Source organism: Musa acuminata, chromosome BXJ1-7 (assembly GCF_036884655.1).
Source record: "Musa acuminata AAA Group cultivar baxijiao chromosome BXJ1-7, Cavendish_Baxijiao_AAA, whole genome shotgun sequence".
Taxonomy (NCBI): Eukaryota; Viridiplantae; Streptophyta; class Magnoliopsida; order Zingiberales; family Musaceae; genus Musa; species Musa acuminata.
In genome coordinates this window covers 35,410,275-35,469,498 of record NC_088333.1, presented here as the reverse complement: position 1 = coordinate 35,469,498, position 59,224 = coordinate 35,410,275, and the positions used below count along the sequence as shown (strand labels likewise).

At 37.4% G+C, this 59,224-nt stretch overlaps 5 protein-coding genes across 7 annotated transcripts; 3 read left to right on the top strand and 2 right to left on the bottom strand.

Moving 5' to 3' along the window:
• Positions 1-7,252: 7,252 nt before the first annotated feature.
• Positions 7,253-8,276, top strand: LOC135679992 (transcription factor CSA-like). Its single transcript, XM_065193968.1, has one exon. It carries the CDS (start codon positions 7,258-7,260, stop codon positions 8,260-8,262), a length of 1,005 nt encoding a protein of 334 aa, XP_065050040.1. The 5' UTR covers positions 7,253-7,257; the 3' UTR covers positions 8,263-8,276.
• Positions 8,277-14,960: 6,684 nt separating this feature from the next.
• On the top strand, positions 14,961-19,471 carry LOC103992164 (ADP-ribosylation factor 1). The gene is made up of 7 exons (XM_009411769.2): positions 14,961-15,143; positions 15,449-15,607; positions 16,745-16,815; positions 17,116-17,235; positions 17,446-17,564; positions 18,987-19,068; positions 19,206-19,471. The coding sequence occupies exons 2-7, from the start codon at positions 15,460-15,462 to the stop codon at positions 19,206-19,208; spliced, it is 543 nt and encodes a 180-aa protein (XP_009410044.1). The 5' UTR covers positions 14,961-15,143; positions 15,449-15,459; the 3' UTR covers positions 19,209-19,471.
• A 2,596-nt stretch (positions 19,472-22,067) lies between these two features.
• LOC135584283 (E3 ubiquitin-protein ligase SIRP1-like) lies at positions 22,068-24,071 on the top strand. 3 transcript variants are annotated; one of them, XM_065192554.1, is made up of 3 exons: positions 22,069-22,479; positions 22,680-22,768; positions 22,902-24,071. In XM_065192554.1, the coding sequence occupies exon 3, from the start codon at positions 22,930-22,932 to the stop codon at positions 23,833-23,835; it is 906 nt and encodes a 301-aa protein (XP_065048626.1). In that variant the 5' UTR covers positions 22,069-22,479; positions 22,680-22,768; positions 22,902-22,929; the 3' UTR covers positions 23,836-24,071. The 3 variants fall into 3 exon arrangements, with proteins under 3 accessions (XP_065048625.1, XP_065048626.1, XP_065048624.1); XM_065192552.1 differs by having other exon boundaries at positions 22,069-22,604; XM_065192553.1 differs by having other exon boundaries at positions 22,068-22,604; positions 22,680-24,071.
• Positions 24,072-31,232: 7,161 nt separating this feature from the next.
• Positions 31,233-32,865, bottom strand: LOC135679990 (NAC domain-containing protein 100-like). Its single transcript, XM_065193967.1, has 4 exons — positions 32,736-32,865; positions 32,437-32,611; positions 32,056-32,336; positions 31,233-31,972 (listed from the first exon to the last, which is right to left on the bottom strand). Exons 2-4 carry the CDS (start codon positions 32,597-32,599, stop codon positions 31,490-31,492), a joined length of 927 nt encoding a protein of 308 aa, XP_065050039.1. The 5' UTR covers positions 32,600-32,611; positions 32,736-32,865; the 3' UTR covers positions 31,233-31,489.
• Positions 32,866-35,396: 2,531 nt separating this feature from the next.
• LOC135679125 (trans-cinnamate 4-monooxygenase-like) lies at positions 35,397-38,418 on the bottom strand. The gene is made up of 3 exons (XM_065192551.1): positions 37,556-38,418; positions 37,356-37,486; positions 35,397-36,211 (listed from the first exon to the last, which is right to left on the bottom strand). The coding sequence occupies exons 1-3, from the start codon at positions 38,338-38,340 to the stop codon at positions 35,616-35,618; spliced, it is 1,512 nt and encodes a 503-aa protein (XP_065048623.1). The 5' UTR covers positions 38,341-38,418; the 3' UTR covers positions 35,397-35,615.
• Positions 38,419-59,224: the final 20,806 nt, after the last annotated feature.

The following is a 59,224-nucleotide window of genomic DNA, read 5'->3' as shown; positions in this document are numbered from 1 at the left end:
GCCGACCTTCGTCCCAATCTGCAATAAAAGCTGCAGTAAATTTGCTGCGAAGAACGCAATGCGATGGACTTGGATTCCCTATCGATCCTTATCATCAGATTGAATACCGGGAAGACATTCCTTCTCGTCGGGCGGGTCTTTGGGAATGTCAGATTGATTTCAGACCCTGGAAACTGAAGGTTTCATCTTCTGCCCTCCCTCTTGCGATGAGGAACAGTTCATGTTATATATGCTTTAGCCAGATCGGAATAGAGTCCGTATCCTGGAAACTTCTGCATGATAGAATAGAATAAGACCGATATCAAATAACTTCACGTAGGCTTCTGTCATCGCCTGCGTGACGATTAGTCCAGGAAAAAAGGGCATGCATTAACTGAGTCACCGGTTGTTATCTTTGTCTCTCTGTGCCCGTGCCTTTGGATGGACAGTGCCTTGACAATGTCCCCTCTTTGCGAAGTGCAGTGCAGTATGCGGAGTCGAGTGTTCTTCCACTGGTGAAGTGGTCCAAGGTACATACATGGCTTTGGTCTTTCATTAAATGGGGACGACATGGACTCAGTGAGGGCAGACAAGGATCTGTGACTGGTCTGCCTCAGCCTCGGTCTCATGAATGCTGAGGCAATCGGGTTGGTGTAGCATTTCCTCTTTGGTTTTGCGTGTGTGCAGGATAGAAATGCCAAACGAAGATGATCCTTTTTGTTCTATTGTTGACTTCCTTAATGTTCTCATCTCATGAACTATCAGAAATAAGCGTCATTCTGTGCATGCAGCAGCTCTTCTCGTTCATCTCAAAGTGAAGCAGCAAGGGGGCAACGGTAGTAAGAAAGGCCCCCTCACCTTCATTCCTCTGCATCACGACTGTTCCGAGGGGAAGAGAAGAAGCCGAAGGGGAGCACTGCATGAGAGTCCGTGAGTTGCACTGTTTCCGTGTGTTATCCAAGACAGGGGCAGAGTCTACACCGAGTAAAAGCTTCCTCGGCGTACCAAAGAACCAAAATAGTGGGACAACAGCCACGTGATCGCAAGTAAGCGGTGATGCGAACGTCTCGGGCGCATGGCATTCAGTGAAACATGAGCTTACCTTTTCCTGTGTCATCCCCACTATGCGTGACAACCACTGCATGCAGCTTCGTCTTTGGGTGTTTACTGTCCATCATACTTTTGACCAAACAGTCACCACGTAATTCACAGCTATGTGGTCCGCACATCATTCAGACAAGTGGGGGTTTAGATTCGATCCGTGCATGTTTTTGTGGTCGTCTTTTTGGACTCATCTAAATTTTAGTACTATCACGAAGAATATGATGGTGTTAGGTCCAAATCTGATTGTGATATCCATTCAAAATGAATCGAGGTATTATTCTACATTTGTCTTTTATTAGTGTCGAAACCAATCGAAATCTATGAAACTATATCATGGGCATGCCGACAAAGCATCTCTAATACTCGCAGATGTTGTGAATGATTTGACGTATCTTGTGACTTTCATAAAGTTATGATTGATAACATTCAATATTGATATCATATTAGTTATACTTCGTACTAAGTTGAGGTGTCAAAAGATATCTCAATCTTTGAAGCTCAAATGATTAAGATAGTAAATCAAATTATTTAAAGATAGATAGGATTATAAGTCTCTCTGTTTTGATTTTTATAAATCTAAAAATCTCTCCTACAGTGACTCATATGAGAATAAATTCTAAATCAAAATGAATTGCTATAGCAAAAAAAAAGAATTTCTATAAATTCCTATAATCATCATAGGAATATGATTTAAATTAAATATCAAAATACCGGATTCTAATATCCTCTTACTCCTACCGAGAATAGAATTTATCTCCACAAAAAAATCCTTTTTATTGCTTTCCTCAACTTCATTCAATAAAGTCACATCGCCATCATACTCGATATAGCTATTTGTTTTTTTTTTTGTCAATTTATGATCATTATTATTCTTATTTTCCTTGCTCTCTACGCTCATGAAATTTATTTCTTTTCCATTAAACAATTAGTTCTACTTTTCAATATATATGAGAGCTCCTTTGATCACATTCTTGAATTCTCCATAACATTAGCAATGGGAAATGTAGGCCACAACGTGGATGCTATCACAATATGGAGTTCTTTTGTTGCTTTTAGGTACTGAGCTTCTCAACCTTTGTTGTTGCTTTTGTTGCATTGGTTGGACCGATGCAATGGCTCAATGAATATATATATATATATATATTTAAGATATTTAAAAGTGATTTTAACGAATATGATATAATATATTATGTATAGAATATTTATTGGATTGGATTTTAAGTCTCAAAACTTATTATGTAAAAGTGGCATCTTTGGTTTAAAATTTGAGGGGTAAATATTTGAAACCTAAACATGAGGGTAAGTGAGTGGGTTTTAGGCATATCGAAGAGGAATTTTGCAATTGTTTTTGGGGTGCTCAAAAATATATTTGGTATATGACGAAGAAAATCATCATTCATATATTTACTCTACTGTTACAAAGGTGCAAGGAATTTTAATCTCTTGATCTTCTCTATGTACTTGTCGAGATGTTGTGACGAACTCTTCCGTCGATGACTTATAATCTGATTTATTGATTGTGTTTTTGACAATCAGCTCTTCGTCAATGTTGTGATCAATTGGACATGGTGTCAAGATTTTTTTCATTTCTCTCTCTTTATTTTTTCTACCATTACTTCTCTCTTTAATTTCTCTCTCTAAAAAGTCTCTTTCATCTATCTCTCTCCCCTATTTCTCTCTAACAACATCTTCTCTTCTCTCTCTAATTCGATCTACACTCCTTGATTTTCTCTCTCTCTATCAGTATCCCTTAAGTTTTCTTTCTTTAGTAGTATTGTAGAGAGAGAAATAGAAGAGAGAGATTCTACGGAGGTAAATAGAAAAGAAAGATTCTAAGTAGAGAAAATATAGAGAGCGTGCGTGTACGATAGAGAGAATAATTAAATAGATAAAAGATCTTGAGACATTGTCAATGAAGAATTAATCATGATGTCGACGAGAGCCGATCTAATCATAAAAGAAGATGAGATAGTAGAAACAATTAACAGATAGATGATTAATATAAGAGATCCACATTGATAGAGAAACATCGGTGGATTAAAAAATAAGTCATTTTAAGAAGAGCATATCGAAGGTATGAACGATAATTTTCTTCGATTTCTTATCATTAAGGATTGAAAAGTTGAGACTCACAACATAGAATTTTAAACATTATAATATCAAATCATATAAATTTATAGTAATATTACTAAATTATATAACCTTATAATATCAAATTGATTATAAAATGAGTTTATACTACACACAAAATATAAAACTTAACATATAAGTGTACAACAATATGATATTGTGTAATATGTCATAAAATATATGTTATAATTATTATATATTATATAAATATATAGTAAAACAATTATACATAATATTATTATATTGGCAAAATCTTTGTGAATTAGCTCCATTCTTTTATATTAAAGTATGGCATCCTCAATTCTTTTTCCTTCACATAATGAATTTGAGGACAACTTGGTTGTCAGAAACATAAGACAATTATTAATAGAATAATCGTTTGTTATTTATTGTGAACCATTAATACATCATAAGACACTATTCTCTTGTGTTTTTTATTCCTCTTTCTCTGTAAATTATTTATTTTCTGCACATAATCTTACAACATGATACATGAGTTTTATTCCCATGAATGTTAGAATTCTCAACAGCTTCAAGATCTATTTGGCCCCTTCCTCCGAAGCAGATACTTATACTTTGTTTCCGGAGACATAATGTCATGGCTTTTCGATTCTTACAATACTTCAGGATATACGGGATGAGTGATAGTACATACGGGGACTGTCCATTATGCCTACAGTGAATGTATTCTGTTTGAAGCTATTTGATTGTCACCTCTCGATATCGAATCGGCTTATGATGTTGGGAATATGTGAGCACAAACTATATATTTTTTATAATATTAATCTAAAATATATTGAACAAATATTATTTCTTCCATCTCGTTGACTTTTAATCTTTTTGCGAGAAACGACTTGATTTACAATTCGATCATATTTTGATTAATGAGGGTTTACTTCTATCATATTTTGATGATTTTTTATGAAGATATTTTATTATTATAGGTTTATAGGTCTTATGGGATATAATTATGTTATTTTTAATAATTTGATGCCTTTTGTTATTTATTTATTTTTTAAAATTATCTTCTACTTTTGATAAATCGACTAAACCTATGGAAATTGCTCTTACCATGTTAAATGGACAAAGTCAGCTCATAATTGGATTAAATTAAATTATCACGATTCTTAAGATCCTGATTGTGATGGTGATATTGGGTTCATTGCTAGACCTCGATAGTATTTTTATTTTATTTTTTGTACTGTAGATAATTTAACAAGCGGGATAATAATTAATTAATGTGAAGCAAAAGTTGTCTCCGAAGGATTACACTTAACTTATAAGGATGATCTCCACCGAGTCAATAATGAGACGTATTACGTGGATATCGTAAGTAGAGGATCTCCTACCTCATAACGAGTTTTGAATATAGTTGAAAATATTTTATATTTGATATTTATGATGGATGTTTGTACGATGAAAAAAATCACGTAATTAATTGGTCGAGCACTCGTACAAGAGTAGAAAGAATTTATATTATTCAAACTTCGATGCTTGTACTAATGTCAACAAGGTAATTTCATCAATAATAATATTTTTTAAAAAAAAATTATTATCAATTTATCAATAAAACTTTATAATTTTTCTTTTAAGAAAACAATCTTACCGAAGAGAGAAGCAAAAGAAGTTCGTTATAGTACTTTTTTATTTCTTTGTCATTTTGGTTATGTGGTGTGATTGTATAATTCATGTTGATTATGCCTGTTCTTCACTGATTTGAATGCGAATTGTACGCGAGGAGCAGTGCATGGTAGAGGTAAAAGACGATCCGTCTCCCTCCCGCCCCCATTTTGTCGCTATCATCTTAATCGTCCATCTATCTGGAAGAAGATAAAACACTAGAGAATTAATTCGACCGAAGTAGGACGAGGGTTCTGGACGGAGCCTTGAGAACCCGATGTGTGCAGGGAATTCTCCGGACAACAATCCTCGCCATGAATCCATCAGAAATGGCGCACTTAATCGGTGGCAACATTATAGCATAGGATGGTGTGCTTAGCTTTTTGTTAATTTTTAGGGAGGTGATCCAGCAATGAGAGTACAGCTGCTCCCTCGCCTGCTTCATTCACGGGGCAGGTAATGGTCTTCTCAGTTGTTAACGCAGCCGGATCATACATTCACTACGGGACACTATTGTCTCAGAACTGCGTATGTTTAGTATGACAGTGAAGCTAGAAAGCAGACAGAGAGGGGGCGCTGCGCTGGTTCGGGAATCTTATGAAATCTGTTGATCGGAGAGGAGAGGAGAGGAGAGGAGCTTGGCTTCAAAGCCTCTCCAGAAATGGTGCACCCTCTGCTATTATATTGATGGCAGCGCCTTTGTTCACTTCTCTATTGTGCAGTACGAAAGAGTACAGTCCTGGTGCACTATTCAATAAACCAACTGCCACTGGGTCATCCCCATTTTACAGAGTGAACAGTGCTGCTGCCAAAGAAGCAAAGGCCCCCCTCCTCAAATGGAGAGGTGTTTTCTCTTTTCTTTTCTTTTCTTTCTTTTGTTGACGTAGAGAGTTGAGCAGTGTCTCAGGCCATGTGATCGCAGGCACGGTACATTCTTCTTATGGAAACATGTAGGCCCTTTGTGTGCTTTCTTTTGGGTGTACTCTGCTTGGCACCTTGCAAGGATTGGGTGTGGCTGTGGCTGAGAACCCTCAATCCCCTGCATTATGTTTCTTAATTCTTCTTTCCGAAGCTTGAATCTCGATCGAGCAGACCGAGTTTTAGATTCAACGGTGGATGGCTGTGGTGGTGAGCTGTTCTGCACGATATCTGCAAATGCTGCAGGGCATTTGTTTTCCTGCTGAAAGGCAATGCCTTTTTAGAGACTGTTCCCCATTATTATTATTATTATTATTATTATTATTATTATTATTATCATCATCATCATCATCATCATCATCGTTGTCAAGCGAGAAATCATACTTACTGCACATGAGGTTGAGACAAAATATATTACTGCAGAGGAGGGGGAGGGGGGAATGGGAAGAGGGGGGGGGGGGGTGAGTGATCCTTGGTAAGCGTGGCAGGGATAATACAAACGCGCAACACGGGGATGAGCATGAGTTCTTTTTATCTCTTTTTTGTCAAGGAATAAAGGATCGAGCATTCATTAGGTTAGTTTGAGAAGGAGCAGCAGACAGAGATGAAGTGGAAATGTAAGCATGCATCTCACACAGGTGACGGGAAGACACATCCACACGTGTGAGGCAGAGCTTGGTCCTCTGGAGGACTGGGGAGGGGGTTGTTAAAGCAGTGAAAGCGTGACAGCTGGGCCAACCACGCCGGTGAAATGCGAGGAGGAGCTGTGTGGCTTTTCTGCTGAAGCTCTTTGCTGTTTCTGGGTTTTGCTTCTGCTCCCACCCACGCTTCTCTCTTTCGTTTCTCTCCCCCCCCACCCCCCCCACCCCTCCCGTCTCTCTCCCTTTCCTTGGTTTCCTTCGTTGCCATATATAGTGGCCCTCGACCTTCTGGTGAAAAAGTACAAGGCATGGCGAGCAGATGTCGTGCCGACTCCTCCTGCTCTTCCTCATCCAAAGGAGTCGTGGCCGAGACGGCCTCCCTCTCCATCAACCCGACCTCTTCTGCGGAGAGCCACCAGTACTGCAGCAAGGGCTCGCGGACTACCTGTTGGACCTTTCCGTTTACTGACAGCTGCCTCAGCTTGCAGGAGAACCGGCGTGAGAAGAGTGAGGTGGCTCACCCCAAGTGCTGTTATGGAGAGAACCTGGTGGCCGAAGGCATCGAAGATGATAGCCCGGACGATGAGAACGTCGTTGGCGATCCGTCCGGTGGGAGCGGTGCTGCTGACAGCGGACAGTCGAAGGTCTGCGCCAGAGGCCACTGGAGACCTGCTGAAGACTCCAAGCTCAAGGAAATGGTAGCCCTCTATGGCCCTCAGAACTGGAACCTCATAGCAGAAAAGCTAGAAGGCAGATCAGGTAATAAGCAAGTCACCTACACCGACTCCTCTCTCTCTCTCTCTCTCTCTCTCTCTCTGTGCAACTGTTAAGCTTGACATGAAGCTCTCACTGTGCTGCTGTTTGGATGTTTGATCTTATGTCATTTGGGTTCCTCTGCGGGTCTGAAGGGAAGAGTTGTAGGCTGAGATGGTTCAACCAGCTGGACCCCAGGATCAACAGAAGGCCTTTTACCGAGGAGGAAGAGGAGAAGCTCATGACTGCTCACAGATTCTATGGGAACAAATGGGCTATGATTGCGAGGCTTTTTCCAGGTAGAACCGACAATGCAGTTAAGAACCACTGGCATGTCGTCATGGCCAGGAAGTATAGGGAGCAATCAGCTGCATATAGAAGGAGAAAGCTTGGCCAAGAAGTACTGCACCACCACAGACTCGACGAAGCTGCTGCAGCAAAGGCCACAGCAGCACCAAGAACAGCCTATGGCTCTACCAGCGGCTCCTTTCCTTCCTTTCCTTTTCTTGCCGCCGTTGATGCCTCCGCTGGCGCTCATCACATGCCGCACTACTCGGGGGATTCACTCTCAAATTGCAGTGGCTTTTCTGCTGAAGGAACACCCTTCGATTTCTTCTCTGGTACGTGCCGTCTATCCTCACCTCCTCCTCTTCTACCATGCGCTAGTGCAACTGCTTGTTCTCAGTCTTCTTCTACCTTAAATACGACACATTTATTGTTGCATGTATGGGTTTCACCGTTAAATTTTCTCAAAATGGGAGTTGAAATCACAAGTAGATCCTCCAAGAAGCTAAGCAGGGAAAGAGGGCAAAACATGAGAAGACTAAGCTTAAACCTAAAAGAAGACCTTATGATGGCATCACTTCCTCTTTCTCTAGTCGTGTTTGGTTCTGAGCATTTGCAGATAACAAGGTTCACGAGAAGGAAAGCTTCTACGGCAACATGTCATCGGACATGCCGACTGTTGAGCCCTTCGTGGGCTTTAACCATCATTCTCCGGTCGGCTCGGCGGTGCAGCGATCGAACCACTTACCCCACGAGTCTGCCACTGAGACACCATCTGAAGACAACAGCGAGAGCAGCCACGTTGATGCCGCAGTCTCACCAACTTTCATAGATTTCCTCGGAGTAGGAGCCCGATGAGTGGGGGGGATTGGAGGGGGGAAGGGGGGGAAGGACTCAAGGCAGGCAGGCAGGCCCGAGAAGGGAGAGAAGAAGGATGCGGAGGCGAGCCGGGGAAGCCGCGTGGTTGGGGACCAAGACGTCATCATCGTAGAAAAGACACCATTGTTGCTGAGTTAGGAGGCAAAACTTGCTTAGCCTCCACCACTTTGTGAGACTTGAACATGCCACGATCTCGGCAGATCATTTTGAAGAGAATAAAAGAAATGGTTCGAGTCAAATCCCATAATTGACTAAAACTTCCTACTGTTGTGGTCGCAGTCAAAGTCTCAGCTTCCTACTTTGACTTGCCCTGCACAATTTTCTCCATAAAAACCCATTTATATTCTAATTCTGAATTTTTTGGTCTCTAATACAAATATTACTAATTTCTAAAATCTAAAATATTTGTTCGGGATATTAAATTTTGTTGATTTCCTCATGCTGAAAGATTTAGATTAAGAGGAAAAAACAATTCGTGAAATAAAGACTTATCCCTTGATAACTATCTAAAGAATAAAGCTCCCTAGATATTATTTTGATTCGCTAAAAGGATCTATTAATTCCATCAAATAATGACAGCAGCAGTATAGTCTGTTCTAAAAATTATAAATTCCCTTAATTTCAATATCACTTTATCCTTTCGGATGCAAAATGTTTAGTGTTCTTATTTTCTTATGTACGCGAGAATGGTGTTGTTAATATATTGTACGAAATAAAAATAAATGAAAAAATTATACCATTTGAATCTTAGGAAGATTAACTATTTTCAACTATTTATTTTAATACAGATTATTTTTTTAAGAGCTTCCCAAGTATTTTTCATTATAAAGATAAAATATTTTTATTTTTATCATACATATAATTATATCTTTTTTTAAAAAAAATAAACATGCGACGTGATCAACCAAATCCGAGACTCCACCGTGTTGATGTTTGATCTTATTCTAGTAACAGGAGAAAAATAAAATTATTAAAAAGTAAAAAAATAAAAAATATAGACATAATACAAGTGCATCAAATCATAATTAAAATGATAAGCCAAATTAGCTACTCAACATTATTCCTGAGGATATAGATATCTAAAAATGTAATTATAAAAACTGAAATATACATTAAGTGGAGTAAAATATGCAGCTTTACGACATAGAAGTATCAAAATGAGTGAAAGTTGTATCCATTTTAGCCATCAACAGAAGAAATATAAATCATGCTCTCATGTACTGCTGCTGCCTTTTACGTTGTTCATTCTGTAGTAATCTGATGAATGCATATAAATTTAAACCACAAAAGATATGGTTTATAATGTTTGAAAGAGAGAGAGAGAGAGAGAGAGAGAGAGTTGAGAGGACTGATAGTTCAATCGGATCAACCTAAAAATGAGAATTTAAAGATAAATTGTATATTTATGGATCTAAAATAAGATAAACAGTGCAAGAAAGTACTTGTGCATGAAATTATGATCATTGTACCAAAAAGTTCATACACTCTGTTCACAATCTCAGCTGGTGGTGTCCACCAGATCAGTCTGCTAGATTGGGAGCAGATCACCCTACAGAAAAAAATAATCCTTTTCATGTTTCTCATCGATTATTCCACATTACAACAACGCCAAGAAAAAAGTTGTCAGTAACAGGCAAATAGAAAGCTTGAGCAAATATGGGAGAGGAGATGATTAATTCCTGCTTGTGGGTCTCCTGCAGCAGGATTCAGATGTCAGACACATCTTCTCCCTCTTGTAGAACGGCAAATTGACATGCATTTAAGGCCAAGGGTGGGCAGATGCTGTGCATGCTCAACAACTAGACAACCATGGCAGGGTGTCATACCACCACCTCTTCCTCTTCCTCTTCCCCTTCCCCTCCCCCTCCCTCCTCTCTAATCTCTCTTTCTCTCATAAAGCCGGCAAATCTTGTCTTGTAGCCGCTGCGTGTGGGAACAGAACAGTGATCATGATCTTGCAGGAGTGGCTGGGCACACACGCTATGAGCTCCGTGGTACAACATGATGAGATCGTCTACAGTTGTTCTTACACTTGCAGATGCCCTCTCCCTATGCAAGTGTTAATGAATAGCATGCATAAGCTCAATAAGCATATGAAAACATTCGTACACCGCAGAGTCATGTCCCTTTTCATTAGTCAGGTCTCAATTCGATATCCAAAGATACTTGAATTTGTTACTTCAATCAATGCTTCCCCTAATTAATTATGATATCGTGATAAACGTCCTACTTAATTAAAATCAGAGTCCCTATTAGGCAATTAAAATTACCTACGTTCCCCTTTCTGTGAAGGAACCATCAACCTGTGTTCATCGACAATATACAGACTGCATCCACAATTCTCCTCGTTATACCATGATTCGGTTCTTGCTTCCTCTCGAAGACGCCACTGTTTCTTTCTATCCACACACAAATAGCACATCGTATCACTGGTTCCTTCATCACTCTACCTGCATATGACAGTGACCCACTGGTCCAATTAGAACTTTTGGTAGTGACTACAGCTTCAGGAGAACCAAGCTTTCATGTTAGCAGGAATCCACAGACCTGAAAGAACTTCTTAAGATCCATTTTCCTGGTTTAATGTAACTGTTCATCACAGGAAAGACATTTACGAGTCACACATGTGTTGGTTTCAAATCATGGCAGTAAGCTTCTTCGGTATCTGAGACAGGGAATCCCATTTCCACGACGAAAAGTTCGGATGAGTTCACAATAATACAGGAACCAAACAGAAGTGTAGTAGTGACGCATGTTTCCACCATCCATCAATCTCCTCGAGCAAATCTAAGTGATGTAGCTTTTCTTCCCATGGTGTCATAATTGAGCTTACTTTAGGGCCCACAGTCACTGCACACCCGCAAGAAAAGTCTTTCCTGTGTTCATTCGTGATCCGTTCATGGGTTATCAGCACATTATCTCATGTGTTGAGTTCTTTTAGAAGAACACTGGGGCTGAAGAAAATTTAGACTAATTTTATGATACCCTTCCGGCTATTATGGCCAAAATGATCACTTGGATTACATTGTCTTCCACAGGCTGAACAACTAACATACTTCTGTCCTCATCATTCAGAACAATTCTTGGATCCAACAAGGACAATATATAGTCTTGGGAGAGCATATCATGCTTCTGGATTCATTTTCCTAACTCTCTTAATCAAATCATGTGCTGTTCTGATCTTGAGACCCGATCAACTCGTCGTCTTCCACACCTGACTGACCATAGAAAAAAAGCATCGCCTTATGCTCCATTTATGTGCATTTAGTTGTTCTTCACCTTTTGGCACTCTTTCGGCAACATAACATACATCGAGGCAAACTTTTCTATGTTAAGCCACCTGCGTTGCACATGGAACTGGCAGAAGAGACAGGAAGTGTACCTTGTGAATCTTCAAAGTTAGGATATTATATGCACACAGGCTTGTCGGTTCGTACATATAAAATATACTTTGACTATGAGTGAGTGATACACTGGACAAGATCACCGATTTTTTATATTGCATCAATACCACTTTTTAAAGATGAAGATTAGCAGATCATTCATGCATCCCTTTCTTTATTAAAGGTGAAGTAGATCGATGCATCTGCACTTCCTCAAATAGTTATCTGTATCTACCGCTGCAATTAACAAATTGGTTTCTATGAGTGCTGTGTTATGCACGATGAGAGATGATCAAGCAGCGCCCGGGGATGCTCATCTTCTGCATGCAACAGCTGCAAGGTGATGGATGGAGGAACTTGGATAATTCTTGTGCCCCATTACCAACTCAATTTACAAGATCGAAGTAGAAGAAACACAGATTAAACCACTGGATATTGTGATGAAGGCATCGCTGAGTACGTCACACACAAAATTATTGTCGTGGGAAGAGAGAAAGAAGAGATCACATCTATGAAGAGAGAGAGAGAGAGAGAGCAGATCTACTGAAGAAATGTGGAACAGCTAATGGACAGGAGGTGGTGTGAGGTTGTCGAACAGTGCTCCGTTCCTGGGGTTTGTATTGGCTCCTGGATCCTGGTAGTCCATCTCCGTCTCCATCATATTTCTCCCTATCCTTGTCTCTTCCTGAAATATCCCCAACAACATCGAGAATAAATCCAACGAAAGAATTCGAAATTACAAAGAAGAAGCTAAAGAGATCACTAACAGTATCAAACGGGGCAGGAGAATTCCATGTCTCGTAATGCCTCATGACGTGCACCCTTCTCCCCAGTCCTGCACAGCCGAAGCATGAAACAAAGTAGAACCATGATGAGCGTATGATCACGACAAGAAAGAAGAGAAAAAGGAGCAGCAAACCGTAGCACCTGCAGGGAAGGAAAGGAAGACAAGGGCTGAAGCGAACACAAGTGCAAGAAGAAGAAACCTCGCCATTGCTTCTGCTGCTGCTGCTACTTGAGGTGGGTTTAGTGAGAGCTCAGAAGGTGAATAGATCAGGCCATGGGCTGTGAGAGTTGGGTGGAGGCATTGAATGAAATGAAGTAAAAGAAGCAAGAACAGGTGGACGGGCAGTAAAGCAGTCGTCCTCTAAAGAGGATGATCCTATAAATGCGGGTTCGGTGCGGTAGAAGCCGGTATCGCCCATATATTATGAACGCCACCGGGTCAACCGCCTCGTTTCTTGAGGCAACGCTCGCCAATTACGGATTAGGAACCCTTTTTATTGTGCACTGTACAGGGATGAAAATCTTGTGGTTCATAGCGCCAAGCACGAATCTTAATGGCATCATTAATCAGAATAATATATGTTTTAGTGTGACTTGGTGTGTGGGTTTGCTTAGCCCGTGCTCACAATAATATATGCACGATTTGGATTGACTTCAGAAATACGTTTTGCAATTAGCTTTTGACATTTCTTTCTTTAAAATTAGTGCACTCGTCTAAGACTCAACATCTAACATGTATGAACGTCCGGATTAGCTGCATCACGTAGTGGGCGGCTATTATCACATCAGGTTAAGCAAAAGCTTTCAAAATGGAAGGGAAAGAAGAAATCATGGAGTAACAGCTTCTCATTTAAAACTACAACTCATCACTCACCACTCAAAAAAAGTACGTTAGAAAAAATAGATTGCAGTCAGGTAAAAGATGTGCTTGAGATGAACTGGCTCGCACACAATCATTCAAAGCAAGAGAGATTGAGATGTAAGCCAGGCTTTCAATAGGGGTGTTGATGGGTCGAGTAGGGTTGGATTGAACCTTATTGTATATCAAGAAAGAACCAGTTGATGTGAACGCGACCTGACGTAGCTGACACCATGTAAACCCAAATGAACTGCAGCCGAACTCACTCAGGTAGACGACATGATGCGTTTCTTGATATTGTCATTGGGGTAGAAGGTGGCGTTGAGAATTATATTCAGATGAATAGATTCATCTCCTTCGTGAGCACCAGTGGCCAAAAGACAAGGAAGACTTTTGTTAGGTCCATGTCCATTTGCATTGACACAGGGTGTTTGTCGTCCAGCTTTTTGACTTTTTTATCACCCAAGGGAGGGAAGGTAGGCGATCAGACAGAGAGTGCCAGTGGCAGGGAACATAGTTTAAAAGGCGACCATTTTGGCTTTGTGCTTGGAGAAATGGAAAGGGTTTCGCTTCATCTTCTTGTGATTCTATTGGCCTTGTCTCACCTCCTCGTCTCCTCCCAGGCTATTCCAGCCACTGGTACTCATCTACATCTCTTTCTTCTTCTTCTTCTTCTTCTTCTTCTTTCGATGAGTCATCTGGTTTTTCTTTCTGTTGGTGCAGAGAAAGAACCCAAAGACCTTGCAACAATCAGTGAACCACTGAAGGTATGTAATATTGGACCGCAAAAGATGTAAACTTATGACATCTGACAATCTCCTTTCTCATACGATCTCCTAGTTTTATAGCAGCTTTACAGGTATCGTGTTCATGACATGAAACGATAAAAGCATAGGCAAATATCCTATGTATGCTCCAGTAAGCAGTATATGAACTGTCATCTGCGTGTCTTATCCTAGAATATGTACCAAAAATAAGACAATCTTTGAAGAGGTCTTGATTCTTATACGGAAAAATACAAACTCATGGTCATATTTGTTTTTGATGATACAAAGCTGTGTTCGGAAAAGAACACAGCTTGCCTTCATATTCTTCTCGTCAGTAGTTATTCGAGTTTGAATTAATGTGAATGTTGTCTTACCAAACTTGACTGATGAAATATGGGAACCGATCGGTCACAGGTGGTGGAAGACGACGCTGCGACAGAAGACGTCGTAGGCGGCAGGATGAACGTGGAGATCAGCGATTACCCAATATCAGGTGCTAATAATCGCCATACTCCACCGGGAAGGAGCTAAACCTGTTAACTGATCTAATTATATACATATCTGGCTGATGTGTTCTAAGATGAACCGGCATGGTGATAGATGGATTGTAAACTGTCTCAGTTTCTGTCATCAGAATCTGTAACGGCGTCTGTTATCATATACGGGACAATAGCCTTTTGCAGATCTATTTGACTTGAGGACCGGCGGATGTTCTATTCAACAGCCGTTATAATGAAAGGAACTTGTTACAACAGTTGCCACGTCATTCCTACCCGACGTAACGTATATATAACGAAATCACTATATATTATTATAAAGAGTGTTATTTCGGCCGTTACAGTCTATCACCTGTCATCCGCCCCCTTCCTCACGTAGCAAAACACGATTTGGCAGTCAACCGGACAAGTCGGCTTGTCGATTTATTCTGTTTCCAACCTCGCTCTTCTCCACGCGGAAGAGGAAGCAGAGGAGAAGCGGAGATTTCTGTCGCCCTCGATCGCTCGGCCTCCGCCGCCAACCGCCCTTCCACGATCTGCAGGTGATCCCGATCCCTCCACTTCTTGATTTTGGATCACGGAGATCCTCGATCTGCTTCCTCTGTCTTAAATTTTACATTGATCTCTTCTTTTGTGGTCGGTGATCATCGAATCGGGACTCTATCCGTGTAGATCTTGCTCTTTTTAACCTTGAGGAATATTAGTCTCTTTTTTTTTTCTTGGTTTTGTGTATAATTCGAGATCATATATGTTTGTGCTTCCGATCGGTGGTCTTTTCTGTTGGATCTTTGATCCACACATCTGTATATTTGGTTATTTATTTATCTTGATGTTTCTCTGATGATAGCTGAGGGAACGATGGGGCTCACCTTCGCGAAGCTCTTTAGCCGCCTGTTTGCGAAGAAGGAGATGAGGATACTGATGGTCGGTCTTGATGCGGCTGGTAAGACGACCATCCTTTACAAGCTCAAGCTCGGAGAGATTGTCACCACTATTCCAACCATCGGTGGGTATTATTCGTCTATACTGAGATTGCTCTTCTCTTTTTAACATTGATATCCTTAAAATCAAAATTGTTCTTATTTGTTTCTGTGATGGCTGGATCTGTTGTAGAACTTGGATTCCTGTTTCATGTCTGAATGATGACTTGGTGATCTTGCAATACTTGTGATGGTGAAATATTCAGTATGTGGATGTGAACATTAATTGTTTTGTACCATGAATATGTGGTGTTCATGTTACGTTTCTATCTGCTCAAAAGCAAAGTTACAGATTTCTGACACGAGTCATTTTGATGCATAAGAATACACCAATAACCTTCAGTTTACCTGCATGAGAATGAGAAAGAAAAAATCGAGGAAAAAAGTCATGTTACACAAATTTGAACTGATGAGATTTCTTTTTATCACACCCGTCGAAATGAATTTTTTGTTTGGGGAAAGGTCTTTAAGAAAAATTTACTACAAAGACACTAGCAACCTTGGGTATGACTCCGATACATTATTTCTGTCTTTTAGGGATATTCTATTTGAACTGCTAGGAAAGAAATTGCTGAAGGTGATGGTCTTCTATGGAACTTCTATATATTTAGTATTTTCGTCCCATTGCTCATGTAAGTGACAAACATAGCTGGGCACCTCTTATATATTGTTTTCCTGTATGATTTAATTAAATGATTGTATCACTGGTTTTAATAGCTTTTGGAGCTTTCTGTTCATATTTTTTGATACCTCTTGGATTGAGTGGACTGTAGGAAATGTACATGGAATATTTAATTATCTTAGTACTTCCATTTTATTCCTTATCTAAATATGAATTTTTTATGCGTAACTTTTTAATTTTCAAACAACCCTATATTTGAAATGATCAGTTCCAGAAAATTTTAATTTAGTACATGAGGTTTTTTGGGGATGAATATTGGAATTATAAAATATGTTTATGTATTCCATAGATGGGCAATTAGGGTAATTTTTTAGTATGTTAAACTTTGACCTTGTTGCTAGCTAGTGAAAACATGATTTTTTTTATTAATTATGAATGATCTGAAGGGTTTGTTGGTGTTTTAGAACAATTAAGATGTTATGCTTACAAAATTATAAATCTTGAATTTATTTATCAAATTACTATGTTGGATTTAATGCAGGCTTCAATGTTGAGACTGTCGAGTACAAAAACATCAGCTTCACTGTCTGGGATGTTGGTGGTCAGGACAAGGTACTATTTTGATTATGTTTGCTTTTTGTCATCTAAGCAACTATGAATATTCAACAAACTGTTCATTTTAGATATTGTTGTTTTATTAGCTTAATTTGCCTACATTAGATTATTGTTTTTGGATAAGTGATCAAAATTGGGTGTCTAGGGTATGCTCATCTTCATGTGTCGCATAACATGTTAAACACTTTACATGCAGAAAGTACCTTCATTCTCTCAGTATGATTGGTCTATTGATGAATAACTTGTTTGTATATTTCTTAATTACCTTTTTGGTGATCTTGCTGTTTGCAAGAACAGATTAGACCACTGTGGAGGCATTACTTCCAGAACACACAGGGTCTTATTTTTGTGGTTGACAGCAATGACCGAGATCGTGTTGTTGAGGCAAGGGATGAACTCCACAGAATGCTGAATGAGGTAACCTCTTTTAGTGATGATAAATGCCACATAAAATTTTTGGTAAATCTGTTGTTGCATAACAGTTCCTGGAAAGTCTAATTTATGTAGAATTTCTCCACATTCTTATGGAGAACATCCCATTTAATAACTTTCTACCACCAAATTATTCACAAGTGAAGAGAACTTTGTTGTTTGGCACTTACATTTTGTGTGTCATGGTACTGATAGGACGAACTAAGGGATGCTGTCTTGCTTGTGTTTGCTAACAAACAAGACCTTCCAAATGCAATGAATGCTGCTGAAATCACGGATAAACTTGGTCTGCATTCCCTGCGCCAGCGACACTGGTAAGATCTTCACTTTACGAGTTAACAAGTTTCTTTTGATTTTATAGTAGTCAAGTAAATTACTATTCATTTTATGGAATCTACTTTGTAGCATGGGTGCATATAAGTTACAAGAATTATATCAAGCATACGTTAGATGATGAAATAATGTTAAATAGCCTTCTGTTGATTCTTCCAGTAAAGGACGACTAGCATTCAGTTGCCCATTCCAAAGTTAAGAGGAATTACGTTGGATCTGCTGTTCAGAAAATCTGGAAATTGAGGTTTCAGTCAAAAATTAACTAGAAAGATCACTAAAAATAAAACTGCAACATGGTCCCCCCCCCCCCCTCCCTCTCTCTCTCTCTCTCTCTCTCTCTCTCTCTCTTCAGAAAAATGATCCATGTGTCTGTTAAAGGAAAAAAATGGAACCCTTATGATAGTTTCAGACCCACATGTTCCTGGCACATTTCATGCCACATAATTAGACAATTCCTGGCACAGTATCCCAGTTTATGGCTCCTTACAGTGAAATTATTATGGTCAACTTTCAACCTTTTGATGGAATCAATGCCATGTCATTGGTTTCTTTAGTTCTTCAGTCTGCATCTTTCAGATCATGCTAAACATATCTGAATTTTTAAGAGACATTTTCTTATGTTTGATAATTTGAGTAATTTGTTAATTGGAGATCAACTAGACAGCCTACTTTGACACCATGCAACTGCAAAGTGCCCAGTGTCTGTCCCTGTTGGGTGAGGAAAAGAGGAGAACATGGAAAGCATCCATATCTTCCATTTACTTTTGCTTAGCATGGTAGGAGTAATTGGTTGATTCTTGTGTTTCATTTCGTTCACTTCCATTGCCTTTCCTCTCGGTCTTTAATGAATAATGTTTGTGTATTAATGGTCATGTTTGTCTGCCATTCCCAGGTTATCTCCTGTGTGTCAAACTCCATTATGACCTCCCATAGTACATACCGTAGGCATGTTTCTTCAGTATATCTGCATGCATCTGTTCAGCACCTTTCGTATCTGTATCAATGAAATGCCAATAAATTATTTATATGTAAAAGTAGTTGTCATGGTGTCAGAGAGGGTATGTATATGCAATGCAGATTACATAACTTAGTGTCTGTCTGTCTGTCTAGAATGTACGTTCATTGATCATGCAGTGCTGACCATCTTTAGTTAGAAAGTAGCATTTTAACCAACAAAGTTTGTGATTATCAATAGACTTGGATATCAGAACATCCTTAGAATAAAAAGCTTCTGAAAGCTGTATCTGGTTTATATGCTTAATTTTTTTGTATTGATTTGCAATTCTAGACCTTGTCTTTCCGAAAGAGTTTCCACATTCTAATGTTAGATATCACATACGATTGACTGGATAATTAAAGGTAATTCGTGCTGCTAACTGTTTACGTGCACTTATCACGGTCAGGTATATACAAAGCACTTGTGCCACATCTGGTGAGGGGTTGTACGAGGGGCTTGATTGGCTCTCCAGCAACATCGCCAGCAAGGTATCTTATCTACCTTCTTGTGTTAGTCTATGCATGCATGCATGCGGTGGGCTCAGTCATATTTCTTTCTACTTGCTTTGGAGAAGAAATCTCTCTTACATGAATAATGTGTGTGCTGACATGAATTTTCATGACAGTGACCATGGTTGCTCCGAGGAACTTAACAGCGGGTGGTAATCTACATTTACGGTTTGTTATATGTTTTCGTGGCATGGTTACCAAGGCCTTTTGCATTTAGAAGAATACCTTCAAGTAATAGATTGCAGTAAAACAGGGACGTCCTGACTACCTTATACAGGTTTTCATGTCTTCTGTATTCTTTTTTTCTGACATTGTTGGCTTTGTTGATGAGAGAATCCTACTTCTGCTCGTAGACATTATTATCTGATAATTCTTTCCGACATCCAAGCTGCTCCCCTTGAATGCCATGAAATATGGCCACCTACTGGTAGTAGAAACTTTTAACATGGATGAGAGTTCTCAATATTGATATGGAACACTTTACGTTCATGGCTCCTGAGACATCGGAGATATGTGACCTCCTGTGCATGTTCACAATGCAGTCCTGAGCCTGGCTCAACCTCATTAGGTCTTTCTAAGCATAGGAAACTAAACAAGAGGTCCAAATAAGATGAGGATATTTTATGTTCCTCAGTAAATCAAAGCCCCACCTATCTACATGTTTACAATCTTATTTATGTTCAAAACCACTCAGGATCCTATCTAATGGTTTAATATCAATAAAGACATTTTTGAGATTTAGAAGATTTTTTGAAACTCCATCAACGAAAAATACAAAGAAAATGTACAAAATTTAGAGACCACAAAAACGAAATAAAGAAACTAAATTATAATATTCCATTTGGATCATATCAAAGAGATTTGATTGCTTTGATCTCTCTTTCATTCTCATTCACATTCATTCCCACACCAGCATCACGCTCTGAAACTTTTGTAAAGCTATTCTAATCCAGTGGAATTAGAATATCTTCTATGTCAAGATATTCATAAATTAATAATAAAACATAAATTAGAAATATCAATGCAAAATTTACACGGTTTGATAATTCTTATATACATCTATAGAAAAAAAAAAAAGAATTCTCATTATATAAGAATAGTCAAGTATAAGGAAAAAAATTAATTCTTATGTTAACCCGAACCCAAAATATCCTCCTGCATCTTATCACACGGATCTCCAAAAAAAGAAAAAACTCACACGTCTCTAAACATACTAAAGAATTTTTGGTATACCTTCTTTGCATCGAAAGATTTTTTTTTGTTTTTGTTTTTTTCTCTATACCTCGCCTAGCTAGACATTGAGATATATATGATTTTATAAAACAAATAAATACTAATGCACAACAGGTTCCTATGGCCCCTAATTCAAAACAAATAAACCCAAAATAATTGAATTCCTAATGCTCCGACTAACAAAAAAATCTCATTCTTCTACCACTCTTTTTAAACGAAAAAGTTGGTGTCTGAATCTTTAACTATGATTATTTTACTGAAACAACTCGGTAGTGGGGATTCTAAACCATAATTTTGGACATTTTGTTGTTGGCTTCTCTGACTCTATGTTATTTGTTTTAGTCATTTTGATAGATCCTTAAATCTTATAGCTCATTCAAAAATATATAAATATATAATAAATCATTCGAAACTAACTTAATCATTGATACTTAGATAATTTATCTAGAAAAAAATTAATAATAGAGTTTTATCGTACCCCGTATTTAATTTTAATCATGGACATCTTTTTTTTATACTATAATCAAAATATCTTTTACAAAGTAAAAAAAAGATAGCTAATGATTGTGGACTCCATTTTAATCATCGACATCCCTTTTCTTAAGTTATACTATAATCAAAATATCTATTTAACTTTTGTTTTTTTACATTCCATCAATTTGTTTGACTTGAATTGGACTATATTCTTTTCTTTCCAAATCATCTGATCCCTATTCAACTAATATAACATTAATGTCTGTTAACTTTTTTACCGATGGTGATTATCACCATCGTGATCTTTATCATCGTCATCATTATCTAATCTTTGTTCTAACCTAACCTAGTACGATCGTGAGCGCAAGTCTTCATGAAAATAACAATCAGTTGTCATTGTAGAAGAGAAGAAGGGGTCCCATTGAGCCTTAGTGATGGCGCCATCGTCATCGATTTCCTACCCCATCGATTCTTCTATTGGTCTACTTTGCACAATCTTTTTTTTTTCCTTCAAATCATTATTTTTTAATCTAATGCATTGATAATATCCTTATAATAGAAGGTTTAGAGATTAATCTTTTGTGCTTCAAATGGATTGGTGAAGTCGAAATCTTTGGCTCCAATAATTATCTTGTTGCAATTAGTGAACAGTGACTACACATCTAGTTTTATGCTTAGCAGAATTTTTTGGATTCAATTGGCTGCAGATTAGTCAATTTATGCATGACTGACTTTTTATTACTAACAGAACTATGTTCTTGATGAATTTTAACTCGAGATACGGATACGACAGGATTACAATCTAAGATTTAGATCATCTTAGAATAAATTTTATTAATTACATTAAAATTATCAAAAAAATACTGATCAATTTAAAATCATATCATAATAGTTTTCTATAAGTTTTTATTAATTATTGTTATCGTAACTCCAGTTAGATATATTAGAGTTATATTCAATGATTGTTCAAACCACAATGTTACAGTTTTATAAATAAATAGTTAAAAACTAAATTAATCAAATTTAATGTTTTGAAAAATACATCTCAACTGACATGATTTCAGACAGAAACGCTACCATCCACTGACACCCCCCTGCTTGAAAGGTTGAGGCTCACCTGCCACAATAATTAAGAGCGAGCTCATCATTTTCCCAAATTCATTGAATGCAATCAATACGAAAGATAAATCTATCAGCGCTGTCGAACACAACACAATGATTCACTAGTATTCCTAATCTTCTGTCTCTCTGCTTCCCGGTGGTTGAGCGAGAAGCATTCAGTCCCCTATCTGTTCCTCGTAGAGAAATGAGCTCTCTGGTCAAATGACACCAATATGGAGTTGACAGGTAGATCGATGTGGATGCCGGAGACCATAAGATGGCCTCCACATGTGGACATGGAGATGGAGGAGGAGGCAGGTGAGGTGGGCTGTCTGGATTCAAGAGAAAGCCGAGCAAACAAAGATTTGCAGTCGGAAAACAAGGAGGAGATAAAAAGAAGAACAGCTTTCACAGTTCATTTGTATAGTAACCGCACAAATAGGAAATGACAGCCCACGAGTCAATAGTCAATCTATCGGGACGGAGGAGAACCATTGGTTTTGCTCCTCCTCTCCTGTGACTTCCGCCCTCTCCACCACCGAGCTCAATCCATCCTTCCGGCCTCTGCCCACAACTCCACGGGTATTTCTTTCCTTGTGGTGTTTTCTGCTCACCAAAACATTCCGTCAAAACTTTCCCTTGCCACTGGCGCAATTGCGTGACTGATCCTTCTGATGCCATGAGTCTTGTCTTCCGTCTCTTCTTGGGCACGTTTTTGATCCATTTTCGCCTCCTGTTTGGCTCAGAATAATCTTCAACAATCATTTTTTTGCGTGTTTCAGTGGTAAAAATTTGATCTTGACTTGAATTAATTGGAGAAGACGATGCTCCCTTCATGGATGATATCTGCGAGGAGACTTAGATTTGGCTGGTGAGTTGCTTGGGCTCTGCTTCGTATCTTTCTGGATCTTCCTTTTCTTACCGATCTACCATCTTGCTAAGATTGTAAGCTTCTGTCGTTTCCTTTTCCATCCGTTGCATCTTGTTTTGTTGTGGCATTATAGATTCAGGAAGGGGCGTTGAGGACGAAAGATGGGTGAGAGCATGGCTGCTAGATATTGGTGCCACATGTGCTCTCGGTTGGTGAATCCGATCACGGAAGTGGAGCTCAAATGCCCGCACTGTGACAGTGGATTTGTGGAAGAGGTGGACGGCAGAGAAGACGTGGACGATCAAACCCTCTCCCCATGGGCTCCGATCTTGCTGAGAATGCTCGGGGGTGGCTCCCTGCGCCGCCGGAGAATCCACAGGGAAGTGGAAAGGGAGAGTTCGGACCGAGAAGTCGAGGCCTTTCGCCGAAGGCGGAGGAGGACCCCCGCCATGCTTCAGATGCTCCATGCCCTCCGGGAGGGGAACCGATCGGAGCCGGGTAGGATCGACGTCGAGAGGGAGCACGGAAGGGGAACGGAACATGTCATCCTCATCAATCCCTTCGCCCAGGCATTGATTCTGCAAGGATCATCTGATGCGGACCAACTGCAAGGCCCTGGTCTGGAGCTCTTGCTGCAGCACCTGGCGGAGAACGACCCGGACCGGTACGGGACGCCGCCGGCTCTGAAAGAGGCGGTGGATGCTATGCCTACAGTGAGAATCGAGAAGAACACGAGCTGTTCCATCTGCTTGGAGGATTTGGAAGTTGGCGGAGAGGCCACGGAGATGCCCTGTAAGCACAAGTTTCATGGCGGCTGCATCTTGCCGTGGCTGAAGCTCCATAGTTCCTGCCCTGTTTGCCGGTTTCAGATGCCTGCCGATGGACCGAAGGCTACAAGTGCAGGTGGTAGTGGCAACAGAGCGGCGGTCGGGGATGGGAGAAGCGTGCCATGGCCTCTCGATGGCTTCTTCCCTTTGTCAGCTTCTCGAAGCAGTAGCAACTCCTCCTCCTCACCACCGCCATCATCATCGACGTCGGGAAGTAGCTCGCAGCCAAATGAGAACTGAAGACGTGCGCTCAATCTCTGCTGCCGAAATTGCTTCGTTTTCTGATTTAGCATTCTGAAAGAACAAAATGCTTGCAATTGCATTGTCCTTTGGATTCTCGAGTGTCTGCTGTCTGAGGATTTCAATCTCTCGTCGTTTAGTAGTTCTCTTCGAACAACTGTGAAAACTCTGCAGCTTCTACTTCGATCAAAATCATTACTCCAACATGACATTAAACTGCAGAGACCACTTCATTATTTGTTTCTTATCCCACTTTGGTCACTACCATTCCAGTATCAAAGAACAGTCATATCCACAATGGTAGCCATGATCGAAGCTTTTAGGAATGTTCTACTAGAGATACATGAAGAGGCTTCACCATTGCACCATGGTATCAAATCAGGTTAAAGTTCGATGAACTTATATGAAAAGCATTGATGGGTTATATCCTCAAGCATTGATGGCTCTTCCTTACCTAAACTTCTACGACAAATCATTGGTGGGGCTCGTAGGCTCTTGATAAATTATTAATATAATTTTATTCTTTCGGAGCATGTGAGCTTCAAAATACGTCTCATAAGATAAGAGAGATCTGACGGACTTATGAGCTCTTGATTCCAATACTCCTTAATCAATATGAGATTAAATGGTCTTATCAGTGCTCATTCCCGTAGGAAAGCTAAGGGCTCATAAACGAGGTACACAGCTCAGGAGCGAGTTTACTCGGTTGAGGTGCAGGCATCGAGGCCTCCTTCTAGCACCAATTTAATAAGGGACCATTTAATCTCACGTTGATTGAGGAGTATGGGAATCAAGGGCTCATAAGTTCGTCAAATCTCTTTTACCCTCATAGGTACCTTTTAGAGCTCACATGCTCCGAAAGGATAAAACTGTATAGATACGCCCAACATTCAAAACGAATAATTCCTCATAAGCTTAATGATCACACCAATGAAAGTCATAATGGATCGACGGTGGCCGGAGGTGTAGTTTCATACCAATTTTTCTCTTAATATTCTACAACACTATTAGCTGTACAAAAACGTAGCATGGAGGATCAAAGTTGCTAATTTCACGTTGCTATTTGGCTCAAAACCACGGAAAAATTAATGTTTAATAATTACTATATATCAGCAAGAGAAAGTAACATAACATTTCTATTAATTACAAGGGAAGGTGAGATTAATGAATTAGGAATTAAGTGCTTCCAAAGACACTCTCATAAACAGGGGTGGAAAACAAATAGTGTCTCATCCATATTTAGTTGCTTAATCTTCAAGAACTTGTAATAGTTCCTGTCAAACATCTTGTACAGCAAAAAGTGCAGGGGAAGACATGACATATATAATTAATTGATTGCAATCATAGTTTCTTCTTTGCAGAAAGCAATTTACGCTCAGAAAACATGATTAATTCCAAGTGAGACAGGCGTACGCACACGTTAAATATCAGCATATTTGTGCAGGCAGATATCTGGTTGTGGTAAAGAACATGAATGGCTTGATGCAATTATAATGGGTTTCCGTGAATCTCGGCAACACACCATGAACTGATGCTGCTGGTTCCCATGGAGAGGTTGCTTGCCACTGCATCTCCGTGCAACTCCTGATCTACTCCAACTCAGAACTCAATATAACCTACACCTAAATTTTTTGGTTTCCTTGGCATCAAGTGAGGGATATATGAATGTTTCTGAAGGTTGACTGTGCTACGTATAGTGCAGTATTATTCTTAGGTATGGCAATTACTGAGAAGACAGTCCAATACAGAAGTCTCGTGGTTCATTAAACCCGAGGATGGCTGTCGAAAGAAGACAGATATTTCGATTTCTTTCTTTTCTAGTGTTCAATGCATGAAAGCTTGGCGTCGTTAATAGTAACGTCGTGAGATATTAAGCCAAGCAACTCACATGAATAGAACCCTTCTCAAACCCTCCCTCCTCTTCCTCCCTTCCTTTCACTTCAGCTGACTCCATAAGTTTTGTTCTTTTCTCTTCACGCATAGTTGTTGGTCCAGCCCGTGCCCGTGTGTGCATGAGAGCGTGCAGCTTGCGGCGGCGTGCAGAGAAAAGAGGAGAGAGAAAGTAAGGTTTCTTAGTTTTCTGTTTGACGATCGGTGGCCAAACATCATCAGTTTTGACCTAAATTTGATGTGAAGAACTCTATAATCCTAACGGTGTTGATCTATAGTTTACCCTCTCTAAGATATTTTTCTATTATATCCATTTTATGAGATCTAAAATTCTCGTATGAGGAAATCCATTCTATCCTACGAAGATATGAGCCAAGATTGATAATCTTGATGTTATTGTGATCATCTAGTTATTCTACAGAAGACTGATTGTAAACCTGTTATCATTACTATTGATAGTGGAAGTTTGAGGTGGACTATGGTCCGTGGTTTTTTTCATATTGGGTTTTCCACGTTAAAAGATTTGGTCTCACTGTGTGATTGATTATTTGCCCTATTGTTTATGCTATGCTGGTTGATATTTACATTTGGATATCAAGTTGATATTTTGATGAGGAACCCATTTTGATACACAAAAAGGGAAAAGAATATTCCGCTTTAATAGGTTTTTTTTCCCAACAAGTGGTATCAGAGCAACATGTTATTTGGTGCTAGTTTTTTTTGTGTGATTGAAATAGAGCAGTCAAATGATATGATTAAATTGAACTCATCAAATTATTCCACTTGGAGGCGTTTGATGGAAGATTTGTTTTATTGGACGATAAAGAATGAGAAGTTCAACATAGAAAAGACATTGCATATATTAGAAGATGGATGGATATAAACTTGCATGAGTATATTTCAGATGAAACCAGAGCTGATGTTGTTTGGCAAAGGTTAGAAAACCTCTTTGCGAAAAAGGCAATGGGAAATATAATTTTTCTCCTTAGAAGGCTTATAAATTTGAAGTATAAAGATGGTGGTAACATTGTTAAGCATATAAGCCTATTTCAGAGTCTTGCAAACAAGTTGGTTGCTATGAAAATGAATATAGATGATGAGATGCATGGATTATTACTTCTCAGCTCTTTACCAGAAAGTTGAGAAACATATGTGGTGACAATTTATAACTCCACGCGAGAGGGGACTTTAAATATAGATATGGTTAAAGACAGTTTGTTAAATGAAGATGTTAGAAGGAAAGAACATGGTGAATCTTCTTTTGAGACATTTGTTACTGAAAAACAAGAAAGACATGGAAGAAATCATAGCAGAAACACATATGAATATAGAGGAAAATCTAAGTCTAGAAGAGATATTAAATGTTTTCACTGTAACAGGCCAGGTCACATGAAGAAAGAGTGTAGGTTTTGGAAGCGAGAACAGAATAAAATGAAGAAAAATAAGAAAGAGACCAATACAATTGCTGTTGAAGGTAATATCACTATTGTTTGTGATGAAGGTTGTGTTAGTCTTGTAGCTCAGGACAGTAATTGGGTAATTGACTCCGGTGCTTCATTTCATGTTACTTCTCATGGTGATTTCTTTATATCTTACACTATTGGTGATTTTGGTAATGTCAGAATGAGAGATAGTGGTATATCTAAGATTGTGGGTATTGGAGATATTTGCTTGGAGACTAGTATTAGGAGCAAATTAATACTCAAAGATGTAAGACATGTTCCAGATATTCGTCTTAACTTGATATCTATAGGTAGACTTGATGATGAAGGCTTTACATACTATTTTGGTGAAAGCAAATGGAAACTCACTGAAGGTTCTCTAATTGTGGCAAGAGGAAAGAAACTTAACTCTTTTTATGTCATGGAAGCTAAGCTACACAAAGGAGAGATTAATGCAATACAAAAAGGTGAAAGTATAGATCTTTGGCATAAGAGACTTGGACATATCAGCAAGAAGGGATTTCAAACTCTTGCTAGAAAGTAGTTCTTACTAGAGTTACAAGGTACATCTCTTAAATCTTATGATCATTGCTTAGTTAGAAAAACACATAGAGTTACATTTCATACATATCCATCATCTAGAAAATCAGATGTTATTGATTTAGTTCATACTGATGTCTGTACTATGCAAACTAGAACTTTTGGAGGTGCTCTTTATTTTGTTACTTTTATTGATGACTATTCTAGAAAAGTGTGGGCTTTTCCTTTGAAATATAAAGACTAGGTACTCGATGTTTTCAAGGAGTTTCATGTCAGTGTTGAAAGAGAAACTGGCAGAAAATTAAAGTGTATTCGATTAGATAATGGTGGTGAGTACAGGGGTCCTTTTGAGAATTATTGTAGGTTCCATGGTATTAGGCTTGAGAAAACAATTCCTAAAACTCCTCGGAACGGTGTGACAAAACGGATGAACAGAACCATTGAAGAAAGGATTAGGTGTATGCTTTCCCACGCCAAGTTACCAAAGTCATTTTGGGGAGAGGCTATGAGAACTACAGTTGATCTGATAAATCTTTCTCCATCAATTCCTCTGAAAGATGATATTGTAGAGAGAGTATGGAGAGGAAAAGATATATCTTATAATCACTTAAGAGTCTTTGGGTATAAAGCATTTGTTTATATTCCAAAAGATGAGAGGTCCAAGCTTGATAGTAAAGCAAAAGCATGTATCTTCTTGGGATATGGTCATGAAGAGTTTGGGTACAGATTATGGGATCTAGTGAACAAGAAGATCATTAGAAGTAGAGATGTTGTGTTTCTTGAAGACCAATTGTTTGATGATGGTGATAATATTGAGAAGCCAGAAACCTCTGTTTATATTCCTTGGAGTCTAGGTCCAGTTCCTTCATCTATAGTTCATGATGATCATGGGGAAGATGAACAAGAAGATTGTTGTGAGAATACCAATGATGATACACCTACAGTTGATGATGCTGAACCAACTGAACAAGCACCTCCATCACCAGTTGAGATTCTATTGAGAAGATCCACTAGATAGCGACAACCATCTACCAGATATCCTCCACATGAGTATGTTATGCTTATTGACAAGGGAGAGCCAGAAACTTACCAAGAAACTATTCTAGATGAGAATAAAAATAAGTGGGTTAAAGCCATGCAAGAAGAGATGAGATCATTGCTTGAGAACCATACCTATGACTTGGTAAAATTGCCTAAAGAGAATAAAGCTCTCAAGAATAAGTGGGTTTATAAATTGAAGACTGAAAATAATAGCTCACAACAAAGATACAATGCACGACTAGTTGTGAAAGGATTCAGTAAGAAGAAAGGTATTGACTTTGAAGAAATATTTTCTCCGGTTGTGAAAATATCTTCTATCCAAGTTATTTTTGGTTTGGTTGCCCGTTTGAATTTAGAAGTTGAGCAACTTGATGTAAAAATAACATTTCTTCATGGTGACTTAGAAGAAGAAATTTTACATGGAGCAACCAGAAGGTTTCAAAGTCAAGGGAAAAGAAAATCTAGTGTGTAAGCTTAGGAAAAGCTTATATGAACTTAAACAGGCACCTAGACAGTGGTATAAGAAGTTTGATTCCTTTATGATGAGCCAAGGGTATGATAGAATCGCATATGATCATTGTGTGTTTATGAAGAAATTTTCAGATGATAATTTATTATTTTACTGCTATATGTTGATGATATGCTGATTGTTGGCCATGATGTTGGAAAAATTGGAAAGCTTAAAAGAGAGCTAAGTAAGTCTTTTGCCATGAAAGACTTTGGGATCGGTGAAACAAATACTTGGCATAGAGATTCTTCGTGATGGGAAGAAAAGGAAGATTTGGCTATCTCAGGAGACTTACATTGAAAAGGTTCTTGAAAGATTCAACATGAGTAAAGCCAAAGCAATTTGTTCTCCACTTGTAGGTCATTTCAAGCTTAGTTCGAAACAATGTCCTACAAGTGAAAAAGAAAAAGAAGAAATGTCCAGAGTGCCTTATTCATATGCAATAGGCAGTTTGATGTATGTTATGGTTTATACTAGGCGAGATATAGCTCATGCAGTTGGAGTTGTTAATCGATTTCTCTCTAATCTTAGAAAGGAACATTGGGCAGCAGTGAAATGAATATTAAGATATCTAAGAGGTACTTCCAGGTTATGTTTATGTTTTGGTAATGATGAACCTGTGTTAGAAGGGTACACATATGCAGACATGGCAAGTGATACTAATTCTAAGAAGTCCACTTCGGGATTCTTGATGACATTTGCAGGAGGAGTAGTCTCTTAGTAGTCTAAGTTACAGAAGTGTGTTGCTCTATCAACCACAGAAGCAGAATACATAGCAATTACTGAAGCCTGCAAGGAAGCTTTATGGATGAAAAAGTTTCTACATGAATTGGGCTTGAAACAGGAAGGATATACTGTTTACTGTGACAGTCAAAGTGTCATTCACCTCTCCAAGAATTCAACATACCATTCTAGATCCAAGCATATTGATGTGAGATATCACTGGATTCGTGATGTGCTTGAGTTGAAAGAATTACAGTTGGAAAAAGTGCATACCAATGAGAATTGTTCAGATATGTTGACAAAGTCTTTGCCCAAAGAGAAGCTTGAAGCATGTAGACAAAGAGCGGGCTTGGTACAGCCCATCATATGAGCTGGAGGGGGAGAATTATTGGATCCAGCCCATATGTGAGCTTGGACAATTGGGTCTATTGAGCCCAAATCACTAATTGAGGGTAGCAAACAAGAGAAAGAGCAGTGCGCGTGTGTGCATGAGATCGTGCAGAGAAAAGAGGAGAGAGAAATATAGAGAGAAAGTAAAGTTTTTGAGTTTTCTGCTTAACGATCGGTGGTCAAACGTCGTCAGTTTTGGCCCAAATTTTATGTGGAGAATCATTACAGCAAACTCTACAATCCTAACAGTGTTGATTTATAGTTTACCCTCTCTAAGATACTTTCCTGTTATATCAACTTTGTGAGATCTAAAATTCTCGTACGAGGAGATCCATCCTATCATATGAAGATATGCTATTCTTGAGCCAAGATTGATGATCTTGATATTATTATGATCATCTAGTTATTCTATAGAAAACCTATTATAAATCTGTTATCATTATTATTGATAGTGGAAGTTTGAGGTGGACTACGGTCCCGTGATTTTTTTCACATTGAATTTTTCACATTAAAATATTTGATCTCACCGTGTAATTGATTATTTACTCTATTGTTTATGCTGGTTGATATTTACATTTTGGATATCAAGTTGATATTTTATTTTGACGAGGAACATAGGAAAAGAATATTCTGATTTTTTTCCCAACAATAGTTGATCTCATGGCTTCCATAAATGGCTGAAAAGTGGAAATATGATGATAGATAAGGTCGTATCACGATATACCGTCGAAGGCATTGATGTCGGACTTGGAATCGAACTGACCTTATATGGGTGGTCTAAGAATGATGTTCATTTAAGGGCAGTAACAGGTCCAGTTGCACCAACGAAAACAATATACGGGTGAAGATTAAGACGCCAAATATGCTGGTGTAGAACATTTCCAAAATGACAAATCAAAATATATTCGACACCAGGAAGTATAACAATTTTCCAACACTAGCTTGATCTGACACAATGATCTATGATGCAGGAAGCCTGCAGAGACGACAAAAGAATAGACCTTCACGTTGGTGTTCTTTGCGATCTATGCGTATAGATATACTATACAATTGGGAATCTATATCAGTAAGAGTTCAGGCAGTACATGATTAATAACATCTGAGAGGAGTAGGAGATGAATTACTTGAGATCCCAAATGCTATCCAAATCCATCACTGGTCCAGATGAAGGATGCACAAAGTCACCGAAGCGTGCCGACGCCATCGAAGATATCTCGGTGGTGCGACCGGTACTGTGGTCTGTGTCTTGCGAGGGGCAGGAAGAAGATGCATCGTTGACAGCAGCTAAGGCTCTCAGCATTGCTTCTTGTTGGTGCAAATAATAAGAGCTTTGAGGAAGGAGGTGTGGATGGGAGGCTGAATTCTGAGGTGGATTTGAGATCACTAGCTGATTCATGACTTGTCTATCCTCCATCCCCATCATGGCGGAGAAGGTAGGAATCGCGTTGGTTTTCGGGTAAGGAGGATCCATGAGAGGGGGCAATGTAGTAGCAGAGTCAAAGAAACCTTCTGCAAGAGAATTAGCCCCTTGTGATTCAGGTGGTGGTATGCTGCTCTTCGTCCCCATCTTCTTGTGAAAGACTTTACAGACGACCCATTCAGCCTGCAACGATAAAGTTCAATGTTTGTTTTTTCTCCTAAAAGAACCGAAGAACAGAAAAAGAAAGAAAAGAAAACGATAAGTACCTTTGCAGATTTTGGGATATTGGGGAATGGGAACTCGCCATCGAGCCTGAATTCATGCATCACCCAATTAGTCTTCTGTCCTTTGGGAGCTCTTCCTCTGTAGAACACCAGTGTCTTCTTCATGCCAACGAGCTCTACTCTCCCCTTATATATCTCCTTATCTTTTCCTGTGGCCTTCCAATAGCCGGCTTCTGTGGCCCTGTTGGTCCTCATGCCAGTCGGGTACTTCCTGTCCCTCTGGCAGAAGAAGTACCATTCCTTCTCTCCCATCCTTGCCTTGGCTGCAACAACATCGAATCGAATCAAGTTTCACAACTCAGACCAGAGACTCCGAAACCAAACACCAAAGAAACCACATGAGAAGCATCAGCTATCAGTTACTTGGAAGATCCCATGGCTCGCACTTGTTGAGGTCCACCTCTCCCATAGCTCTTGCACTGAAGCTCTTGTCGATCACCTTGGGCGAGAGGTAGTGAGTTATGATCTCCTCATCCGTGGGATGGAATCTGAAGCCAGGGGGCAAGCCCATGCAGTCGTCCTCCATGTGGAATTGCACCTTCGGAAGAGAAGATAGAAAATTCAAGAGAACAAATAAAACCTCCTTAACGTCACGAATCCCAATACAGGAGAACACCACAGACAGGAAACGAGAGGAGGAAGGAGATGAACGGAGAACACACCAAATTGTGCTGTAATTTCGAGGTGGATCTAAGAAAGGAGAAAATAGAGGGCAGGGAGATACTTAAACAGCGGTAGGGTTCCTTCAAAGCCTAAAACATCCGTGTCATTTAAGTCACTTCAAAGAGGAGCCACATGGGGAAGGGGAAGGTCCCAAGTATTTTATTGCCGCAATTACTGGTCTTAGTCTTATTACTCATACTATTCCTTATATGAACGAAATATACAGTTTAATTCTTCTTATGATCACGCCATTCTCACTGTTATATATTAGATTTACGGGAGATAAAGCAGCAAGAATCATTCTTCATGCAGTTGAACTAACCATTACAACTCCAATATGATATCTACCAGTCCTCGTTCCAAGTTGTGGAACTGTCTGTGACACGTGACCAGAGAAAGGCATCGTCAAAGTTGGATATGCATGGCAGGTGGTCCGACTTTGGCTACTCTCTTTGGATCGTCTTTATCGCTCCATTATTTATCTCTTCACCCTCAAAATTATCTCTCAAAATGACACTGTTATGATTTGCATAATTGTTGATCAACTGTAGCATACATGTGTCTCTCTGTGACATTACTCGAACTCATGTCATTATATTTCTCAGCCTCTCTGGCTCACCTTTGATCGACAACAAATCCAACCGGGAAATAGGTGGAATATTTCTCGAATTATATATATGAAGTAGCGGTCAAAAGTGAGTATTATCGCTGCACTTGTATTCTTTAATGTTATATGTTTATATTGCACATGTAGATGCATGTTTAGATTTGACTGTTGGCTTGTTGGCAAAGAATATAAAATGAAAGTGTATTGATTCAACTTATATTACTGCACCTTAATATAAAAACAGAATAGTAATAATAATAATAATAATAATAATAATAATAATAATAATAATAATAATAATAAGCTCTTAAATGCTTTTGACTCTTTCCCTCTTCAATGCAAGTAGAGTCGTTCTCATGCTGATGCCTCCAATGTCGTCGGATGGACCCACGCCGCTGTTCAACAATAGCGGCCGCTCTCGATCTCACCAACGCCGTACCCATCGGCCGTCTGACCAATTGCCGAAGGCCGCTCGTGACTGTCTGAATGGTTTTAGAAGCATTTGAAGTCGACGCTAAATATTGCATGGGCTATTAGTTGGCTGAGTACGACTATTGTGGTGTCTTATTTGCGTGTGCATTTGAAATATTAGGTGGGGTGCACCAGTCTAAATCAAGTAGCTCTTCATCTCCCTCGAGGCATGATTTAGTCCATGGATCAATGCAAGAGTACCGTCGTTGATTCAACCAGCGATGCCATGGGAGAATGGTCTTTATAAGCTCTAACCATCAGAAGCACCTCATCTCGGAGCAGTGTGCTTCAAATAAGCATCAGTTGTTTGTGCCACAAGTTCTTCGATTCAGTGACATGCTCCGAATGGGCAGCTAACGTTCATACTATGATTCATGTGGGTCTTCTCTACACTGTTTCCTTGTGATCAATAATATGTGCGGATTGCATGCATCTAACTTTAGCTGGTTGATTCCGCTTACGCTACTTTGCCAGCTTGTCATCTTCATATTTTTGGATTGAGAAAGTCAAACCCGAACGCCTTGCAACCACTGTCCATTATTTCCTTATAGCGAAGAGTACTTTTTCTTTTACTGAGTTCTGACAAGTTCTGAAGAGGTGTTTACGCAATGTAGTAGCACAATGTTGTCATTGGATTTGAATGGACAACAGACTGTGTTCTTATGGGTGCATGTGAAAGCTTTAATGTCCTAGATTCCTTCACATGCTCCTTGAATGCGCCAGCCATGCATGGTGGCAACCCTAGATAGTATGAGTTCGATCTTCACATGCAACCCATCACAGGAGATCATACAAGTGTAGATAACAAAATATCGGAACCAGAACTGAACTATAAGAACCTGCTTCAAGTTCGATTTGAAACAATCGAACCATTGACCCGATTCGATTCTGATTTCCGATTAATTTACTTTCGGTTCAATTCTGATTCGAACTCGAACACCTGTGAAGGTCTCTTCATCAAAAGTTCTTGTGGGCTTTGTTTAACCAGTTCTTGGAAGCCTGCAATGGTGTACCTATGGCCTTCCCTATAATCCACATCAAATCACATCGCTAAAAGGTCTCTCTGCTGCGAGAGATCTAATTGTGTGTTCAGTGCGAGGAGCTCCCGTGTGTATTGTGATACCTACCGGTCAGCAACAGAAACCTGTGCGCAGGTTCATTTATTGGCATGCATACTGTTGACCCGAATTTGACAAAGTACGTATACATGTCGATTGTTTAAGATCGCAAGGATAAGTTTCATGTCGTGTACATGTGGATATATATATATATATATACTATTGATGAGTCTGGCTCACCTGTTTTGATCGAGCAACCAACTGGAGGGTGACAGGCAGATAGAGGCCATCCGTCAATGGAGGAGCTCTTGTTTGGTTGATGGTCACTGGAGCACAGAAAGGAGCCTCACCTTTTTCTAATCAACCTAACATTGATCTATAGATTAGAAGTTTCTTCCATCCCATTCAGAACTTTATTTATGGTCTCACCAAATCAATTTGATGAGAGTTAACTATAATAATGATAAGTACGTTTCGTCCTACACCGAATCGTCTTTTAGTTCGAATCCATCCAAAACGGATAATTATTTTATGAGTCCGAATCAAAATATTCTATAGAAATACAAAAATAAAAGGAACACATATGCAAGACATCCCAAGTTTGCAATAATTCTCGATTTTTGTCGAATGCAACCTTTTCACACAAATGGACAGAAGACTAAACTTATTTTATCTTATCTTTACGTAGCTGCTTTGCTGGACTCTGGAAGATGATCGTAGTAGTCGTCACAAATAGGTTGAGGTCACGCCCTGGGCTTGCACACGATGGTGGAGTGCTTCAGTATGTGGAGGCTGAACTGGCCGCCCTTCTCGGTGGTGTCGACCTTGTTGGCCCCCGGCGGCGGCAGCAGCTCGAAGCTCTGCACCAGAGAGCCGAGGGTGATCCCGAGGATGGGGAGCGCGAGGATGATCCCGGGGCAGCTCCGGCGGCCGACGCCGAAGGGCAGATACCGGAAGTCGTTGCCGTTGGCCTCCACCTTGGCCTCCTCCTCCAGGAACCGCTCGGGGCGGAACTCCTCGGGGTTCTTCCAGTGGGCGGGGTTGTTGGCGAGCCACCAGGCGTTGACCAGGATCTTGCTCTCGGCGGGGATGTCGAAGCCTCCCAGCTTGGCGTCGTGGAGGTTCATGTGGGGGACGAGGAGGGGAATAGCCATGCGCAGCCGGAGGGTCTCCTTGATCACCGCCTGCAGGTAGGGCAGCTTCTGGAGGTCCGGCTCCGTGATCGGGACGCCCGGGCCGAGCACGGTGTCGAGCTCCTGCCGTAGCTTGCGCTGGATCTCGGGGTGGTTCACCAACTCCGCCACCCCCCACTCGATCGACCACAACGTCGTCTCTATGGCTGCACAACACGCTCAAAGAATTAATCCCAAAGCAAGAATCATAACCAGGAAGCATCGAAGAGTAAGTCTCTCCAATTCATCCACCTGCGGCCATTGTCAAAGATAGCTAACCTAGTCAATTTGCTGGTGCCAACCTAAATCAAGTGGGTGGTAGGTTGCCGGTCGCAACCGTAAGCAACGATGAGGATGAGATGATATGTCACACTTCAACTGCCTCATTTATCTCATCACTTCTTCTCTGGAACTATCTTGGGATTGGAGAACTGGTGGTAGTAGGTAATCAGCACCACTGGCAATCAACCTTACTAAACAGGGATTCCGACCTTCTCTCAGGATTATTTCTAGTCCAATGACTGTGATCTTATACGACAAAGTCAACATACTATGTTTAGATATAGCATGTCTAGTTTTGTAAGATCTCCCTTAGTCAAAGCAAACAGTAGCAGAAAGTGGCAAACCCGTATGAGTCACAAGCTATTCTGGCAGGAATTGGAACATCTGCATCCGCCCATAGATGACTAAGAATTGCACGGAATCAACAAAAATAATATAGAAACGATAAAAAATAATTTAATTGTTTATTCACTCCGAGCTTCAAGGAGGGGTATGTCAGTCTGCTAATGTCCATGCATGAGGGGCCACATCTCTTAAGAGGGATTATGTTTTATACAGGTTTACGTATGTACAAATAGTAATCAAATAGATTAAAAAGCAATTAAAGCATAGAATTCCTACGGCTTATTATTTAAGCTGTATGATAAGGTTTTCATTCCCGAAGGAGCCAAATCTCGAACGAGAAACATCTCTCATGCTCATCACCTACCACATGATACTTCACTATGTCATCCAACTCAAGGATATATTTATCTTCTTTTTTTTTACTATTATTTTGTAGATTTAATTTCACCCTTTCGTGAAGCCATCTGGGAAAGAAGATTTCTTCCTGCAAATTGCTTCGTTTTGCAATGGATGGCCCCACGTGAGACCACGTGTGCAGGAATATGACCGATTCCTACCCTTCTGTGTCTCTCTCTGTGATCCAAAGGAGGATCACGTGCTCTAATGGTAAAGCCGCCGCTTCAAGTTCCTTTTATTCGTGCACAACAGTTTCGTGGAGAAAGAAATGGGGAATGTGAGGAGTACCTGCGACGTTGATGTTCTCGACGATGTAAAGAACATTGTCGTAGTTGATCTCCCCCCTCCTCTCGGCATCCAAGATGTGATCGATGGCGCACTTGAGCTCCATCTTCGATCCCAGTTGGTCCATCGTCTTCCTATATTAGCAATCATAGTTTCAATTAGCTTCCAACCCTTCGCGGTTCTGTATGTATATATGTGCTTACTTCTTCGCCGCAACGAAGTGGTCATCGAAGAGCTTGAGGCGTCCGTCCTTGAGCTCCTGGCACTTCTTGAGGTAGCCCCTGAGGAAGGGCCTCAAGATGGGGATGAAGTCGCCGTAGTTGTACTCGAAGCTCTGAGCGAGGCGGCTGCGCTCGCCGTTGGCGGTCCTGAGCTTGTTGAAAAGAGGATCGTCCATGCCTTGGAAGCGGTAGTTGAACATGATGCGATACATGTTGTTGTACATCATGAGCTGCAGGCGGCGACGGAGCACCACTCCTTGGGTGGCGGCCTTGGGGTCCCGCTTCACGTCCTCCACCACCTGCCGTGCCTCCTCCTCCCAGCCCTGCCGGTTCTGCTGCACCACCTTGTTGGTGAAGAATGGGACGGTCATGATCCGTCGCATCTTGCGCCAGTGATCGCCGTACACGGTGAACACCATGTCCTGGCCCTTGCCCGTGAAGATGTCGAACACCACGTTGCGGGTGCGGGAGCCGAACTCGACGCCCTGCGCGTGGAGCACCTCCCGGGCGAGCTCCGGGTTGGAGACCACCACCAGATTCCGCACGCCCATGCGGAGGAGGAGGATATCCCCGAAGCGCTTAGCCAGGGCGGTGAGATTCCGGTGGTTGAGGTCGTCTCCCACCTGCAGCCAGTTGCCGAACACCGGCACGGGGAGGGGCCCAGGCGGCAGCTTGAAGTGCTTGCCGCGGAGCTTGGACATGACGATGGCTAGCGTCACCGCCGCGAAGAGGCCCAGCAGGGCCTTCTCGAGCAGGAGCAGATCCATCTCGATTACGACGAAGGTGGCACAAGCTGGCCAATGAAGAAATAGAGGCGGTGAAAGAGTGACTGGGGTGGGTGGTGGAGATGGAGATGCAAGGGTCAAAGATGGGAGGGAAATTTATAAGGGAGGTGTGTGAGGCGTAGGGCCGACGGAAACCGTTAGATTTGACGGCGTGGTGGAGGGGAAGGTAACGAGATAGGGTGGGTAGGTAAGAAAGAGAGGCTGCGCGTGGGTGGTTGGTGGTGCGGAGTAGGTAGCGTCCTCCTCTCCTGTGTCTTGTCTTATTTGACTGACTCTCTACTATTCCGTCATCATTGACTGCATAAATATAAATAAATCAATACATCAACAATTCATGCGTGTTATATTAAAAACGAAATGTATTTTATGCCCTCACCCAACTCATTACTCAAATCCGACCCGCTAAGAGGGATATATATATATATATATATTACTAATATACGTATTTTTTTATTAGGGAGAAGCAAATATTAGTTTTGCTATGACCAGTGGTCCGTACGTAAGCGTAGAATTCAGATGTGCAACCTATTCTCCCATCTCAATCCTTCGTTTCTGGGATTCTCACATCCCACCCTCCACAGATCCATGAATAGTCCAACGCAGTGATCTCAGCAAAAGAAGTACATTAGTCTCCTGCAACGTCAGTGCCTTCACCGGCTCACCATTTTCTTGGCTTACCCACCGCAAGCCGGGAAGAATTTGGAGAGACAGAAGGTGGATGAAAGCAAAATAGAGAAATAAAACATCATAAATGTTCGAACATTAAATTAGGAGTGATTAAGTATTCAGTTGAATTAGATTAAAATATGATCATTGTATATATGATTTATAACCTTGTAACATATATTTAATGGATGAAGGGGGAGTTAAGAGAGATGATGTTGAAAAAGGAGAAAGTGGTAACTAAAAATTAGATAAGTATTACCTTCTCTCCGAGAAATTCTCCAATAATGTTGGGTTTATTTTTCATTAATTGTTTTCTTTTGTAAAGTAAATCATTTTTTTTGTTGTTAAAAGAACAAAAAGTGAAAAAAACACTTTTTTTTGTTTTCAGAAATACTTTTATTTTTAAAATTTTCTAATAAAATTCTTTTTATTTGCCTAATACCTGAAATATCCCAACCACTTGTCCTTTTTTTTTTCTCTCTTTTCTTATGGATTGGTCCATAAGATGAATCGATCAAGTTGTAGTGTTTTAATATTGTATTACAAATAATATTGGAAAAACACTATTTTTCAGTGTCTTTATACTGCAATATAATATTTTCTTAATATTATTGAAAATACCATAACATAATATACAAATATTATAAATATAATATTTTTATAAAATTTATGAAAAAAATCATGTTTTCTTATAATATTTTTTATACTACATTATAATATTTTTTTTAATGTCGTTAAAAATAATGTAACACATTATAAAAATGTTATAATCGGACTAATTCTCCCTATCAATCGTTTCATAAGAAAAGAAAGGAAAAAGAGGTAGGTGATTAATTAGTAGTTCTTATATTTTCTATCATGTTAATTGCCTTCTCTCCGAGAAATTCTCCAATAATGTTGGATTTGTTGTTTTCATTAATTGTTTTCTTTTGTAAAGAATATTAGTTTTTTGTTGTTAAAATAATAAAAAGCAAATAACTATTACCTTGTTTCAATTCATTAGATTTAAAAGGGGCGGATTCTTGAAACAAAAAAAATATACTATTTTGGTTTTTCAGAAATACTTTTATTTTCAAAATTTCCTAACAATATTATTTTTTTTCCTAATACCTGAAATATCCCAACCACAAATCCCTTTTTTCTCTTTTCTTATTTTTTCCACTAATATTGGAAAAAAAAACTATATTTCATTGTCTTTATACTGCATTAAAATATTTTCTTAATATTGTTAAAAATACTGTAACATAATATAAAAAATATACATATAGTATTTTTTTATAAAATTTATAAAAAATACCATGTTACAATATTTTTATACTACATTATAATAATTTTTTAATATAATTAAAAATAATGTAGCAAACTATAAAAAGAGGTAGGTGATTGAATGTCAAATCATGGGTATTTTAGGTATTAGATAAAATAAATTAATGACACTTCTCGAAAAAATTCAAAAAAAGATTTTTTTTTCTCAAAAATTGGCACGTAGAAAAATCAAATATGTTTAAAATGGAAAAAAAATTTCTTTTTGCTTTCACAATGGTCATCTATATTGGACAAAGAGCCCATTCACACTGAGAGTACCTAAATGAATATCTTATCAACCTTTTTTAAGGTATTAAAAAACAGACATAAATATATTCATAGTATTCCTCTATGAACAGGTAACAAAAGGGAGCAGACTTTCTTCTCTGCAGTAAGCCGGAAAAGTTTCGACTGGAAATTTCTCATCAAGAAAATGACCTTTTTCTTCTTTAAAGAAAAGATGGAAACCTCATATAATTTTTACTTCACCAAAAAGTATATGAAGAGTTCATGTGCTTCGAGTGATACATAAGAATTCATGATATCTGGAGTTGATTTGTCCATCCCCAAAGATCGAATCTGTATTATACCAATCATTTAGGTTTCACTAATCGATAAATGAGCAATTCGACTTTAAATTTCGTGATTTCTAAGCTTCCTTGAGAAGGAAGGAATCACATTGGCAGCTTAGATGATTGATTTGGCAAGAAAATGAAAATTAGACTACTACAAATATCCAGACATATTGTAAATAATATATGTGAAGACGGAAACACAAAGAATTCTAGGACCGAGGCTTATCTTTCATCGAAAGGTTAAATTTTAAAGCTTCTTATCTTCGATAAAGCTTCTTTACTGCTTCAATAAAATTTCTTTAATAATTATTTTTATATTCTATTTTTTTCATCATGGTATCAGAACCACTTGCCTAGAGCAAGCTTTCTTCTCGTTGTCAACTCATCTGTTGCTTCTCCACCTCTGGCGAAAAAGAAAAAGCTTTCTACTATTGCTTTTCCATCGTCAAGCCATCGGTGCGATAAATCTTTCTTCCTCGACGAACGACAACTATCTTCTCCACTGCCACTCTGTACCAATGTCCGCTCCTTTCCGTTGTGGCGTCTCTAGTGCTATGTCACTAGCACTGGCCCATCTTTTCTTCTTTGTTGTAGCCTTCTTCTCTATTGTAGCATCGTTGCAGTTTTCTCCTCTTTTGCAGCTTCCTCCTATGCTGTACCTCTATTGCAGCTTTCTCCTCTGCTGCATCTCTGCTGTAGCTTCCTCCTCTGCTATAGTATCGTTGCAACATCGCTGTAACTTCCTCATCTACTATAGCTTATTTCTCTACTACAACATTGCTATAGTTTTTTCTATTACTGTAGCTTTCTCCTCTACTGCAGTCATTGCCGTCGCAATTGCTAGTATCGTTGCAACATCGCTGTAACTTCCTCCTCTACTACAGCTTATTTATCTACTACAACATTGCTATAGCTTTTTCTATTACTGTAGCTTTCTCCTCTACTGCAATCATCGCCGTCGCAATTGCAACAATAACAACAACAGCAGTGATCTGCTCTTGCCCTACTCACGAAGACTCTTGCTTGTAAATCATTTTTTGCATCGATCCAAGATTGATATCCTTGACAGGAGTATTATCTTGCGTGCTCTTGCCCTACTCACGAAGACTCTAGCTTGTAAATCATTTTTTGTATCGATCCAAGATGGGTATGGGGCATGATAGAAGATAAGATTTCCTCAACTATATGATGAAATCTTTTTATTCCGTTGAGGGAAATCCTTTATTCTATTGAGAAAAATTCTCTCTCTTAATCTGTATAAATAGGAGAGGGATATGTTAATGTATTCAAGCAAAGCTTCTTTATCTTCAATAAAGTTTCTTTACTTCTATTCTTAAAATTCTCTCTCCTAATTTGTAGGAGAGGGATATGCTAATGTATTTGAGCTAAAGCTTTTCTATCTTCAATAAAGTTTCTTTACTTCTATTCTTATTTTCTATTGTTTTCATCACCAAACACTTCAATTCAATGCAATGCTAATACCATCGGAGAAAAATGTTCACACGTGCATGCAAATATCTTATTGTCTACACTTCAATTCAACGCAATGCTAATGACCATCGGAGAAAAGTGTTCACACGTGCATGCAAATATCTTATTGTCTCCCTTTCTATGACGGTTTGTTTCTCTTTGGGTAGAATTTTCTTAGTTGCATGAATGGTTTGGGAGATCGCAAACCAGTTTTTCTTGTTCCACCTCCTTATTTTGATCAAATAGGCATCAATATTGTCTTTTTCATCCATCACTCTGTTGCCAAATTATTCTTAGAGCCGAACAAAGTCATCTCTCTCTCTCCCTGAGTGTGACAGAAGAAAATATTGGCTCGAGAGATTGTTGGCGCCTTTGGCAAAGCCATTTCTCTCTCTAACAGTCACCAGATGATCTAAGAGAGTCTTCGTTCCCAGTTGGATTCAGGAGTGAAAGAAGGCAAACTCTCCGACAGCGTAGTGCAAGCAGTGGAAGAAGAACCCGAGTTTTGTTTCACGTGCATGATGGGACGTACCTGCAGCTGTAATGGGCCATTTGGCATATATGATAGGCCTGTTTGACCCATTAGTATTGCTCATCGTCCCGACGACGATGGTAGCCATCGTTGGTCTTTCAGGCGAGCCGATCTTTTTGGGGTATAGTAATTGGAAGTCAGTATCATACTGATGGCTGCGTATTGATTCCAAACTGGTCCGAGACATTGATATAGACCGATGCTCTGAACCTTGCTCGACAAACACATCCATTACATATGTATGCGGGTCACTTAAACGTGTTTGGTCTTGTCGCCCACCCAGTGATCTCCGACTAGTCCAGTCTTCAATTTGAGGTTGGCGAGCACTATACTTCTCTGCTCCGTCTCTATGAGTCGAAAAGTTTGGGTCATCGCAAGGCTTCGTCCGCCATCCACAGTTGCCATTGTCTCTTTCGAGAAAATTCATCATATGCTGAATGGTAAGACATCTCTACGTTTCCCAGAAGTTTCTGTTGGCTAAGAAGGAGAAAAAACAAAAGCCGATAACTATTTTCACTTTTAATTCATGTAAGAATACATATTTACATTAGCTAAAAGGATAGAGTACAAATTTTTTAAATAAGAAAGAAATCAACCATAGTCCAACAAATCTCCTCATCCTCACCCATACACTAACCACTCATCTATTTATCTTAATCTAAATCTTTATCTTTTATCTCTAATCTTAATTATTTAAATTAATTTTATTATTTTTTAATTTAAAATAATTGTAACTTGAAGTTATCTTTGAAAAGAATAAAATTTTCTTTCAACGAAGCTTCTAACATCTGATCTTCGGTCTTGTAATAGCCTATTTAAATTTTTTTTCTTTCTCAACTAGTTCACAAATAAAGTGATGTCGAACTTGGATATATTTAGTGTACTCGTGAAAGGTAGGATTCTTCTGTAATAGTAAACTTATTATGATAGTAAATTTTAGTTGGTCTATCTTGTTGAATCTCAGATTTTAATTATGAAACCAATTGATAGAGTTTATGATCTAATCTGTGTTTTGAGTGATGCAAGAGTAGCTTCGATCATGAAGATACAATTAAAGCAGGAAGAATTAATGTTGGGTCGAAGTAGAATATATCAGAAGATTGGATGTCGAGTCAGAGGATCGGTCGACGTGTTGGACATCCGACCTAGAAGAGTGGACATTGCACCAAGGAGATCGGAGTTGCGGAGATCAACATGCTGATTGGGCAAAAAACCACAAAAGAGAATGATGCACTAAAGGATTGGATGAAATACTGATAAACCAATGACATGTCGAACAATATATGATTAATGCTTTGTAATAATTATCTATATTGAAATAATTTTAAGTTATAATTGGGTTAGAATTAAGCCAACTCAATAAGGAGGCCATTGGGCCTAAGTTAGGGCTGAGTTGGGCTGGATGGATGGCCCACTCAGCCACTTAGAGCCATGCCAAGCGGTGGCACCACCCAGGGTGGGCGATGGAACCACTTGAGGCTCAGCCTCCCAAGAGGTCTGGGCGGTGGTACCGTTGGCAGTTAATGTTGTCAGGTAGTGATACTTGTAGGGAAATCTAGGGAGCCATATCATAAGCACAATAGGAGAACAAAAATAAAATCCTCAAATTTTCTAAAGATGTGTTTGTCATCGTACGAAGATTGGTACACAAAATTTGTGAAAATTAAAAGCCACATGTGAGATAGATTATGTTACCTAGGGAGATCGTATATCCCCGAATCCTTGCAGATCTCTAGGAGAGGGTGAAAGAGGTCAATAGTCCTCATCTTTAGCGGTGATCCACACAATAGGGCTATAACAATGCTTGTCAAATCTCTAGACCCGAGGAGGAGAATGGAAGAAGAATAGGAGATGACAACCCAGAGAGGCTCTAGCCTAGGTTCCCTCCTATTTATAGAGGTCTCATATCAACATAACCCTAATAGATCTTGTCCTATTAGGTATTGGATCTCCATCCAACTACCCAAGCCTATTAGATTAGCGGATCTCTATCCAATAATATGTTATTGACTCTTATTGGATCTTATCCATAGGATCCAATAATCAGAGGCTTATTGGATATATAATAAGATAAGGGTTTCGACGGATATCTTATATCCGAACCTCTACTCATCGCTACATCTACCATATGTGTGTGACCCTCTAGGCCCAATATTAAGTTAGCCGTGAGCTATACCTATCAGAACTCATTCTGGCTTAGTGAATTATTATCTCTATAATAATTCACTTGACTCATCGACTACGGATATACTATGCCACTACGCCGCAGTCCCCAAATGATATAAGAGAATCCAATTCATTAGGCCTGTCTATCCTCAGTTACTGTATACCTATAGTCTCTTATCTAGCTAATATCCCAAAGATCGTATACCGGGCATGGTGCTATCAAACCCATATGGTTTCTACTCGAGTCTCGCTCTAATCAGATTCTCCCGGAGAACTCTTTCTCTTTCAATTCGAATGACCTTGATCAGTTATCATATACCTATAGTCCCTTATCCATCTAATATCTCAAATATCGTATACCGGGCATGGTGCTATCAAACCCATACGATTTTTACTCGAGTCTCGTTCTAATCAGATTCTCTCGGAGAACTCTTTCTCTCTCAATCCAAATGACCTTGGCCAGGGATTTGTTTGAGCAAGAATACATGAGATATTCCTCTCATGACACCGAGAGTGAATGATTCTCTATCGATACTTAATAGTCTTCGTAAGGTTGACTACCACTCTCAATGACCCACTATGCTAGATTTGGAACCTCCGCACCTATAAATCTAATATCAAATAGTAGAATACTCATACAAGATATCCTTGGTATCTCAATTCTAAGAACCAGATACACCACTAGGACTATGAAATCATTGTTTGACATCATCAACCATCCAGCATTCTCTAAGCGAATCAATTAGTGAACTCATTCTCAAATGAGCATATGTACTGTATCCCTAGTGTCCCCACGCGAGCAGCTATGAGACTAACTGCATCCATCATATGAATATGTATACAACACACCAGTCTATCTAGTGATGTCCCTCTCCAGTAACTTATGACCAAGATTATTTAGGATCTATGTTTAAAGACGAATTGGTCTAATTATCGTGATCTCATCACGATCTGATTTCCTTTGTACAAATCCATGGATATCACAATATATTCATGCAACATGTAATATAAAGTGATAAAATATTAAAGAATAATAATAAGCAAAAATACTACGTATCAAGTCACACATGTCATCACTCACGTGATTGGTTTGTAGGGACCCTATGACTAACAGTACTGCCCTATCAGGTAGTGGTACCACCGGAGCCCAGTATCTGAGGCTTAATCCAACATTCCGTAAGTGGATCAATCAGTGAACTCATTCTCCAATGAGCACATATACTGTATCTCTAGTGTCCCCACGTGAGTAGCTATGAGGCTAGTTATATCCATCATATAGATGGGTATACAACAAACCAGTTTGTCCAGTTATCTCGATGTCCCTCTCGAGTAACTTATGCCCGAGATTATTTAGGATATGTGTTTAAAGACGAATTGGTCTGATTATTGTGATCTCATCACGATTTGATTTCCTTTATACAAATCCATGGATATCACAATATATTCATACAATAAGCAATATAAAGTGATAAAATATTAAATAATAATAATGAGCAAAAAGACTGTGTATTAAGTCACACGTGCCATCACTCACGTGATTGGTTTACAGAGCACATATGACTAATAATACTGCCCTGTCAGGTAGGTAGTGGTACTACCGGAGCCCAGTCTTTCAGGCTTTGTCAGACTGTGGTACCACCAAACTGAGCGATGGTATCACCTAGTGTTAATGCTGCAGGCGGTGATATCACCCAGTGTTAATGCTGTAGGCGGTGGTACCGCCCAACACAAGCGGTGGTATTGCTAGGATCCGAGAAACCCAAGACGAGACCTTTTTTTTGCTTCAATTTTTAAGTCATTTGAGGTCTATAAATACCTCAATTATTTCTACTTGGTAGAACACGAAATTTAATTGAAAAATGGGGAAAAAATCCTTGTGAAAAAAGTTATAAATCTCTCTTAGTATAGAATCATCTCTTCCTAGTATTTAGAAGTTCTTCTAAAGGGAGAAGTGTGGTCTAAGTGTAAAATAGAGAAGTGTAAAGGTTCTCTTCTGAACCCGTGAAAAAGGAGAAAGAGTTGTAAGAGGATAGTTGGTCTTTGCTCATTAAAGGAAGACTGACAGTGGAAGCCGGTTGCCTCAAGTGAAGAGGAATCGGGAGTGGAGGTAGGTCACGATGACTGAAACACTATAAATCTGGTTTGTATTTCTGTTTTACTTTTCATTCTCACATTGTAAACTAATTTTTTACTTTCACTACACTTATGAACATTTTTTCAAGTTAACATATTTCTGATCGATTTTCATCAAATGAAAAATTTTAAAACGATGTAATTTTATTATAAGCACTAATTTACACCCTCCTCTCCCTCTTAGTGTCACTTTGTCCTAACATATCTTGCTTTTCTTATAGATCTACTAGAATTCTTCGGAGCCAAATTATTTAACATGTTGTACTTGTAGTCGTAACATATTTCACCATAGAGCTTGAGAGAGCAACACATTTTTGCTTTTTTGTTGTCCATAAAATATTATTTCTATCATATGCATATCTAGCTCGGTCACTGTCGGTATAAGCATACAACTTAAAATCTTTTACTTGTGGATGCTATAATTGAGAGTTCCATTAATGTATTTAGGAACTCTTTTAGCTGTTCCAAAGTGATGCTTTATAGGACTGTATATAAATTTGGATAACAAAATAGCTATAAACATAGTGTTTGGCTTTGAATGTGTAAGATAAATTAATCCTCTAATCAAACTTTTATATTATTTCTCATATGTTTTTACAATTTTATAATCCAATATAAGTTTATCATTTGTATTCATTGGAGTATAAGTTTATCATTTGTATTCATCAGAGTATTCACTGGCTTATAAATTGTTATATAGAATCATTTTAACAAATCTTTAGTATATTTTTCTTACTGCAAAAAAAATTATTTGCATATTGAATAATTTTTATTCCAAAAAATAATGTAAAAATCCTAGATCAACCATTTCAAATTCTAAAATTATATTTTTCTTAAATTCAACAAGTACATTTGATAAATTTCTAGTATAAATCATATTATTCATATATAAATAAATAATAAGAATTCTTATATTTTAGACTTATATATATAAAGTTGGCTCACTTAAACTTTTTAAAAATTATATTGACAAAAGTACTTATCATGCCCTTCTTATTTGTTTTAAATCATATAATATTTTATCAAATTTATACACTTTATCTTCTTGCTCTTTAATTTTAAATTCATCATACTATTTTATATAAATCTCTTATTGTATCTTTTCATTTAATAATACTAATTTAACATCAAATTAATAAACTTGTCATTTTTTTGGGTTATCAATACGGTTCTAATTATATCAATTCTAGCAATTTAAAAAAAATTCTGAGAGTCGATAAGTGAAATTTGAGTATACCCTTTGGTAACTAAATAAGCTTTATGTTTTTACAGCGGGCCATCAACATCAATTGCTTCTTTTGCTAGGAGCAAATTTATCAGCTCCTAAGTCTTTTTTTTTTAATAGCTTATAATTTGTTATTCATTATCTACACTAACTTTGTACCAATTCTTCTTTCTAAACTATAACTTTAAAACAAAAAGTTTTTAAAGCAAGACATGTAAAATCACTACACTAATATGTTTATAAAAGACTATAAAATTTTCTTAGAGGTGTTTAAGTATCACTAGAATCACTTGAATTAGAATTATTTAAAATATAAATAGGTTCGAGTGAGGTATTAACAATTGACAATGCGTTATATGCCTTATCGACTTTTTCTCCTATAACTATTAGAATTTCAATTGTTTAGAGTTCCAAACTTATTCTTCATTAAAATTAACATCATGACTTATGATTAACTCCTTAGTTGTAAGATTATAAAGTTTAAAACCTTTTATTTCATTATTATACCCCACAAATATGTATTTAATATTTTTATCATTATGTATTTTTTTTTTTATGTAGAAACATAAAAGTAAGCAACATAACCAAATACCTTTGAGTGACTACATTTGGCCTTATGTTCTACCATGCTTCCTATGATAATTTTTTTATACTACCTAGGTAGGAAAGCAGTTTAACAAATATACTATTATGCTCAGCTGTTACTTTTTGTTAGGGGGTGTAGCTTGTTGTCAGTTCCCTTTAAATGCTTACATTCTTATAAAAAAAAAAAAATATATTTGGAAGTGAATTTACCCTCTCAGTACATAGAATCTTAATAAAATAATCAATTTATTTTTCTACATATACTTTAAAACGTTTGAAAATAAAGAAGGCTTTAGTTCTTTCTTTCAAAAAGTATACCCACATCATCATTGTGCAATCATTTATAAATAATAAAAAAATATTTACTTTCGCTATATGATATAGTGGTCATAGATATTTGTATACATAAATTTCAACATTTTTTTAGCTCTCCAGTATTGTCTTAAAGGGATTTTTATACTATTTTCTAAAAGCATAAGATTTATAAACAATATCTTTATTCTTAATATTAGATAATATCAACAATCACATTCTTTTGATTTAAAGGTTCTTATTATAATATCTTTAATATCAAATTATCATATCTTTGATATTATAATGCTGATTCATCAATAACGATGAATGAATCTAAGGAGAAATCTAAAATAATAATAAAAAATATTTTTTCTATCATCCTCACTATTGCTATCAATTTTTTAATTTCATATCATAAATCAAATAATTTTTATCATAAAAAAGTATAATATCCTTTTCATATCAGTTGCCCTATACTAATGAGATTTTATTTTAAATCAAGAATTAATATCACATCTTCAATAATTTTTTTATCAGATTTGGTGTTTATAGTAACTATTTCTTTTTCTAATCTTCCATCTGCACTATAGATACGATCGAATCATCAGACATTCAAAACAAATTTTGACTCTTATCATATGAACTACATCCACTATCCAAAAATCAAACATATCTAGAAAATTCTTCATCATATTTCATAAAGAAAATATTTTCTTCATAATTTTTTTCACTATTATCTTCTTCATTATAATTTACTTAATTTTTAATATAACAATTTTTTCAAGATGATTATATTCTTTATAGTGAGAACTGAGATGGATATTTAGATTTTTATTTTTCTATCAATATATCTAATTTTTTATAATAAAAATATTAACGGTTTCTTTATTACATTCATTAGAGTTCTTTTGACTCTCATTTGATTAGCCTCACCCCTTCCTTGAGCACTAGATTATCCATGGCCTCTATCATTTTGATCTCTCCCTTAAGATATGATTTTTGAAATATTCTTTTGGTCTTTCTTTTGATCTATCTTCATTTGAAAAATATGTTCTAAAGTTTCATTTGAATATTTATTTACTTTTTGTTCATGGACTAAAAGTGAGCCCATTAATTCATCAACAAACAAACTACTTGTATCTTTTGCTTCTTTTATAGTAGCAAAAATCATAAGACAAACTCTATAAAGTATTTTTTATTACTATTTGATGTATTAGGTTTTCACCGTAAGATCTCATTTGGTTCATCATAAAAGAGACTTTTGAGAAAAAGCAGTAATAGATTTAGAATATTTATATATAAGAGTTTTGAATTCACGTTGAAGAATTTGAAGCTTTGAAGTATTTACTTTATTTGTACCTCTAAACACTATTTTTAATATTTTTAATATTTTTATTGATATTGATGTTGACATAATTCGAGAAAATAGGGATTTACGCATTGCTTATTATAGAATGTAGGGAGCTCTTATACCTATTTCATTCATTTGATCTCTAAGCTCTTCAATAATATTAGGATCTTGCATTATATTTGATGAAACAAAGTTGCCATAATCTCTTGCTCATCCCTTCACTTGTCTCATTATACTCCATATAAGTAAACACACACTCCATCCTTTATCCCTGCAACTAATAAATCGTGAGGAGAGGAGGGAGGAAGAAGGTTGATTAAACCATGTCACTATATAGCAAGTTGGTCTCATTGGTCTATCAGTCAATAATCTAGTCCCTAACTAGTATTTTGATATCGCCACATGTCTTAATGTCCTACTATAGCCAATGCCACCAGAGAATTCAATAGTATAGCAAGTTGGTCTCATTAGTTCATCGGTCAATAATCTAGTCCCTAACTAGTATTTTGATATCGCCACATGTTTTGATGTCCTACTATAGCCAATGCCACTAGAGAATTCAATAGTTGAAGCCATATACGTTCGACAAACTCATGACTTTAGTATTGAGAGCTCTCTTTGTTGGCCTCTATAGAGAATCTTATAGTTGATATCGAAGTTGTCTAGCTTGCATCTTCTCAACATAAATGATGATAAAATTAATTTAAATAGTTAGGATTAGATAAAATAAATGATAAAAAAATTAGATTAAAATATATAAATAAGGGTGAGAAGATTTATTGAGATATGATATTTTTTTATTATTTTGACAAAAAACTTGTACGGTATAGTTTGGCTAATATAAACAGGTGCTCTTGGATGAATTCAAAGCATTACAAATTGAAAGTACGTCATAGTTCTTTCTACTATCTTCTTCCTCTTCTCCCTAAAGTTCTATAGAAAATCAATAAGTGTGGTATCAAAATAAGGTTCGAAGAAGACACCATGAGTATGCCGATTAAAAAAGAAAGGAAGATTTATAGATAACAAAAAACACAAGAAGATGATAGGCATTGAAGTGTTTTTAATCTAACTTCTTCCTATCTTATGAAAATTATCAATTTTGAGCCATTAAAATGAGAATTCTATTTATTTCACAAGGATTATTGAATTTGATAGAAAATAGTTTTGTTGAGTATGATCTATTCGATCCTAATATTATTAAAAATAAAAAAGATTAAGAATATATAAAAAGACATAAGAGCCCTCTATATGCTACAACAAGCAATAGATGAGTCTCTATTTTCCAAAATCATGATGACATCAACATTGCTTGAAAAATATTAAAAAGTATATTTAGAAGCATAGACAAGGTAAAAACTTCAAAACTTTATATACTTTAATATGAATTCAAAACTTGTACAGTAAAAGATTCTAAATCTATTATTGATATTTTTATCAAAAGTCTCTTCTATTGTGAATCATCTGGTGAAAATCTAAAAGATCAAACCGTAATAGAAAAAGTTTTACAGAGTTTATCTCAAAAATTTGATATGATTTTTACTTCTATAGGAGAAGCTAAAGATATAAGTATATTATCTATTGATGAATTAATAGTCTTACTTTTAGTTCATGAACAAAAAAGTGAATCGATCTTTAGATAAAACTTTAGAATATGCTATTCAAATGAAGATAGATAAGAAGAATGACTAAAAGAAAAATTTAGAAATCAAATCTTAAGGGAGAGATCAAAATGATAGAGGCCATGAACAATCTAATGCTCGAGGCAATGAATGAGACCGATCAAATGAGGATCAAAGGAACTTAATAAAAGTAACAAAGAAACCCATCAATATTTTTATTGTAATAAAATTGGACATATTGAAAAAGATTACTAGTACAAAAATAAAAATTCAAATATTCCTCTCTGTTCTTACTATAAAAAATATAATCATCTTAGAAAAGATTGTTAGAACAAAAATCAACTAATTTATTATGAAGAAAATAATAGTGAAAAAAAGGATGAAGAAAATATTTTCTTTATAGTACTTGATAAAAAAATATTCTAGATTTGTTTAGTTTTTGGATTATAGATGCAATAATCATACGATAGGAGATAAAAGTTTATTTCATATGCTTGATGATATCTACAGATAGGAAATGATAGTAAGGTTCAAGTAAAAGGAGAAGGAACAGTTGATATAAATATCAAATCCAGTAAAAAAATTTATTAATGATTTGATATTTATTTCTAGTTTAAAATAAAATCTCATTAGTATAGGGCAATTGAGGAGAAAAGGATATTATGTTATTTTTTATGATGAAAAATATTTGATTTATGATAAAAAAAATTAAAAAAATTAATAGCAATCATAAGGATGATAAAAAAAATAAAATGTTTCTCTTATTATTTTTGGATTTCTTCTTATATGCATTCATTATTATATTATTGTTTTTCCTAAAATTAAAAATAAATATATAATTTGTGAATCTTGTATTTTTATAAAATAGCATATATATTTTTTTTTCTATCAAGCCATTCTTGGAGAGCTAAAAAATGATTGAAGCTTATGCATACAATATTTATGAGCCTATGTAGACTATCTTGTATGGTGGAAGTAAATATTTTTTGTTATTTACAAATGATTGCTAGGGGCGTAGCTTGTAATTAGTTCCCTATGAATGTTTGTATTCTTGAAAAAAAAAAAACATTTGTATGCTTGTACTAATAGAACACAGTCTTAATAAAACAATTATTTTAATTTTTTAAATATTCTTTAAAATATTTTGAAAGAAAAAGCTAAGGCCTTCTCAGTTTTTTAAAATTTTAAAATATATATAGAAAAACAAAGTGATTATTTTATTAAGACTGCATTCTATTAGTATAAGCATACAAAGATTTTTTTTTTATTTTTTTCAAGAATACAAGTATTCATAGGAAACTGACTACAAGCTACACCCATAACAAAATGAAATAATAGAGGAGAAGAATCAAATAGTAGTTAAGATAAAGAACAAGCAATACTAAAAGAGTTTTAAGTAGAAGTTATGAGTACATCATATTTGATAAATTGCATTCCTACTAAAGCGTAAAACACCCTCTAAAATATAGTTAAACAGAAAGCCGGATGTAAGTTATTTAAAGGTATTTGGATGTAAGTTATTTAAAGGTATTTGGTTATGTTGTTTACTTTCATGTTTCTATGTTTCTATAGAAAGAAGAAGTAAACTTGATGACAAAAGTATTAAATGTATATTTGTAGGGTATAATAATGAGATAAAAAGTTTAAGACTTTATGATCTTGTGACTAAGAAATTAATTATAAGTTATGATATTATTTTTAATGAAAATGAAGCTTAGAACTCTAAACTAGTTGAAATTAGGAGAAGAAGTTGATAAAGCATATGATATGTTACCTATTGTTAATATCTCACCCAAATCTTTTTATATTTTCAATGATTTTAATTCAAGTGATTTTAGTGATACTGAAACATCTTCAAGAAAATTTTATAATCTTTCAAAGATATATCAGGCCAATGATTTTGCATGTTTTACTTTAGAATCTACTTATTTGAAGTTACAGCTTGGAAAGAAGAATTGGTGCATGAATGACGAACTACAAACTATTGAAAAAAATAAGATATGAAAATGAGTAGATTTGCCCTCAAGAAAAAAAAAAAAAGGACTCAAACTGTATACAAGTCAAAATTTAATATTGATGACTCATCGCAAAAATATAAAGCTCATTTAGTTGTCAAAGGGTATGCTCAAAATTTTAGGTATCGATTTTTTATGAACTTTTTTTCTAGTTGCTAAAATTGATACAATTAGAATAGTATTAGTATTGATAGACTAGAAAAAAACGATAGGTTTATTAATTTGATATTAAATCTATCATCTTGAATGAAAAGTTGCAAGAGGAGGTTTATGTAAAGCAGTTTGAAGGATTTAAAATTAAATGGCTGGAAGATAAAATATACAAATTGTATAAAGTATTATATGACTTGAAACAAGCACTAAGCATAGTATAGCAAAATTAACAAATATTTTTTGATATAAATTTTAAAAAAAATTTAACTGAGCCAACTTTATATATAAAAGCTCAAGGTAGAAAAATTCTTATTGTCTGTTTATATGTGGATGATATAATTTATATTAAAATTTTATCAGATATGCTTGTTGAATTTAAGAAAAATATGATGTTAGAATTTGAAATGATTAATATGAAACTTTTATATTATTTTTAGAAATAAAAATTATTTAAGATATAGATAAACATTTTTTATGTCAAGAAAAATATGCTAAAAATTTATTAAAAGGGTTTCATATGACAACTTATAAGTTAGTGAATACTTCAATGAATATATATATATATATATATATATATATATATATATATATATATATATATTTGGTTGGACCTCGAATCATATGCTAATTAAGATGTTGGATGTGATTCGGCCTGCAGATCACAGCCATATTCATGGAGGAGAGTTTTATTAACGACATTGGATGATGGCCATACTTGGAGAAAATACGGTAAAAAACATATCCAAAATACCAAACATCCAAGGTGCCCTTCCTGTGTATTGTCTTCTCTATATCTTCATAGCTTCTCTATATCTTCCTGATAAAGAAAACTGTAGATAATTGTGAACATTTATCTCTGTCTGCATATTGCAATCTGCAAAGAAAACAAGTGTATTTATCCAACATAATCTAATGTCTCTTTTCGGTATGATCCAACGTTTTAAGTTGTAGCGTTGGTCGTAAAAAAGAAAAAAAAGAAATGGTGTGAGTATTTTGACAATAGGGAGTAGTAATTCACATCATGTCTTTACCAGTTTCTACACCCCGTGGAATTCAGCCAATCAAATGCTTGGATCTCCTAATTCGTATCTCATAGGAAGCGTGGTTTCCTTGTCGGAATGAATGCTTTCACAACATGACCAATCATCATCTAACAAAAAGGATCGCCACTAGATTTTGTAACCCCTAGGACGCGTTCTATTTCTGTTGATCTCCATTAATGCTTTAATTTATCTCTTTCAATATCTGGCACGCGAATCCACGGATACGGTGATTACGTGGCGGTGTTCGGACCAGTCGTCGTCTGCGCTTACCCAAAAAGAACACACGGATTACGTGGATGGATCATTGATCAACAGTCAATCACATGAAAATAATCAAAGGATCAATAGGCACATCAGGACAGGTAGTGGGTCGTACTGTTTGATACGACACAGACATGACATACGTGAGCAAAAAAATAACTTGAGCTTTCCATTGGCACATCCATTTCACCTGCCAAACACGTGTGGGGCAGACTCTGTCGGCAGTAGGAGGCGGGGAGACATGCTCTTCCCCACTATGTTCGGTCCTCCTTCGTTCCTCATGGCGTTTTCAGACATCAACGACTGCTGTTGTTGTGGCCATCTTATTCTTCATGAGGAACCAGAAAACTCTACAAGAGTTAGTTTTTGATTTTGTTCCGAAACTTTATCACGAGAAAATTAGTATATGTATTTTCTCACTCTTAAGACCATACAGACCCAACTAAGAAGAAGAAGAAGAAGAAGAAGAAAAACCAACGGACGTGATGAATCTGCTATATGTGTGCAGATACTGTATCGAGAAATGCCAAACAATCGGTACGTATTGTATCCTTCTTCCACCGAATCAGTTGTTATCGCCGTTGATACCTCCGATCGGACCGGACGGCGGCACGGGTGCTCTAACAAGCATGGAGACCGGCGACGCCCCGTAGCTCGCCTCGAGCGTCTTCGTCGAACTGTTGCTAGTGGCTACCGTCTTCGTCATCTTCAAGTGATCAAGGGAGCTTTGTTCGAGCAACCTTACGCTGAGACCCCGCGTTGCACTGCACTGGTGACGGCTGAGTAGGAGTAGCAGGAGAGAGAGAAATATGATTGCTTTTGTTAACGTTGTACTGACGGCCATATTCTGAAACGAGAACGTAAAACTTCGTGAAGGAGTAGATGCTCCGGGCATGGGTTTTAGGTGGAAGCAGAAGAGAGAGAGAGTGTTGATTACTTATAGAGAGGAGTTGATGTTGGCTCTTAATGGAAGGAATATAGTGGCGGTGGTGATGTTGAAGAATTCTGATGGTTATGTCAGAGAAAGAACTGGGAATGTTCAGAACACAGTGCTTCAACTATCAAGTGGGAGACTCCACCTGTGCAACACCACCACCACCATGAAGCTCATGGATCATAGTAAAAGAACACCTAAACACGACATTAGTCGGTGCCGTATCCAATGCTTGAGACAGAGATCTGCCGGAACACGTCAGGTAGGTAGGTTTTGTAGACAAATCATGATGTTAAAGGCCATGTAAAAAGAAGTCAACTTCTTGCTTCCGAAATTGATCCTCTAATTGTTTTTCCCTTTTGTATTTTGAGTTTGCTTCTAAAATTTCTGAAGTGATGTTAACATTGAAAAGAATTTTTTTTTTTTTTAATGTGCAATTACAGCAATAAATGAAGAAAATCTAGTAGAAAGTTTTTATTTTATTGCTTAGACAACGTTGCTGCAAAATCCGAAGTCCACAGATCTTATCCTACGATCTTCAAACATCAACAGTGATTGCAAAAGTGTGGTGTTGACCAAAAGTTTCTTTAAGAATGGTGTATTTATTTCCACATGTGGATGAACGCACAAGTCTAATGTGGACATTTGGATGCACTTGACAAGGTCAAACATGGGAGAAGACTACAGAGCACACCAACTCTCCGACTTGAAATCTGGGCCGTAGAATCTTGGCGAGAACGCAAGGTTGTGGGTTGCTTTGACTTGGTGTCACGTACTTTTACGTGCCGGTAAAGCTTTCCTTGTTGGGCTCTTCCACACGTTACATGCACGCAGTGGATATGAACTCCACCTCCACTTTGAAGTCTTGAGTGTATGCATTTAGTTTCATGACATCTTGCACTCGACTAATAATAATATACATTAGTGAATTCGAAATCTAAACATCTGTTTAATGTAAAGAAAAGCTAAGAGCTATTTCGATAAGCCTTTGGCGTGCCTATCACAGATCACCATTGTATCTCCTCGGTGGTGACATTTGCTTGGCAATACTTTTCCTCGACGGTGAGTTCTCCTCGACAGCGATGTCTCCTTATTGGTTCCCTTCCTCGGCGGTGGTGGTTACATATCCTCTACGGTGACTACGGTTACATCTCCTCCATGGTGCCTAAGCTTCGACAACGATATCTTCTACCGCATGCGATCTAAAAATCAATCCTACAACTCACTGCACCACAACCTTAGTAGAATAAGTAATGCATATTTTGTGTCTTAAGCCTTAATGCGTATGTTTTGACGTTAACGAAGCAGTGGAGATCTTAATTCACTAGCATTAAACAGATATTGTGGAACACCACGACAAAATCTATCATATATGTGCATCATTTGATCTATTGACAAGTGGTCAATTTTTATATTTAATCATCCTATTTGTGATTGATGCTCTAATTCAGCATACATACTAAGATTATGGATGATATGATGATGAGAGAATTGATGAACAACAAGTGGTAATGTCCCATTTATACGGATTGATAGCTATATGAATTTTATATTCATGGATACAGCACTAGTGATCGACAAAGTCTTGCACTAATCATGAGCAGCCTAATATAATGCCTTCTTATGTGAAAAGCTTGCAGCCTATGACTTTACTTCAGCAGAAGCAAAAGTTTCAATCTTTTAAGATGTCTAAGTTGTCACCGTCAATTGAAATATATTATACTTGTTTACCTAAAGTCATCTTTGTTGTTAACTAATAATAATTTTATACTATATTGTTAGCTAGTGATTAATTAGCTAATAATAATTTTGTACTAACTAATAATAGTTTTACCTAAAGTCATCTTCTTGGTTAGCTAATATTTGATTAAGATAATTTTGGTTCTCCATATTACAAATGTTGTTTTATCTTTATGGTATTGGTAGTATTTACTTTTGTATATAAACATAATAATCTTGCATATATCCCTTCGGCTCCAAGGTACCAACAAAAGTACAGAGGAAAGAGGATAATATATTTGATTATACAATAATTAATAGTAAGTATTATTATGTTATATTTAACTAATTAATTAATTTTTTTTTTGCTAGATATGAAGTTAGTAATACCTTCATAACTCCTATCTTCACCACCTCACATTTCATTGCCACCACCTCATCTACTCTACAGTATATAATTAATGATCGTAGTTACATTGACCATTTTAAAAGATTCTTGTGTGAATCAAATTATAGTAGAGGTCATATGCTTTCTATTTCTCTGTATCGTTCCAATTTTATCGGATGTCTCCGAAGAGACGCTTTCTATTTCTCCTGAACAATATCATATAAATATACTAAGGAGGATCTATTGACTTTAGTTCAACTGATATTGTTGTTATTTTGGGTGTATCGAATGGTAGAGAAGTTACCAGTTTTGAAATAACAACTTTGAGATATATATAACAAAAATACTTTAAAGAGAAGCTAGCGAATGAGTAAAATATAAAAAATCTCAGGTTTCTTTCTAGTCATGATAGTATGGATATTGTTAATT

Coding starts and splice junctions, on each gene's coding strand:
- LOC135679992 (XM_065193968.1), top strand. CDS start 7,258: ATGTTTGATCTTATGTCATTTGGGTTCCTCTGCGGGTCTGAAGGGAAG.
- LOC103992164 (XM_009411769.2), top strand. CDS start 15,460: ATGGGGCTCACCTTCGCGAAGCTCTTTAGCCGCCTGTTTGCGAAGAAG. Junction 15,608..16,744: donor CACCACTATTCCAACCATCG/GTGGGTATTATT, acceptor GATTTAATGCAG/GCTTCAATGTTGAGACTGTC. Junction 17,565..18,986: donor TCCCTGCGCCAGCGACACTG/GTAAGATCTTCA, acceptor TATCACGGTCAG/GTATATACAAAGCACTTGTG.
- LOC135584283 (XM_065192553.1), top strand. CDS start 22,930: ATGGGTGAGAGCATGGCTGCTAGATATTGGTGCCACATGTGCTCTCGG.
- LOC135679990 (XM_065193967.1), bottom strand. CDS start 32,599: ATGGAGGACGACTGCATGGGCTTGCCCCCTGGCTTCAGATTCCATCCC. Junction 32,337..32,436: donor CGAGCCATGGGATCTTCCAA/GTAACTGATAGC, acceptor ATGTTGTTGCAG/CCAAGGCAAGGATGGGAGAG. Junction 31,973..32,055: donor ATATCCCAAAATCTGCAAAG/GTACTTATCGTT, acceptor TTATCGTTGCAG/GCTGAATGGGTCGTCTGTAA.
- LOC135679125 (XM_065192551.1), bottom strand. CDS start 38,340: ATGGATCTGCTCCTGCTCGAGAAGGCCCTGCTGGGCCTCTTCGCGGCG. Junction 37,487..37,555: donor CACTTCGTTGCGGCGAAGAA/GTAAGCACATAT, acceptor TTGCTAATATAG/GAAGACGATGGACCAACTGG. Junction 36,212..37,355: donor CGAGAACATCAACGTCGCAG/GTACTCCTCACA, acceptor CGTGTTGTGCAG/CCATAGAGACGACGTTGTGG.